Genomic DNA, 72,089 nt, shown 5'->3' with positions numbered 1-72,089 from the left:
CATCTGCCTAGACAGGCAATACTGTACACTATCATGGCTTTTATGTGTTGCTCATGACCTGAAACAAAAATATGAGCCTAGGCTGCAAACATCCCTGTGCAGTCGAGGACACTTTCCTAAGAGGCTGACTTCAGCTCAGTTGCTGTCTGTCCTGGTTAAATCTTTAAGCCATAGCCCAGCTCCTTCTGCACTCACAGAGCTTATATCTGCTTTCAGAGCATACAAGCTAGAAGTCAGCCTACACCGCCCAGAGCAGAGCCTGCTGGACCTACTAACCCCATCTCTCTACAGCTTATTTCTCTTTTACAAAATCTGACTCTCTTGACCAGTACCCACCTTACCCCTTCCTTACAACTCATGCAACTCACACATCCCTGTGATTCACTGAACTTTGCATGAGGCAGACAACTCAGTGGTGAAAGAACAGGCAAAGGTTGGGAGGGACATCTGCAGCCAGGCAGCAGGAGATGGAGGCAGCTCATGGCATCCACTCTCAGCAGCCACCAGCCCCCTCCCACTGAAAAGCCACAACCTCCATCATGATGCCCTCGGTGTCAGGAGGCTGATTTACTCCACTTGCTATTAATTGCAACTTCTGGAAAGAGGTAGGATTTCAGACCAAATACCCCAGATCCCACTGATTTTTCTCTGCTGTTTTCTGGGCCCATTACTCATAACCCTTGTGTCACATGAGGCTGGTCTCATTCTGAAGCTCCCATGTAAATGAGTGCCCACCTTGTCTCTTGTGATTTACTCGTGTGGGAACATTAAAGCTAGTGAGGCCTTTTTTTATAAATACTCTGGTATTTCGCTTATGTCCCTAGGGGATTTTGACCCTCTTGATGCTTTCTGCTCTTTGCCCAGACAACTCTTCAAGTTCATCTATTTTTCCTTCCTGTTCTGCAAGAGAGAACTTTTGTTTGGAGTCTCCCTTTTTGTGACCACATCACTCAGAACAGAAAGTTCTTTTCTAAGACACATATCTGTGATAGCCAGAGATTTTTTCCTTAGCAGAAAGGCAAAACTAGTAGAGAATCATAGAATTGTTAAGATTGGAAGAAACCACCAAGATCACTGAATCCCACTGTTAACCTAATACCACTAAACCATGTCCTCAGGTGCCACATCCACACCTTTTCTGAACACTCCCAGAGATGGAGACTCATACATCTTTCTGGGCAGGCTGTTCCAATGTATAATAAGTATTTCAGTGAGGGAATTTTTCTTATTACCTAATCTAAAAGTCCCCTGGTGCCATTTGAGGCCATTTCCTCTTGTCCTGTCACTTTTACTGGGGAGAAGAGACTGACTCTCACCTGAATACAACCTCCTTTCATGTAGTTGTAGAGCATGATACGGTTTCTCCCAAACGCCTTTTTTTCTCCAGGCTAAGCTATCTCAATGTGAAACAAATGGCTTAATGAGTACTTGTATTATACTGGAATTCCTTGTAATATAGTGCAGGAAGGGATTGCTGTGCAGGCTTACACATTCATTTTATTTGGGGAAGGGATATACTTCAGACTATAAGATGATCAGAATATTATCTGTGTTTCTGGATTTCTCAGGGATATAACCACTCAATTCACAGATAACATGATACAGAGAAGAAAACACTTTTTTCCAGTGTACAGAATACATATCTTCTGATATTTCAGTGCTCTGTCTGGCAAGTCTTTGGCATGATCTGAAGTACTTAGCCACTTAACATGAAACAGCATGTACTGTGTTACATTGAAACACCTAACACTGATCTAATGACCAGACAACCATTTTGCCAGCTGTTTTTCATCCTGATGTCCCTGCATTTGCTGTGGACTGTCTTAATCTCTACCACCCCATTCCTCGAAGGTTTCTGAAGTCAGTTAAACCACTCTTACCTGGCAGCTATGGCCTTTATACTGCCAGTGACAGGCATAGGAGAAAGGGCAGCCCAGTGACTAGGATAAACACATAAAAATAGGCCCCCATCATGAGACCAAAGCTCTTGGGATATGCTGAGGTGTCTTTCCCACCTGAGACTGGGATATTGGATGCTAAGCTCCTCTTCTGAACAGGCACAGCTGGGACTTTTGAGCAGCTATGTCAAGAGGCTAGTCAACCTACCAAACCAAAATTATAAATTTACCCTGCTCATCTCTAGTTGTGGTTTGGAGGCCATGGGTAAGCAGGCATAGCTGGTAGAATCAAGACCCGGCAGTCCATGTGCCCAGGCTGATGCTTTATTTGGGAGTCTTGCTGAGACTTTGGCAGCAGGAAGGCTTCTGCAGTGTGAGACCTAGGACACAGACTCACCGCAGATATCCTCAGTACCTGGAGATTTTGCTGACAGATCAAGGACTTCTGGGGCTGAAGGATTTGAGAGGATTCATGGAGACTTCCCTAGTGTTTAGACGTTGAATATGGGTTTTGGGTATAAATACCTAAGAAATCATGCTGAGCATAATTTTGTGCACATGAGTTCATGCATGGTTTGTTCAGGTGAGAGCCACAGGGGAGCAGTGGCTGCATAATTTAATCCTGCATACTTGAGCAGATTATAGTGTAATACATACATCACCAAAGAAGAAAACCACAACACAAAAAAGTTATCATTTAAGATTATTTTAAACTGCAAAGGCCCCTTAAATCTGGAGTTAAAAGTGAGACATGGAGTGCTCCATTTCTCAGGTCCCACTTCTAACACGAGGAGCAGCAAAGCGGTCTCTGATAGGAGCAGATGCAATGGACTAAACTAAACTTGTTCAGTCATTCCTGTGCTGATCCTTTCTCCCACATCAGTGATAAATACTCTTAGCATCAACCCTGCCTGCTTCAGAAGGGTTGTTCTACCTGAATAGTAAGAAAGATGAGTGGTTTAATTGAGTTTCATTTAATTTGTTTAATTGCTGCTTCATTAACTCCCCTTTCCTTAACCATCCATGGTTATTTTGGAGAAGACTGCCTCTGGCTCTCAGGTGGGCTATTCATCTAGCTGTTCAATGCAGTAGGACGCACATAGATACCTCACAGGCCAGTCCTGCACCTACACAGATGTTATCTATCCCTTCTCAAGCTGTGGTGAAGCCAGCTCAATGAGTCTGCCCAGGTTCCAGCAGCTGCCTGCTGCTGATATCTGGTCAGAGCCATGGCTGTCCACCCACTGTCTCACAGGCAGCCCAGCACCCTTGCCAAGGGCTCTTGCAGCCCTTTTCCACCAAACAGCTGCTGTAGGAAACCTGGCTAGCCCCATGTGATTGTATCTCCATTTGTCAAGATGAATGTCAATCAGAAAAAAGCTTCTAGGTATACATAGCTATATCTATACTAAAAAAAAACCCTATTGTACCATCCGTCAAAGACAAATCTAAAATAAGAGCAGGTAATTTTGCTTGGGAGTTTTATGATGATTTCTTTTTTACTAATCTTAATTTTCAAAAAAATTCCCTCTGTCTAATACTGAAAGACAATTTACAGCATGCTATCCAGACTGCCCCCCTCCTCCTAAAGTGAATGCAAACTCCCCTCCCTCCCACCACCCCTCATCTCTGACAGTAATGATGCTTCTTGTAACTAGTTTGGCTGTTTTTTTCCCCACTTTTTTTTGGTTAAGCTCTAGTAGACATACATTGTGGTGGGCAGGAATTCAGATTTCCCCTGGTGAATTACTGGGGAAGAGGGATCTTAGGTTTTGTTCTCTGTTTGTGGCCCAGCGTCAAGGGATTCATATGAGCTCATAGAAATGCACATCATGAGTTAGTCCAGTTCCCAGCCAGTACTGGTTTTTTTAAAAGAGCCACTACTGGGTGTCATGACAAGACAAGAAGGAGTCAAAATCCCCTTCTCATTTACAATGTAAAGCAAACCAGTGAGCTGGGGGTCTGCTAAGAGGAGCACAACTCCATGTGGTGCTTTGTGCTTTGAAAACAATGCTTTTCCTACTGACCTTTGTCAGATATGCTGCTGAGCACCGTGGGGCAGATTTTGGTCACGGCATGAAGTATGGCGTAGCATGAGGTTTTCTGCTCAGAGATCCCACATGCTAACATTATTTTTTGCAGGACTCATTTAATTTCCTGGTGCCTGACACTGGTGACAGATGAGTGTAAACAGCAGTAATGCTGGATAAACGTCTTGCTGCAATCTCCAGTAACATTTGTGTTCATGTAAAGCTGTAATAATTCAATTTGCTTCTGCAACTTTACTCCACATGTTCTGTTGGGGATTTGGCCAGCTATTATAAAAAAAATAGTCTATTGCTCCTTTTATATGTTCTGGAGTGAAAATATGCACTCCCACTTACTCACACCTTCATAATGGAGAGGAAAATCAGAAAAAAAAATTAAATTCACAGGTTGAGATAAGAACAGTTTAATAACTGAAACAAAGTAAAATACTACTAACAAAAAGAACAAAATAATAGTAATAATAATAATAACAACAATAATAACAGTAATTGAAAAGAGAGAGAGGAATAAAACTTGCAAAAAATAAATGATGCACAATAAAACTGCTCACCACTGACCAATGTTCAACCAGTCCCTGAGGAATGAGATATTCTGTAAAATAAGTAAGATGGAAATCTGATCAGATAATGCTTAAAAAATAGTGTCTTACTTCCTTTTATACATTTTGGAGGGCAAAGATGCACCTTAAATTTCTGCTGTTGATACTCTCATGCCACAAAGGCATGCCTACATGAGCAAGCCTTGTTGCTAAAAGTCATTGCATTTAAATGGATGCACGTCTTGGTGGACGGCTACAGTTTAATGGGAACTAAGTGTTTCAGCCTTTGCTGTGGTCCTGAATGCACAGCTACTTAAAAGGCAACAAAAATAACCAAACTGATATTTCAGCATGATAGACTACAGTTTATTTATCCTGTAACTTATTACCTGCAATGAGGACAAAGCTCATTTTTTTGGTGGGAAGAGATGACATTATTATTCATTTACATATTATTAAGTTGCAGCCTAAAAGAAAAGGATGATATTGCATAGCTTTTTCACAATCATGGGTATGTGTAGACCAGCCTACATGTGCCTAAAAGAAAAGTTCTCACTCCAGAGAAACTGAAAAGGGAAGTTTGGGCAGTTGTAATAGAACAATAAATTATAATCCCTGGCAGAACCCTTCTCTTTGAATGCTGGTGCCAGCTCAGGTGCTTGGAGGCAGGAAAGCCTGCGGTGCTTGCTGGCACTCCTGTGCATTTGAGTCATATCACAAATGTGCACCATTAAAGTTCAAAATGCATTACTCACACTAAACTTGCAGCTCAACTCCATCAGGCCCGGCCAAACCTAAGTCTATATGAATGTCAAATTTAACATATTCATCGCCAGAATTTCTTCCTCTCACTTTTTCTTTTGTGCACTCAGCAGAGAGGGCCTAGCAAAGCAGAATTTCTTGTCACCAGGCTTTCATTATTTAATTAACCAACTTTCAGTTCAGATAGTTTGGTGTTGCATCAGACCTTTATCTTTGCTCAACTCCTCTGCAAAGGGGCTGCACCAGCTTTCCACTCTGAGCACCGTGATACACTGAGTCCTCCTCAAAGTGGTAAGATTTTTTCTGAGGATTGGTTTGTTTGTGACCCTGCAAACTGTAAGTTGACTCCCATCCACAATGTTGAGTTATCTCACTGCCACCTGTCTGTCCTGTGATACAAGTTCACTCTCCCCTCCCAGGAGAGAAACTTGCCATCCATCGGCTGGGATCAGGAACAGTTTGATCTTTAACATGCAGAGCTTTGTTATATTTTCCACATCTGCATGTGCTAAATGGATGACAGAGCATTTCCAGTTTTAGGCAGCTTCCCAAGGTATCTGGGATTGCATTTCACAGTGCAATGAGGTTTCTGTTTCACTGTTTTCCCTCTATCATGCTGGTCTAGGTACAGCTTCATTTGCTACCACTGTTGAGCCAGTTCCCAGGGCATCACGTTCTTCTATTCCCTGAGGCTTTGGAGAAGGTGAGGGTCACAAATGCAGCTTCCTGAAAATTTCTAGCCCCTAAAGCTCCTCCTTTATGCCTGCCTTCTTTGTCTTGCAGATGGATTTATCTGTAGAAATGCAGAAGTCCGGCCATGCTCTGCAAAGTGCTGACCTTCCCAATTTCACAGTATTTATCCTTTTTCAGTTAACAGCACTTCCCGTTTGTAAATAACTTCAAATTAAGCTCTCAACCAAGTCCAGCAGCAAACACAGCAGGTATGGGTAGGTTGTATCTCTTCTTCTTGTCGACAATGAAATATCAGTCTGTAATAATGACATCTGTATTATAGCTGCCAGAGGTGTTTTTGTGCTTAATCTTTTATCAATATGCTTTTTCTATTGCAATTCAGGGTATAACTAAATATTTTCAGTTCCAGAGAAAGTCTAGCTAGATCACATTGTGATTTATTTTTCCCCAGCCAAAAAGCCATAAACTATTTAAAAATACTTGCTAATGCATAAAAGACTAACTAAATCTATTTTAATACTGCAATGATGAAAATATCACCAGCAGATAAAGTTAATCCAGAAAAGCCTGCAATAAATGGAAAATAAGCACAGGACATCAGAGACATCATAAAAATGAGAAAATGATAAGTTTATAGGTATGTGGAGCCAGTAAGTGTTTAAAATCTCTTTGTTTTGGGCTGGTTGAAGCAGAGGCAAGTACACACAAGAAAAAGTACAAATGAGTGCTTTATTCTGAAACTGAATTAGAACACTAAAGATAACATCAAGGACTGTGTGGAAATCCCCTGGATATGTTTTGTAATTTTTTTCCAGTGAATCTCTGTATATCAAGAGTAAGTGGATGACCACAGCTGGGGTAGGCTGTGTTTTGGTATTCCGCTTTTGCGGTGCAGACACACAGGGTGGAATTAATCTCTGCTGTTTTACCCCTCCTTGACTACCAGGAGTGTCCAGGTGATTGATGAACTGAATCTCACAACCCATTCCTAAGGAGATGTTTCCTCTTGGAGAAAGTTAGAAAATCAAGGCAATACACATTCCTGACTAATCAGTTTGATGCGGCAAATGACAGAGCCACTCCAAACCTATGGCAGCGAGTGCTTCCTGAAATCAATGGGTGCTAGGCATTTAAATGCCTTGTGCTTCTGGGTAATTAACGTCTCACTTTTTTCATTTATATCTGTTCCGAATAAAATTGGAGAAATAGCACTTAGCTCTCCTTGGTAATTAAGAGATTAAATTAATTGATGATCAAAACATGCATTGGCATTCTGTGGTGAAAGGTATGACATGTAATAACAACAATTATTTTTATCTGCATCATGAATATACTCACTGCACACTAACAATCCCACAATTTTGGTATCCACTGAGTCTCACTTTTTTGAGACACTTCATTTTTCTGAAGTCACTTTGTCTTGTTTTCTTTCAGGTAGTCCATGGGATACAGAGGAATCAAAATGAAACTTGCCCAAAGGGAGCATGTGAAACCACACACATGTCTCTGTACTGGACAACACCTAAATATTAATGAGTTACCATTCATTACCATTGCTTCATTACCATTTTCTTGGTTATTTTAACAGTGCACTAGAAATCTATTTGAATTCTAAAAAAAATCCTATTTCAGGGCCAACATGTTCTCAGTGTAGAAAATCAGACCAAATGGAGATGTATCAGGACAGGGCTGTTTGGAATAAGTGTTAAGGGCAAGGCAGTTGCCAAAACCAATACATCCTCCACATGCATTAATAATGCATTCAAGAAAATAGTTTTGCTCTGTAGTCAATGGAATTGCATCAAAGGTCTACCTGGCTCCCTTATCAGTTTCTTTGCTGACAAAACAAAAAATCTGATTTTTTTCAAACAGCAAGGAAAAGTACTGAGTCACAATTTTCAAGTCACACCACTTGCAGCGGGCTGCAGATCAGTGTTCAGCTTCTTTGAATCATAATACAGTTGAGATGTACCAGGGAATTTGTATCCCACTTACACAGTGATTAATGTTATAAATTGGGGCAAATAGAGGACCCACTTGTTTACTCTGAGGTTTTCAAGGTTATCAAGGGAGATGAGAATAAACCACTGTGGCATGAACAAGGAAGTGAAGTGAGAAGTTCATCTAGCTGGCTTTTATCTGTTTCTGTATTGACTTACTGACATAATCAAGGGATAAACACCCTCTCTATAGTGGAAAAATATTCATAATAAAGATAAAATTGTGATTTTAGTGAGACCTGAGAAGAACCAATAAAAAGTTTTAGAATTACTAAATTGTAAGCATGGAAAAAAAAAAAAATCTCAGCAATGAGAAATATGGGGACAAGAAACATCTTTTCTGTTAGCTTACCAGAACATCCCTAAAGAGTTTTACCCTTGTAAAACTGTGAGCTCATATTGTGCTATTTGTTCACTGTGCCCCCAATTCTCTTTGTTGCTCTCAGGATGTAATACCCCACTTTCCTGTATTAAAGTGCATTTGTTTCAGTGGTTTTACTTTGCTAATCCAGCTATTTTACACTATCTCTTCCTCATCCATACTTAGTTTTCCCGGTTTCTTGGGATCTTTGGTTTGTACCAAAAATATTAAGTAATGACTTAATATTTTCTTCCTAGACAGAGATGAAAATGTAAAATGAGATCAAATCTGGCACTGATCTCTGCAGAAAATATCTAGAGAAGTCATGTGGTAAAGATTTCTTATGGCCAATGTATTAGTAATTATGCCAGGATATCAGTTCTCAGTTTAATGGGCATGGGGGTTTTTGCCAGCAAGAGCTGCTAGATTTTTCTGTCCAAACATTCTGCATTACCAATACAAATACCTCACAAAAGTCTATGTATTTGCTTTTACCAACCAGGCTAGAAATTGACATCAGCAAAGCATTGAACCAGGTTTATTTATTTGTTTTTTTCTAATAATTAACATAGAATTACACTGGCTGCTTTCCTTCTTCTTCAAGCAACTCTTGTAGGACTTGTGGATGTAAGTTGCATTAAAGAAGAAGTGATGTTATTTACTTGTACCACATATGAACAATTATTTCCACTATATTATTATTTAAGGGAAACATTATATACAGAACCAAGATGTTTGCTGAACTTTTTCTCTCTCTATTCTTAGAATTTTATTATCTCCAAAGGATAATGACTGATATTAATTGGATTATAAAAATACTTTCTTGCTTTTAGATTTCCCTCCATGTGGGCACAATTCAGATTTGGGAAGATATACAAAATGTTCCTAAAGTAATCCTTGTACTAATGTTCATGTTCTGATAAAGCAGAATTCCTTTGAAAAGGTCTAATCATTTTACACAGTCCATCGACCTTCAGTTCTGTGCTGTAAGACAAAAATTTACCTAGGGAGATCACTTACTGTATAAAGGCTCTCCAGTGTCATTAATCTTTAGCCTCAGTGTACCTATCTAATCCACATTAAAAATAAGCAAAGTCAAACCCTTGAAAAAGTTTCATACTAGGTAAAACTTTTTACTACCTCTGTGGAAAAGGAGTAAACCACCCTATCTCCTGCCATCTGAAGTTAGACTTCAGGGAGTTTCAATCCCTCTATGTGGGAGAGACATGTTCATGTTGTAAACAAGTCAGATGTCAAAAGAACAAACGGATGACACACAGGGTGCTGGGTTAGGGTTCAACCGTCAAGTTTTGGCATTATGTGGCAATGCAAAAAGTTCCCTACTCCTACATGTCTGCACCATCCACACAACTCCTCTGCTGAGCTGCTCCAGCACAGCTGAGGGAAGGACTTTTTGGTCCCTCAGTCTGGAAAATGTGATGCTCTTTATTTTTAATTCTACGTAACTGCTGTGTTGTACAAGGGCTAAATGAACTGCAAACACAATATGAGAAAATAGTGTGATGTTGGTTTCCTCCATCAGGTCACTGAAAATTTTCAAGAAGACAGTATTAATTTTTAAAAAAGTAATTAAAATATTTGTATTAAGATTTATAGGAATACAAGTAAAAGAACCTAAAGTATATTTGCTATCAGAAGCAAAAGTGCCATTTAATTGAGAATTAAATAGTTTTTGGATTATAGCTTATATGCAGGAGGAAAATAAAAGCTTAAGAAGAAATTAAATATTTTTCTTTTTCTAAGTAAAAAAATTTAAAAGGACAAATTTTCAGTACAACAACTAGCATCAGCCTCTATGCTATGGGGCGCTCTGTTGTGACTAGAAGTCAGCATGACCACACCTACACTTGCCTATGCTTGCTGAATCCCAAGGCAGGTTGCTAGGCTCCCCTTGTCCAGGACCAAGCCTCTTTGCGAGCTCAGCCCAGATTTGGGCTGTGTTCAAATGCCATGAGTGCCATCAGCAGTTCTTCCTGGCAGGATCCCAGGCACAGTGCTGCCACAGAGCAGGTGAGATGTGTGGCAGCTCATGTGGACAGAGCATAGTATCCTATCCACCCATCCCCAGAGGAGCCTGTCCCCAGAGGAGAAATGAAAAACCATTATTCTACAAGAGATATTTCTTTCTCTGGGAAAGAAGCACCCTGGCCCCACTCACTGGTGGGCTGGTGTTGGAGCTGGCTTTGGACATAATCCAAGGGAAGTCTTTTAAGACTTTAACTCAAGAGAAACATCCTTTTGGAGTTCCCTGTTACCTTCAGCTCTGAGGATTTTAGGTTGCAGCTTGAAGGATGAAGGATACCTCAGGAACATTTTTCTGCATCAGATTCATGCCTGACAGGTCTAAAGAGGAATTTTCCCCCTTGCAGGCTCTGTCTGGGGAGAGTTTGAGCGGTGCTTTTACAAGGTGGTGTGCAAAGAGGGGGTTTCCCACTTGTGACCACAGGAGATTACCATACTGCCTGCATAAAAAGAGTTAGTTACAAAAACAGCACCTGTTGACTCTCAGGGCAGACTGCTGGGCAGAATCTGGGTGAACCAGCCAGGGTTCACAACAGTGTCCAGGTGCTTGGGCAGTGTGGTGGTGCTGGGACAGCACAGCACACTTCTGTGCAGCTGGCACCTGGCTACCTCACCTTTGGCAGGACTTTCAATTTTTTCATCATCTCCATGCACTTTGTATGCCAGCAAACACCAGCACTGCCACTCCACTCTGAAGTTCCTGTGTTTGTAAGCTGAGGCATTTCCTGGCAGGGTACTCAGGCAGGTCAGGGCATCCATACCTGTCCAGCAATACCCTGAGTGCACGGGCCAGAGCACTCCCCATGGGCTCAAAGCAGTATGGAAAACTGGGAAAGTCAGCTCATTTAATCCTATTTTCACCCCAAGCTCAATGCAGCCTCCATCAGTTCCCTTCATACCACACAAAATACCACACAGCCCAGGGTCTTTAAGGTATATGTCAAAACCTCTTGAAATCTCTTTGTCTGCTGCTTCCATAAACACAGTCTTGGCTGAATATGCTGGGGTGTTTTTTTTTTTGGTGGGTTTTTTTTTTGGTTTTTTTTTTTTTTTGTGGGTTTTTTTTTTTTTTCTTCTTTTCAGGTTTTACCATATCTTCTATGAATTTTTAAAGTATATGTCTCAGAAAATCCCCAGACAAGTGTGTTTGCAGCATGGGAGGAAGGAACAGCTCAGCAATGTTTCTCCTGCCCAACCCAGCCATTCACCCCAATCCAAAATGTGCAGTGAAGCATGAGTTAGATCTTGGTTTCTAATCACTGACATCACCCCAGTCACCCACAAATAGACAAGCTTTTTTGCCATTAAAGTCTGGTTCGTCCGTCCATCCATCCATCCATCCATCCATCCATCCATCCATCCATCCATCTCTTTTCCAAAAGATTCTCTAGAGAGCTGGAGGCATGAGTGTGGATGGACACATTTACACTACACCAGTGACTTGGGGCAGACCAAGGTGCAGAGCTATTCTTAGCCTTGCTCACAGCAAATGAACCAGGGTATCTGTGCCCTAAATAATTCCAGGCTTTGAAATTTCAAATTGTAAATTTGTAATTACAAATTTAAGAGGCAAAATTTTGCAGATGTAATTTTTCCTGAAAAATTCTGTTTAGGAAAGAGAAAGCAGACTGTTTTGTTGCTTTGTTGGTTTTTGGAGTTTTTTTCAGACTGCAGATTATCATTGTAAAGTCATCTCTGTCAAAGCAACATAAGCTTTTTCCAATATCATTGTACACAATATCAAAGCCTTAAGTCCTTACCTGGCACAATACAATATTACTGAGAGGCTGGATAAGAAGAGAGGGTACATTTGCATTGTATCTTGCCTTCCTCCATAACTAACATAAGTTACTTAACCAAAGAAACTAGTAACAGGAAAGTGAGGTCTTGCTTACAACACTATTTATCTTGTCACCAGAACTAAGTTTATCATGTAAAGATAATAACTGCAATTACAAAGCCATCTTCTCACTGAATAACAGTGAGAAACAGGAAAAGATAAGTCACACCACACCCAGAAATGTCTCTCGCAGGTGATTTTTTTCCAGCCTTCAAACATTCACTTTAGTCCTCCTACTTCTAGCTTAATCAAGGAACATGTGAAACACTTAACTTAAAAATCTACCCTTAAATACTCACCCAGACTGTACAAGTCTGCCTTCATGCCCATCAGCACTGCAGTGCATGGGCTCCTCTCAGCAGATCTCCCTGTATCCCACCTCCTCTGCCCCTCCAGGCATGAAGCAATTGGTGGGATGATGTTCCACCAGGCCACATCACAGCTCCCCTGCTACTTTTCTTGGACTCTTTCCAGAGGAATATTGCTACAAAAGCTTATTTTATTTCATTTGATCAATACCCACTTGAGTGTAATGGGGGATTACTTCACCATATGTTCCCTGCTTTTCCCCTGGGTATTAATTATGCATATTCTCCCCACCTCTTCTCAGTAAGACACAGGGAAAACTAGCAACTGGTGATGGCTTATCTGCACAGATTTCACATGGTTTGTCATCACAAGATAGGGTTTAGTAGATTGTGCAGCTTTTTGCTAGACTGAATGGTTTATTCTGATTTCTGTCACTTTGCTTTTTTTTGTCCAAAGTCTAGGATTTCCACAAATGGATGTTTTAAAAACAAATTCAGCAAAATTTAGATTGTATCTTTTCTCCTTAAAACCTCTCTACTGAAAGTCTAAATTGGAAGTATATAATAGTTAATGCAACCTCTTCCTTTCCCATGTGAAAGTAGTTCTAGTCCCTCAGACACTTTATCTAGGTACTTTTCTATGTACTTTAGGTGGAAACACTCATACATAAGTCTCAGTGATTCTTTATTTCAGTTCATAATGAGTTGTTTTAGACACACTCTTATCTACAGCCACATCTCTCCAAGCAACAAAAAAAATTATAATATTTTTTCAAAATGTCACAGGTACTTTCGTACATTTCAAAAGTGATTGTGGCCAGAAGATGTCAGACGGGAAGCAGGCCTTTGACTGGAGCAGCACATCCTGCACACTCATCTGATGTCCTCAAATGATGCCCTTAGTTCCCACTGCTCCACTGTCTTCCAGGGGCTGGCGGACCTCCAGAGCTTTGCTGTGTGCATGGTCTCCCGTCTGTTCTGGCATCTCCGTGTCTCCGTGACGGTGCTTTCCAATGGCAGAGGTTGGGTATGCTCAGAACGCTAAGCCAGCTCAGGCATCAGGGCAGTGCCCGTGGTCGGCACAGCTGCTGTCGTGCAGTGAGAGTTGTCACACTGGCAGCTAAAATAAGTTTGCTAGTGGGCAGATTCTCCTTCCTAGTTCCTCTTTTAACTTTTTTTTTTTTTTTTTTTTTGTCTCCCCCTTGCTTGTCACAGCCTTCTCCTGCCTGCTGCATTTCATCTTCCCCTCTGCAAAGGAGCCCTTTGCCCTGTGACCAGCCCCCAGCCAGCCCTGCCCTGAGCACCCGGCTTTCCAGCATCACTCCTTGCTGGCCTGCCCTGCGCTCCATAGCACTTCACAGCACTGCCTGTCTCTGCTACATCTCAGGGCTTCTCCCCTTCTTTAAGAAGGTGTGGCATCAAAAGGGAAGAAGCGTTTGCCTTTGTTCTAGGAGGTTATTTAAGGCTGCCTGTTGCGTAACTAGGAAATGTTTCCACCAAGTTATTAGCAGCCTACCCAGCTGTGAGTATCTTTTTTTCACCATGCGCTTGGGAGCACATCCAATCTTTTGCTTTGTGCTGAGCCATTTGCAGTTTTTTCCTGCAGTTCTTTTCAGTGGAAAGGGCCAAAGACATGCTCATCTTGTGGCAAGAGCCATGCAAAGATGCCCGGAACAGCAGGCTCCAGATGAGCTGCATCCATTCCCTTGCCCCACAGGACAGAGAAGGGGTTCCATCTCAGCGGGGTAAGGCAGGGCTGGCTCTCACACTGTTCCACTGCACCGTCTGTGTTTCAGAGAATGTGATGTGAGTGTACCACTTCACCTTGTCCCTTGCTAGCCAGATCAACCAGCACCGCAGCCGCTCTGGCACAAGATGAGGCTTATTTCTAATCATAACAAAAGCAGGGAACTTTGCTACATAATGGGCAATGAAAGAAGTAATTCTCTAGACTTCCAAGAGAAGCAGTCTAGTCATCCATAATCCTCTACAGACACTTTCTCTACCTGTCTTTTCAGAGGCATCCCTTCCCCAGAGGCATGCAGGTGCCCTCTCTCCCTCTTCACTCAGGCTGTGCAGCGTGCTTGCACATGTCCCATGGAGCCAGCGGCCCACACGTGTCAAGAGTTGCTGTGGTCTGCTTACATGGTCAAGGCTAAAAATGGCACAAGACCTTGGGAGAATTATTCCCTTAAGAACCACTTCCTGACATTTAACTATGCCTTTTTCTGTTTGTTTGTTTTGTTGGTTTGTTTTTTGGCTTGAGAAGTAACATAGCTACTATATGTTTCCTTCCTCTTCAATAACGTTCTCCATGTCTTTCCAGTGTCTGTTGAAAGCAGAGAAAAAGACCACAGGCTTCAGTAGCCATCATGCATTATAGAGTTCAATAAAATATTCACATACCACAGCAATGAGCAAGATACAGCAATGGGGGCTACAGCTTGATCTAGAGCTAGAGCTAGCTAGCTCTAGGGCTAGGGCTTCATGACAAATTTTACAATACTTCTACCTAAAAGCAAAAGAAGAGGGATGATGTGAATCATGTAAACAACCCATACTTCCCTGCTCAGTTAATTTATGAACTACACTGTGGTCAGCTTGAAGGAGGCAGTCAGTGACAGCTTTCCCAGTGAGCAGAGTCACTTGGAAGTCCTCAGGTTCAAATCCATCACTCTGAGGGCTGGGTTACCAGCACAGCAGAGGAAGGCACATTTAAGTATCCTCACTCTTTGATTTAAACAGCAAAAGGAGAAGACCAGAGAGGAATCTCTTCTTAAATTTCATGCAAATTTCAGTGTTGAGACTGGTAGTGACCCAAAGGGCCACTAATACTGTTACTGTCCCAAGGGGCATCACAAGCCAGGCAAGATGTTGCTTGTCAGCACACTTCAGTTCTTCCATAAAGAAGGTCCTAGAAAACCTCACAGCTACACTTTGCCTCTCTGCCTGCAGTTTTACAACTTGACATCCTTTTCCTTAGGAAGGTGTCACTTTCACCACCTTACAGAAAACCATACAGAACTGACCTAGCTTTACTTGCAGCTTGAAATCTTACACTGCATCCTTAAAATCTAGCTTCAAGAAGCAAGCCAGTGGCAGGGTTAAGACCAAAAGCTTTCCAAAAAAGCTTCCTCTTCACTTCAAACCTTGACTGTTAGTGGAACAATCTGACACCAAAGATAGCAAATGCTTAAAACTACAAATACAGAGCAGCCAGGGGTATTGTGTGTGGTTGAATAAGGGGAAGTACTTGACCTCGTGGCGCCCTTAGTTCCAGATGAGCAGTCCTGAGCCTTTTGAATCAGTATCTGACAGCTTGCTTTTTCATCCATGTTCATCCTTAAGGTTGTGTGTCATATTTTTAACGAAATAATCATAACTTCATATAAACATTTGCTGATGGGTATTGATGACAGATGCTAAAGGAATGAAGAACAAGCAATATGTCCCCACAAGAAGTACGATACAGCTGCTACAGCCCCTTTAAGCCACAGAGAGAAAGAAGGAAAAGGTAAACAACACATTCATTTTATGGAGAGAGGAAATAAACATTGAAGTTCAGTTCCCAAGGAATATAGCATTTAGATGAATCCTTTCTAGAGTCCTGTCTGTAAATAAGATGATTTTGTGAGTTTGAGAGAACGTGGGGCAGTTCTTAAGTCTCTCACAATTTTCCTGTATAACCAAGACAAGTCATTTAACCTATCAATGCTTCAATTTTTAGTGTTTTTAAATAGCATTCCTAGTAACACTGCTCTGCATAACATTTTCATAAACTAGATCAGGTGTTTGATAATTTCTGTATAAATATACATTATATATGCACACCCCATCCCATCTTCTAGTGCTGGTGCAGCAAACAAAAATCACTCTCACCTCTTGAAGGTACAATGTTTCTATAAGCAAAGAAGATAGCCAGAACCAGACTCTTAGCTGACAAGCACTAAAGGGAGGCTCATAATCTCAACTCACTTTCTATTTGGCGTCACAATGGGCAGTTTCATCCAGGACTGACTAAATAGAGATGGAAGATTAGCTTGACAGCCTGTTAAGAAATCCATAATTTCCCCATTTTAGAAGGCTTCAATTATGTGTTTTCTCCAAATTTGCATGAGTCTTGCTCCTGTTATTAGAAACAACAGAAAGAACTTGGGACACTTACTGGCAATTGACAGAAATGGACAAAACGTTAATAAATAAATCATAAGAAAAGTCTCTAGAGTATGCTTGTGTAACATTTTATTTGCATACTTTGAAATTTATTCTGATTTATATCAATGCATGACATTGATAAAGAAATGTTTGAAAGAGTTTTGCACAATTTTAATTAAGTTTTATAAATTAATTTGTAGCTTCCAGTTTACCTGATATACCTTGGAGAAAGAGCCTTCTTTTTACTGAAAGACTAAGATGAAGGTAAAACTTTGATTAAACTACTTCAGCCTCAGATAAATCTCATTGTAGACATGTTCTGCTGACCTCAGTAATTTTATTCTCAATATTGTAGCTAGTAATGTCAATTTAAATCTCACTGCTGGAGCAGAGAAAAGCTGTAAAAGAAACACTATTGTGTCCATCAGGGAATTTGTGACAAGATTTTGAATACAATTGTCATGATCAACAAGACACACCAATCCCCGTCTGTGGGTCAGTTATTTCAGTAGCTATTGCCTGGCCTGCCTGCCATTCTCCATCACTGTTTACTCTTAATCCTGGCAGTGCACATCAGAGTTCCCACCAGGAACTCAGCCTTGCTGGGCAGAGAAGGTTTGTGGTCCACATTATTCTTCCAGAAAACCCCAGTGATTAACCCAGTGCTGTGGTGACTGCTTACATTTCACCAGTTTATGTCAAGAAATAGGAACCTAATTTAAAGATTTTATCATACACAGATACAGAAGCAAAAATTTCCTATCACTGGGCATTCATCTTAATGCTTGGCAAGTGGGATGCAGCATTGTTTCAGCTCAGACAGAACTGCCTTGAACTTTGTCTCTTTTCCTAAGATGGATCCACAATTTTCACAAATGTACAAGGAGCTGTTAAAGACTTTATATCTTTTAAAAAATTACTCTTGTTTTTCTAATCTGTGTAGAAATAAAACAGTTGTTTTACAAGGAAAAAGAAAAATCCTTAAAACAAGTAATTTAGTTGCCTGATAAGAATGAGACATGTCAAGGGATCATAGATGGAAAACCTTGCCATACTGAAGTCAATGATGGATTTTCCCCTAGTCTGTCTATGAGGCCAGGTTTCCACATTCTGCTTGTGAAATCAGTCTGGGTATCATCACAGTTCTAAAAAGCAGGCAATCAAGAAAAAAAGTTATGTAGAAAAGTAAACTGCATCCAAAGTGGTTGAAAGAAACCTGGCACAAAACTTCAGAATTAAAAAGAAACAGTGCTACCAAAGCAGTATTTGCAATATCACATGAGTTCTTCCAAAATACTATTTCATAGAAAGTGAGAAACTCATGACATAATCAGATGATCTGCTTAAAATTCTCATTTAAAACAAATAACACTGAAACTACAGATTTCTGTTAAAGTGAAATTTCTGTGTGAATCCGAGCTAGAGTAAATGCAGGCCTAGATTTCCTCTGCTGAATTTTTATCACTTTTCTAGAGTTCTTTGGTGAAAAGTTCAATATTCAGGTTTCAAAAATTTCAAAATCTTTTGTGAAAGAAATTCTTCAGCCCCTCTTACTGCTTTTTAATTTGCTTTCTCTAAAATTTTTAACATAATAATTTGATTTTTAAATCATAATAGAACCAAGCCAATTGTTAATATGCAATGTTTCTTACTCTGAGTGTTATATTTCCCTTATGGAATGAATCAACATTTTCAAATAGGGGAGAGTACCACCTCTGCACACACTCTCAGAGGCACTGAAGAAACTCCAGATGTGCTCAGGCTGCTCCCATGGCTGTAGAAATGTCGTGAGCCCTTTCCAGTGCACCCAAGGTCAGGTTCTTCACAGCTGATCATTGACAGAACGTTCAAAACCAAGTAGACACACTAGGTATTTCTTTTCCACTATTTCTGAGGGATTAAGGACTAAGGAGAAAGCAAAAATGAGGGAGAAGCAGCAGAGGGAACATGAGGGTCAGAGAAAAGGGGAAGAGGTAGAATATTAGAGCTCCATATGGGAGCCCATGCAGCTGGCCAGCAGCCCATGGAGGACACACACTAAAGCACATGAATATTCCTGAAGGACTGCAGCTTGCAGGGAGCCCACATCAGAGCAGATTTTTCCTGATAGCAACTGCAGTTCATGGGCAAAAGGGTGGAGCAGAGGAAGTGTGAGGAGGAGGAAGGATTAGCAGAGAGAAACTACTCTGTACTGATCATATCCACCCCTGCCACTCTACACCATTTAGAGACGGTAGAAGAGTCTGGATGTAGGGAGTTGAGACTGGAGAAGTGGAGAGGAAAGGTGTTGTTTTAATGTTCTTCTTTTTGTTTTCACTGTTTTAGTTGGCAATAAATTACATTGATTTTCCCTTAAATAGTCTGTTTCACCCATAACAACAATCAGCAAGCACTGTCCTTGTCTTTATCCTGGCCCGTGATCTTTCTCATACTACTTTCTCCCTGTGTCCTACAGGAGAAGGAGGGGAGGGAGGAGGGAGTGAGCAGCTGGGTGGGTATTTGGCTGTTAGCCAAGATTAACCCACCACAGCCTTCTTTTGGCATCCAAGGACTTCTGTGTGGGAAGGGGCAGAGATGTCATACTTTTCCATTACCCTTCCTCTGCCACCCAGAAGTATGGCTGGCACAGTCACTGACAGACCAATGCTCCATATCTGGGATTTCTAGCAGCATCTCAAACTGAGTCAGGGGTGTCTCCCCATGGTTCTGGCAGGAAATGTCATCCTTGGTCTCCATTAGAATCAGGCTGGGTCTAGCACTAGGGCACAGCCCAGGACCTACATGCTCAAGCTCCATGCTGTCCAAGCTGTCCTGCTCAAGCTGGTTTTGTGAAGAACTTCATCAGGGTGAGTTGTCCTGCCTCTTTGGCCTGTCCACATTAATTTTATTATGAAAAGACTAATGGATTTTACAAAAATGATACTGCAGCTTCATTATGGGTTACAGCAGAATAAGAAGGCACATGTGGCCTTTTGTTGCTGAATACAGACATCTAGTGGCTACGTCTTGCTTAGCTTTCAAAAGAGAACAGAGCTAACAGAAGACCAAGAGAATGATGGGGCATAAGCCAGAAAATTTCCTTCCTCATACCTCACACAGAGTTACCCTGGAATTCTTGTTCCTCTTGGCCACTTGGCCATCTCAACTTGTGGCTATTGCCAGACTTTCTAACAAAAAAAAAGCAGTAGTAAGGTCGGGGCACTAAATGCCCATCAATACCAAATGGGTTATGCCTGACAGAAATAGCAACAGTTCTATTGCTCCTTGTATTAATTCAGTACTTATGTGAATACTTAGCTATAAAAACTCCATACACAAACACTTAGCATCCTGGTGTACTTTTGATCCTTTTCTTTTACACATAACAAGTTCATTTCCTAAATAAAATACTTTGTTGCTTATTTTTCTTTAAAAATCATAGGTTATTTTAGCATTTGACTTTGGTTCAGAAAATGTTGATTCAAGAGTCCTAAAGAAATGCATGAAAGCTGAAATAAAAAAGAATACAAGTATTTAACAGCTTTATTTGATGTAAATTGCTTCATACATCCCAAGCAGGCTATGTGGGAACACTTACTATTTAGCTAATAGTCAAATAATGAAATAATAAAAAGGAGCTGCAGGACAAACTGCATAAATGTGTGACAACAATCAAATCACGCCCATGCACCATGCAGAGGATGGCAGCATGAGGAATGGGTGTATTTTAGCCAGACAAAAGGAGCAGTAGCTGTGGTCACTTATGCCTAGCCATAGACCTCCAGTGTTCCACTGCCTCTGTGCTGGAGGAGCTATTTAGGGGCCCCACAGAGCTGCAGCACCTCAGAGCAATGTGTGAAGGAGGCAGGACTCCCCACTCCGTCTCTTAATGCTGTTCACTTTAACCAGGGACATGTACTGCAGTCTACATCTAAAAGTGTCAGAAATAAAATTAAACAAAATAACCTTTAGCAGCTATGTGTGTATTTTCATGCCAGTGCAGTTTGCTCTACCTCGTGTGGCAATCCGTCTAGAGAAACAAACCAGCATTTTAATATGCATGTATACTAATGAGCCAAATCCTTTTTTAGCAGATTATAGACACATCATGAAGACAGGCCCTTTCAGGTACATATTATTAACATAGGAGAACATATGGATTTATATATAGGATGATATGGTTTGTGAGAAGTATGCAGACATCTAGGATCAGAGGAAGCATTCCAGTTCCCTGGTTTAACCTCCTGTATCACATCAGCCATTTGTTTCACTGTCAGCCTTTTATTTGATAGCAAATGAGTGTGAATAATATTCCTGCAATGGGAAATAACCAGTTACAAATTGTACTGAGCTGAGAGCATTCTACAATCCTAAGACCATAGTACTGATACAGTGTGATCTTCACATCAAGATTTCCAGTGAGAAGAAAGGGTTCAGGGCCTTCCTGTTGAAAGTTCTTTTATTTTTGTGCTATTTAGTGTCACCGGGCTTTCAAGTATTATAGGTCTGGCTGGGCACTGAGCCCACTGGTCTCTGTGTGTGTGCTCAGCTCCTGAAAAAAGCTACAGCCCAAAGCAGTGAGAGGGGCACAGTCCACAGCTCCTCTGAGGACAAGGTTCAGCTGCAGTGTGCTCTTCACATGCAACCAGACTAAGGCATCTTCCTCATCTTGGGGAGAGATCACCAATCCATGCATCTGTCCCCATCTGGGGAAGGCCTAGCTTTAAGTCCAAGTTTCTGGGACCCAGTTTCGAAGGAGCAGTACGTGCCAATCAGCCGGACGAGGCAGTTTCCAGGCTGCTGCCTGGCTGCTGCTATCCCTTCTGTCAGGCACCTGAGGGCACTGAAGGCAGGATGGCCCAGCGGCTGCCACCCACCCGCACCGCCCCGCGGTGCTCCTGCCCCGGCCACGGGAGCCTCCCGGCTCGGCCCTTCGTGCCCTTAACACTGCTCAGGGAAGCGAAAAGCTCTGCCCGCGCCCTACGGCCGTGGGAAAGGCCCAGCCTCCAACTACTTCTTCAAAGGCCAATTGCCCAAAGCGGAAAAGCGTCAGGCAGCCGTTATTCCGCCTCTGCCTTGGCGCTGAGACCGGCCCAGCTGGCGAGGCCCGGCCCTACCGTGCCCTGCCCCTCCCTGCTCGGCCCGACCCGGCCCGGCCCTGCCCCGCCCTGCCCGGCGCTGCCGGTGCCGGTGCCCGTGCCCCCGCGGCTGCTGCGCCGCCGGACACCGGCAGGGGGCGGACGCGGGCAGCGGCGGGCCCGGGGGGAAGAGGCGGGGGAAGTGCAGCGGGCTGGGAGCGGGAGCCCGGGAGCCGCTTCACTCAGCCCTGTGTCTGTAGGAAAGGCCGGCTCCGTCCTCTGGCAGATAGGCAGGCACTGCCATCTCTCCCTCCGTCTCCTTTCCCCTCCTCTCCCTTCTCCTCTCAGTCTTCCTCTTCTCCGCTGCTCTTTCCCTGGGCCACTGAAGCATTTTCTCTCAGGCCCTTCCCAGCCCAGCCCAGCCCTCCTTTCTGCATGGCAGCTCTCATGTGTCCGGCTGTAAAGGTTTGCCGACTTTCCTAGCGCTGGCCAAAGGAAACATTACTTTGTCATCTAAAAAGAGCAGGTATGAAAGAGCCGCCATTCCAGAGGGACCTTACAGGCTTGACGTGTGAACCTCATCACATTCAACAAGGCCAAGTGTGAGGTCCTGCTTGTGGCACAGGGCAGTCCTAAGCACAAGTACAGGCTGGGTGAAAAATAGGATGAGGGCAGCCGTGAGGAAGACTTGGGGGTGTTGGTGAATGGAAAGCTTGATATGACCTGGCAAAGTGCACTTGCAGCCAGGAAAGCCAAATGTGTCCTGGACTGTGTCAAAAGCAGCAGGGCCAGCAAGGCCAGAGAGGGGATTCTTCCCCACCTGGAGTACTGCATCCAGCTCTGGAGGCCCCCACATGAGACAGCCACAGACCTGTTGGAGTGAGTTCAGGGAAGGGTCACAATGGAGACTCTCTTCTATGAAGACAGGATGAGAGAATTGAGGTTCAGCCAAGAGAAGAAAGAGAAGGCTCTGAGGAGACCTTGCAGCATCCTTCCAGTACCTAAAGGGGACATACAATGGAGCTAGACCTTTTACAAGGGCATGGGGAATGGACAGAGGGGAGAGGCTTCAAACTGAAAGTATGTTTATGTTAGATACAAGGAAGAAATTCTTTACTTTGAGGGCGATGAGGCACTGGCACAATTTTCCCAGAGTTGTGGATGCCCCATCGCTGGAAGTGTCAAACGCCAAGCTTTATGGGGCTTTGAGCAATCTGGTTTAGTGGAAAGTGTCCCTGCCCATGGCAGGGTGGTTGGAACTGCATGATCTTTAAGGTTCCTTCCAAACCATACCATTCTATGATCTTAAATTGAAAAAAAAAAAAAAGAAGTAATTTTGCATAGTAAATCAACCCATGGTATCACTTAGTATTGAGTAACTGTTTCCACAAAAGCTGAAAGTGGCACTTGCTGCAGTCTGTGACACATTCAAAGGGCAGCTCACCATTTAAGTGCCTCACTGTGGTGGCTTGGGGTCACTGTGGGCTTGACACTATCACATAAGTTCACAACGTTTCAGTATATTTATGCCTAGAGTTTGCTCATAAATACTTTCTGCACTTTTTATCAGAACTAACATCAAGGACTTCGGGTTGAGAGCCTGAAGTAATTATTTCTCTAACAAATATAATAATCAGAATTAAGTCTGTCAAGGACACTGTTTCTTAAAGCAGACAAGGCCTTGCATGGGAAAAGTGATTCATATTAATTTGGTGAATGACTGATTTAAACATATTTGGAAGATCACGGCTTTTCATGCAGTGTAAGCCCTTAGGGTCACCATCATGTATTTCTTCAAGCAAAGGAAATAATCTGGGTTTTTTGTCAAGTTCCAATCTGGGTTACTTTGTACAGTGTACTGGAAGTTCCCCTGCAGGTTCAACCGCCCTTGTTCCTTCTAGTGCAACAACATATAGGCACTTTCTCACTTCTCCTATTGCTGTGGTATGCTGTAAATCAGCTCCTTTATTATAACCTGCAGTGTGGAGAGATGAGAAACAAATTCCTGTACAAATTTGTGATACTGGATTCCCTTTGAAAGAGAGCTGCTACAGTGGACACACTTCTGTAAATCTTTCCCAAAGATATGTGCAGGTACACAATTAATCCGCAGTGCCAAAATCCAGGCTACCTTGTTCCTTTCCAGAGTCTGGCCTAACTCCAGAGTTAGGACAGGTGAGTGTGACTGGCAGAAAAGTGAGATGAGGAAAGAGTATTTCAGTGTGCAGTTGCAACTCTTTGTACAAATCCCTTTGATCTTGTTCTCCCTCCTGCACAGGGGCGAGGCAGTGTGCTGTGAATATGGCTCCAACAAACGGAGGCAGAAACTAATCTCAAATCACTGAGCCACTTTATCTTTTCTCCAGCCTGTGAACATACCTAACCAATTTGAGGAGACATCAGCTTCAACCAAGGACATAATCATGGGTAATTGCCTCAGTGCAGAGGAGCTTAGGAGCTGGAGAGCTGTACGTGATTTCTGCTTTCCGTACATGCAGCAGGGCAGGACGGGCAGATTGACAGGTGCTTTCTGTCTGAAACCACCCCAGTTTGGGTGGAGCAGGTTTCGCATGGCTTCAGTTGGGGGATTCACTCTGTCACAAAGCCAGTGGAAGCAAATTAAGCTCCCTTGAGTTGCTACAAATAGATATTAATCTCTGCCTCGATTATGATTAACTCCTTAATGCCATGGTGCCTTACCAAACAATTTGTTAATCAGCCATAAACATGGGTCTCTAACAGCTCACTGCCCCTCCTGCTAGCACTCAAGCAGTGACTCTTCTTCCCAAGTCAATGGCTTTTGTCACCATAGGCACTTGACAGAAATAGTACCATCTCCTTGTTCCAGGACTAGCACAGAGCTCCAGTCAGAGGCAGTAGCTGAAGACAGCTGCTCCAGGAGAAAGGGTGTATCCAATAGAGATGGAGATCTCCATCACAGTTCTTAAAGTGCTTTTAGAATAAAGGCAGTGCCTGACAGTGTTTGCTCATGCTTCTCTTGTGGCTTTGGGAGGTCTGAAGCTGATTCCCCAAGCAGCAGATAATCAAAATGGGGTTATGACATGGTTAAGATTTTCAGTAACTGGACAGGAGCCAGGATGTGTCTATACAAGCTAAATTGTATCATTAGACGTGATTAATGTTCTTGCATTGGTTGGAAAGGAATCACTTAGGTAACTACTTTATCTAACTCAGGGACCACAACATGTTAGATTATTTTTTTCTAATTTTGCATCCTGCTTATTCCTGCAGTTTACTCATAAATATTCTCCCCTCCCTCTTTAATACTGAGCAGAAAGGTGGCGATATTAAAAAGACATAGGTAATAAATGGTGCACTGTCAGAATGAAGCACACGTGTTCAGATCAGCAAACTCTTGTTCAGCTGCTCTCTGTTCCTGAAGGTTTCTGCATACCACAAGTGCCTTGTTTTTTGACAGGCTCCAGCAGGCAGAGTTGTCACAATGCCCAGGGAGCCTGAGGTTCAGCTGTCTCCCACAAAATACATGGCCATAGCACTTTCTCTCATGCTGAGTCTCATGACTTCACATCCCACTGGTCTGCAGAGGTGGCACAATTCTGCAGCGCAATGATGAAGATGTGGCAGAGAACTGGGAAACTGAATTATTGCCACCCTTGTCCATGAACACGAATATATGCACATAATCATGTCTATGTACCAGTTCTTAAATGTGTAACCAGCACTTGGAGAAAAGACAGAATCTTAGACAGAATCCCTGAGACATGCAAGGCATGCTAATCTCTGAGACCAGGCACATCTTTCCATCTTTTGCTTTGCTGTTTTAGTTACCTTTATTCTCCTCAGTGTCCCCACCTCAGGAGGGAGCGTTAAGTGCCACCTGGCAGAGAGATGCAGTGTTTAAAACCTCCCTGCACCTTGTCTTAGAACTACATGCCCATGTAAAAAGTTGTTCTCCCTCTTTTTTACAAGCTTCCTCTAGCTACTGGAAAGCCCCAGTGAGTTGTCCCTGGATCTTTCTCCAGGCTGAACAACCCCATGTCTCTCAGCCTTTCCTCCAATGAGAGGTGCTGCAGCCTTCTGATCACCTTCATGGCCCTCCTCTAGACCTGCTCCAACAGATCTATGTCAAACCACTCTATGATTCTATGATTTTTACTTCTGTTATTTCACCTCAGCAACACTGAACTGCATAAACCACGTTTCTTCCTCTGATAAATGGTGCAGACAACACTCCTATTGAGCATGACTCCCTTCCAGCACCTAGTGCAACCTGCTCGTTTGCAGCACCAGTCTGACCACATCACTCTGTGTGTGTTTGTACCCTTACAGGTCACTCTCCCTCACACACGAATGCGTGACACGTTCTGCATCAGCAAATCTAGAAAATGGAATCTTCCCTTCTCTAATCTGCTGAATAAAAATGGATTGTGGAATGTCTCTGTAACTTCCTTACCTGCAAGATCTTAATAGCTCTTAATGTGCAAACAGTGTAATTTTAATGTGACATGAAAGAGGGAAACAATGCTCTCACCTATTGCAAATGTGTGACTCTTCTAAACAATGTGGACATGTGCCCACCAAGTGGCACATGATGACAGCACTTGGCCAGTCCATTACGTGATTCACTGTCAACCACTTGAAAACAATTGAGAAATTGAGCCTTGGTTTCAGGCTGAGGGTCCAGCACTCTTGAGCAGGATCCTACACTGGAAAATGTGTCAGAGAATGTATGGATAAGGAGATTTCTGTACATTTTCCATCTAAACGATTGATAATTTCACAGCTCTGTGCGTTGGTCTGCTTCTGGCTTGAATCAGCTGAGGTTTTGCTGTGTGCTCAAGTGTGGACAACATGAGACCAAATTTAGACATATTACTCACAACAGCTCTGTTTGCAGGTTCTAGGCCTCTGGGAACTTTCAACCTTCTTGATCACCATGTTCATGTTCAAAAACCACTTAGGTCGTGGGACCCATAACCTGGGCACTGACAGCAAAAGTCCTTTGCTGCCAAAGGAGGCAGAGCAGCCACTCTCTCTGTCACTACAACATTTCCATCGTCCTTTCCTATATGGGGGAAGAAGTGATTTTATTCACACACGAGTAATTCCATCTTATAGAACAATGAAATCTGAACTGTTTACCAAATTGACTCCTAAACTTCAAGCTCATCATACCGTTGAGTCTTCTATGTTTTTTGTTCAAAACTCAGTGTAAGCTGTTTCAGGCATATGTCCATTGAAAAAGGCTAAAACTTTCTATAAAAGCAGGTGAATGGAATATTTAGACAAGACAGTTAAAATGCAGATAGCCCAAATATTATACAGGAATGGTCTAAAATTGTAGCAGTCGAGGCAGGCCTCTCAAGGATCTGGGAACTGGGAGCCCAATTGTTTTAAAAATTAATAAGAACGGGAAACATTTGCAAATCTCTGTTTAAAAAAAAATCCATGTTTTCTCTCTTATTTTCAAAGAAATCTTTCCTTCTGTTGTGTCAGCTCATAAATTATGATCAGCTCCAAAATAAACAATTGAACAAGAGACACACTAATGTCTGTGAGACTGAATTTCAGCCTTATCCGTGTGAAATGCTGTGCCCTTATTGCAAATTCTTGAACCAACATTGCTTCAGTTTAATGCCAAAAGGGATGTAAGACAATTCAATAATGACTGGCTACTGGAATCTTCTAGGAATTTTTCCAGATTTCCAACTGAATTTTTAAATGCTGGGACTGAGAGTCTTAAAAGTCTCCCTTAAGAGCATCAGACCATCTGCGCTAATGTTTTCAGCTCTTCTTTCCAAAAACCAGCACTCCTTTATAGCCACAAGGTTTAATTGGCCCTGTCCACTGAGGAAACATGCTTATATTTTGCCAGATAATCCCTGGCAGGGATTACAGTTTCCTTACTACATACTTACTACCACTATGTCTCTAGAAATGAAATCAAAATGGGCTAGTGTAGCCACTAATAATAGAGAAAGCTAAGGTTGCTTTCCAAAAAACTGAGAAAAGTATAAATTCTGAAATCAGCCAGCCACCTCATCAAAAACTAAGTTTTGATCCTCGATGGAGTTTTACATGGGATGACTCACCAACCAATTTTAAAGTGGTTACAACTTTACATAACAAATTATTATTTTTCCTACACAATAACTAACTTCTTACTCACAAAATGCTGTTACAAGTGTGACGTCCTCCCTGTTTGCCACAGATATGGAAAGGCTTAAGCTGCTCTCATGGTTTGAACAAACAAATGAGGATGACAAAAAAAACAAACCAAAAACAAAACAAAACAAAAAAACCCAAACCAAACTAAAACAACAAAACCAAAAAACAAACCAAAACAAAAAAAAAAACCCACCAAAAATTAGCAAAATACCCAAATCAGATCATTGATGCTACAAAGTTAACTTTAGAAGCTACTATTTTGGCTCTTGTACTTAAACTAGAAAGCAGACTGCCTCTTCCAGAGCAGTTTCAAAAGGGTAAGATCCTTGAGATTCTTGTGAGATATTTTTAGGAGAGCCATTGAAAGTCCTAGAACTTGTCTACGAGAAAGATAAAATTGCCTGTTACAAGGGGATTAATAAATCCTCTTGTATTAATATTAATCCCTTGTGCCCTCTGATTAAGACCCACACCCATGCACAGCTAATTATTGTTTACCCAGATTTGTTTAGGATAAATTTCAAAGAACTCCAGAGCATGGTAAGCTGAAGTTGAACTTGTGAGTCTTCCTAGTGAAATGTGCTTCTAAACTCTAAAAGTCTTTTGACTATTTTGTGCCATAAAAAGAACAATCAACACAGAGTGGAATAGGTCAGTTGGTAGTCTGTTATAGTTTTAGAAGTAGTCTGTAGTATAGAAGGTTGGCTTGGCAGGGTTTTCTAATAATAAGTTTGCACGTGAAGGTTGCTTGTACTGCTATCAGGTGGTAGCAGGGCCAGTAAGTGTTGGTAGCCTTTCTGAATGCTGCAGTTCATTCTTTCTTTTATGTGCACTGATCCTGATTACTAACTGTAATGTCTGTGGCAGGGGGTCTGACTGGGTTTTGCGGGATTTTTTTTGCAGAATGAATGGGAAATTCCATCCCATCCATCCAAGGTTGGTTAAGCTCAATGCTTAATAAAGCAAAGAAACAAAGTAAAGAGCTCCTGTGCTGTGTCTGTGGCTGCAGGATTAATTTAAGTTACTTTATGGAGCTCTGGCTGCAGAAATCAGGATCACATCATATCTACAGAAGGAGATTTAATGAACCACTGAGCTGCCATCCATAAAATGTAGTCAGAGGGGATTTTGCAATTCAGTTCCACTGGGAAGAGGCCTGCAAGAAGCTGCAGAGACCCCGAATGCAGAATTATTTATATGCTAACCCACAGGAGTTAGCACTGCTGTGCGTTCTGGCAGGCTGGTTGAAGTAGGCTTCCCCTCACTGGGGAGCAGTGTAGAGATAGCTGTGCTGGAATCCAGCAATGTCACTGGCTCTGAGGGATACAAGCCTAGAAATTCAAGCAAGAAGATTTAATTTCTTTGCTTTACACCCCATTAAGCTCAGCCTTTTCTTCTCTTAGAGAAAAAAATTATTCCAGTCTTGCAGCTTATGACTTTAGATAACAGAGGACAAGTGACTTGTTAAAATTTTCCCTGTGAAGGCATTGAAACCAAATATTTTCAGTTCTTCCTTTGTTTTACAGGCCTTTTGTGCCCAAGGTCTGCTGGAGGATAATGATTGTGCCCCTTCCCTACAGAAGAGATGGAGACTCATCCCTCCTTCCTGGAAATTTCTGATCCTCAGAGTGTCACTCCCAGCTTGTTCCAGGACAGGAAATCCTGGGCCTATGCAGGCTTCTCTGGGTCAAGAGGTCCCAACAAAGCACTGGATCATAGGGCTCAGATCTCTATGAGAACTCAGTCTCAAGCTGATCCCAACTCAGCAGTATGGAAAAAAAGCTGTGAAGTCTGAGCAGCATTTTCTTCCCACCTTAAGATGATCCAGGGATTAGAACAAGCAAAGAAGGTTTGCTTGGTTTTGTTTTGATTTATTTTGTCCTATTAATTCTTCAAAGAAGTAAGCATTTAAAAAGTTGAAAAATTGATGTCACTATAAAGGCTGAGTTTGGCAGTATTGACATTTTATTCATTAAAAAATAACATTGTTGTGTCATGCAAGAGGCAAGACTGTAGTGGTACATCCCTTAGAGCCTTGAAATCTGAGATCACTAACATTGATACATGAATTAGGAGAAAATGAGACACGTAGATTGGTTAACCTCTCTCAGGTATCTTTGCCAACATTGCTCAATCAGGGCTCACCCCCACAGGGGAGATCATTTTCCTCAGACTCTGATGACTAGAAAATTATTGACTGTCAAAGCAGGCTGCACTGTATATAAGTTTTATTTCAGATCTATGTCAAAGGTCTCTTCCTAATTTTCCTTATTTCATGTTTCCTCATACTTATTTCTCATGAAATGCACCCAGCTTTCGATGGTGGAAGACACACTCTTGCCTTTGGTTTGCCAGCAGGTACAGCATAAGAAGCAATGATGTGATCTTCCTCAATGCTGCTTTGGTAGTGTGCTTCAACTCCTGGTTTAAGAAAGGAGGAAGGTTGAAAGGTTGTTTCAGCTCAGTCAAGTCCTTCCTTCTGACAGTGCCAATCAATCAATCAATCAGTTAACTACATTTGCGTTTTTGGGACTCGTGGAAAACAATTTTGGCTCTCTGCATCAGGGGAGATTTTTTCTTAGAATGATAGAGTGCCCAAACCAAATACAAATCTGTTGTACTCAACACATGACTTAGAATACTAATATAGACAAAAGACCTTGGTTTTGCTTTATCACTGTTATAAATACTGATAAAGGCAGAAGATCCTGAGCTCCAGTAGATAACTTACATGTCCACTTGAAAATACCTTGACTGTTTATGTGCTGTGGTATCTTTCTTTTTGCCCCGGGGTGCAATGGTTTTTTGCTTTGAAACCAGAGAAAGCATCAATGGAGAATGACCTGCATGTGTGGGCTACAGAGAATTGCTTTATATTGTCACCTTATAGAAGTGTTTCTAAAGGAGGTCTGTGGGATTTTGAAGGAAGCAGATAAAGAATTAAGTGTGGTTTGAAAAATATAATCACGTTCACATATTCCTAAAGAAGGGCTTGCCAAAGACCTTGATGAAAACATGGTAGGGCCCAGTTAGAGAAGCTTTCAGAGATGCACTTCATAATGCAACAGCAGGGGCTCTCTTCTGGGTCCAGTAACAGGAGAAAAAAAGATTCTCAGCTATGTTTTTCTTTCACAGCTCTTCTGTGACATCTTCTGTAACATCACAATTGCAAAAACATTTTCTGTCACTGTAAATCCACAAAGCTAATTCAGAGGAAATTGAATCAGAGGAAATTAAATACTTGGTGGAAAAAAAATTGAAATATTTAAACTAACTGTGTTAGAAATAGGTGGGGAACACTAAGATAAGTCACTCTGCAGGTGGATCAGTAAGGTATAACCTGTGGCAGGAGGCAATGGCTAATAGAGAAGGGAGTAAGAAGAAGTTTAACTGGAAGAAGATCAGTCTCTGCAGGTTTGAAAGACTGTCACAGACACTGCCAGATTCTGGGAAAGAAAGAGCTCTAGTCTTATCTCATTTTTGTGATGAAAAGTGTTTTTCTAATATTGACGAATGAGAGCACTTGCAAATCAGAGAGCTTCTGATATGAACAGAAATCCTTATGGTTCAAGCAAGCTCAGTTTAAAACAGGGATTGCTAAATGTCTGGGCTCAAACTCAGTCAAGGTTGATTTATGTTTAAAAAGGAACAATAAATTTAGTGTTTTGAGGTACAGCCCCATGATACATCGTGTAAAGAACTAGGTTTCAGTCAGCTACTTTTGCATTCTCGCGTGGAGGCTCCATGGTGAAGAGGTTTGCCACAGCTCACATACAGGCAAAACCAAAACCAAATGTATCGCTATTTACACAGCTTGCCATTACTGAAATTATAATTTACACACATAATCACTCAAAAATTGCATTTTGTGAGTTGGTTTGCTTGTTTATCTGCCAGACTTACCAAGCTGTGTGAGACAGTCCCACCATTCATTATTTCCTGTTTCAGTAGCAGGGCTTACTATGGAATATTAAACTCTCATAAATCTGTTTAAAGTTAAAAATTATTAAAATAATCCTTTCTTTAAATCTGCATAAGTTTCTCAAGTTGGTACTAAATTTCAAAGCTTCTAATTCTTGCAGAAACCCTAAAATGTATTAAAGACACTGTTCTGCCAAAAGCTGTTGGCTGGATCCTGTTAGTCTCTCAATGTTTATCTCCACACATACACAAAATATAGTTTTCTGGTCACTACCTGGCTACCTGGCATAGCCAGAGGATTTTTCCTGAATAGACTGTAGTTTATTGCACAGGCTGGTGCCTGACCTGGACAATGACAACACTGGTGTTTTCTTGGATTTGTACAAGATTTGTTAGGCTTCCTCGTTTAGTGCTTTCCCCAAGCCAAACCCTGCTAAGCCTGAACAACACCCTCATGATTCATCATCCCCCCATGCAGCAGCAACGTGTTGCTCAGTTACCAGAACAAACCAACATCTGTCACGCCACAACTTCCAAGACAGCCGGGCTAATCACTGCTGTGCCACAAACTAGGAGGGGAATGACAACACCAGCACTGCTAATGCCACAAGGATTCTTTTTCCAGCGTCCCTGGGGCACTGCACCACTGCTGCTGATCACAGAGGGGTAGGCTTCCACCTACCCCTCTCTAGCAGTAAAGGGCTTGAACTTTTAACCAGGTCTGCAAAAAGAAGTGATGCTGGTTTCTGCTAGAATATACAACTCCCAAACAGTTTTCAGGCTGCTCAGAATCATCCAGAAAAGTTGAAATATTGAAAATATTCCTGCTATTTTGAATGTGCTTCTAATGAAGCTATTTTCAGCTGTCACAACTTGCTCTCTCTAAAACATGGGAAAGGACATAAAAGGCAGTATTGCTTCACCTGCTTCAGTTGGTGTCTGATGTAAGCAAATTGGGATGCGAGGACAGAGAGGACTAAGAGGAAGGAAAGCAGCTTCTTCCTTTCTTTTCAGATCAGGGTGTTGGTTTTGTTGCCTTGGGTGTTGCATTTGAGGAGTGGCTGCGTTGGCATCCTGAGGAACAACAGGCTGAGATTTTTTGCCAGCTTTAGAAATCAGTTAAATTCAAAAACATCCACAATTTTAGCATACCTTTCAAATACGCATTCTTTTAATAATTCTGCAAAAGGTGGCTATCCCTATTTCACGTAGAAACACATGTTTGGAGGAGGTAAGTGGCAGTGGAGGATTCCTGCACTCTTCCTGCACTCACTGGGTTATTGGACATGCTTTTCTGTTCATCTCTCGTATCTCTGTGTAGGTGAAATTAACGTTCCCATTCAATAAAATAACAGCTAAGATCAAGCCCTCATAGGTTCCCTTTCCTCCTAAACCCTCACCACAACAAATTGCTGAAAGATGATGACTTTCCTGAAGCAAACTATCACACTGAAAGCCCAGGTTGCACACTCAGCTCACTAAAATCTTTCCCCATAGTACACCCACATGAATCACAAGCTGCAACAGTAGCAAGATGTAACTGAAAAATAACATTAATAACATTAAGAGCAAACCCATGCCATACTTGGAATTTTTGCATTTCACATCAGGATTGCCTGCCATTTCAAACTCTTCGTGAGCTGCTGCCTTCTTAAAAAAGACTCTCAGGATGGCCTCCTCATCAGCATCACTTGCTTCTTCTGTAGTTCACTGACTGACCTGACCAGTTACAGTCACTCTGCGTTTTCTGGAGGAAAGTAAAAACAGAAGTAACTCCTAATCCTTTTCATCATTTCTGTGTGTCTTCAGGGTTTTCTTCACTAGGATACCTAGGAAAAGTCATTTTTTGGAAGGACAAGTTGTCCTGAGTTTCTGGTCTCAGAGGACTTCAAGTGTAATGAGACAAGAGCAGATGAAAAGTAGGTTAATATTAACTAATTGAAACTGGAATGACTCTTGTCTAGAGCATGTGCATTTGTCCTTTGCTCCCACAACTTTCCTGATTGATGGCTAAGAGATTTCCAATTAGAGCAGCTGGTAATTTCTCAGTCCATGTTTTAGTCCAGGCTAGCTTTGAAAAGCTTTAATGTTAATAACTCCTGAAGAGCTATGAACAAAAACTTCGTCTTTTATGTGAGAAAGGGCTCCTTGTTTGTGCTGCTGTAAAAGCTGTTACTAAATTAGTAACATTTCAACACATATCATTTGCTAATTGTACAATTAATAGTCTTCCCTTTGCTTGTAATCCCTCTTGTACTACACAGAGAGCAAAGGAAACATCATGGATGCTGCCCTGGACTGAGGAAGAAGCCAGTAGTTCACAACATATTATCTTCAGCAATAGCGGCGGCGTCGGTCATAAACTGCTCATGTTTCAACACTTCCCACTCCAAAGAAAGAGGCAGCTCCAGATTCAGCTTTATCCCTGGATCCAGCTGTGTGCTCCCCACAGCCTTGTCCCAAGGCTTTTCCTCATACAGACCTAAGGATTCCGATGTGCCAGGTGCAAGCAGCGCTGATGTGCTGAGCACGGCTTCGCTGCAAGGCACTGTCTGACCTACACAGAGGCTGCAGCCCCACTGACAGAGCTCCAGGTTTGTCCTCACTCTTCAAATGGACAGGACATTCACTGTCCCTCCAGGATGGACATTATTCCACCTTTTCATTTCATTACATGTAACTGCAAGAACATTTATCTTTTCCACATTTACACACTTTTCTTTTTCCTGTATAGGAGTTCCTTAGTGAAAACTGTCATGGTGATTCACCAGAATAAAAACTTCCATAAAACTGATCCCTAAAAATTCCTTTTATTGACAGTGTTTAATGAAGAAATTTCTGATCTACTATTTATGTTTTAATGCTTTTATATTTCCATCTGTTGCGCGATAAATCTAAAAAATCTGTAAGAAAAGTTATTTAGAAACATAAACTAAGGATTTACTGAAGTGATTTTCATAAATTCTTTTGTTTGCATAAAATTAAGTATTTCATCTCATTAAGCATTGCTTTTGTTGTTCTACAAGAAAAAGGAATATTACAATTAAGTGCCTAAGTCTGCAAATGGAGTGTTACAGTCTTATTTATCCAGGTCTGCTTTTTCCAGTGGGAAAGGTTTCTGGGTTTCGGGGTTTTTTTTAATTTTCAGTTTTAGTGGCCATGCAGGCTCTTATCAGCTGCAAAACCAAAAAAGAAAACTGCAATGCCTAGAAACAGAGGCAGGCTGGTAAAGTGTTCAATACAAGCCCATAAATCTCTAATTATATAAATTATAATTGTTGATAATAACATATTATGCTAGTCACAGTTGATGGGGCAAGGACTATTAAAGTTAAAAGGAAACTCTTTATTACCCAAAAGAAGAGAGAAACATCCTTTTAACATCCTATAGAAGATATTAAATTATTATTATTGTTACAATGGGCAAAGTTGTTGCTTTAAATGGCACTCATGAGATTATGGTGTTTCCTTAATTTAAACCCACATGAAAAGAATGGATGCTGCAGAGTTGTGAGCAAATGAGGATGTAAATGAGGAGGAGCAAGAGAAGAGAATGTCAGAGGAAGATCTGTGTGTTGGGTAAGAAATGTTTCCTTCACAGCTGCAACCTACTGACCAAGTAACATAAGCCATGAGGGGAGGAAGACCTATTCAGATGTGATAAAAACAGAGGGTTCTTAGCAGCTACATGCATCTTTCTTCCTCATTAAAACAGGTGCTGCCAGCCTCCGTCACAAGGCTAACCAAAGTTTCCTCTGTGCCATTTGGCATTCAGAGCAGTTTACTGGTCATTTAAAGACCAGTAAATTTTTATTGACAAACTTTTGGAGATGAAAATGTTGGTTTTACTCTGAATCTGAATCAGAAGTTGCCAACACTAGAAAAAAATGGTGGTTTGTAAAAACTAGGAGACTGTTCACAAAACTTAAGTAAACAAGTATATTAAAATACTATTAGCTGTACAGTTTTGGTGTTCTACCTTTCAAAAGATCAAGATTACTGAAGAACATTGGTTTCTAGGTGCAATATCTGGATCACCTAGGGTGAGGTAGGGGTAAAGAGAGGAGTCCTACAGAGAAGACACTAAAATCTAGGTATGGTTAGGAAAACAAACTAGCAACAGAATATCTCTTGCTGACCAGCCTAGTGCTCCACTCTAGACAGTCACAGTTGACAATAGGAATAGCAGAGAGATTGAAGCACTGCTTTTTCCACTGCTTTGCTGCCTTGTCTGTTTCCCCTCTCCTTTTATTCCCAGCACATTTCTATTCCACTCGTTGTCCATTTTTTCCTTTTGGCTTTAAATACACCATCAGTAAGTCTAGAAGAGAAAACTAATTAGGTGACAAGGCTGAGTAGCTGCTGGTTGTGGCATAAAAGTGATTTCTTCAGCTTGCTGTCTACTACTGATCTACACAGAATGGTCCTTCCTGGCCTCCTCCCCCTGTTTGTAGGATGTTCGCAATCTCTCCTGGGAAGGGTACAACTTTAATTGGAAATTAGGGCAAGAGGGTGGAGGCTCCTAAAACATAATTATAAAGCACCCTGCTATGTCCCAGCACAGCCATGGGAAAGAAGCCTGTAAATTTAATTTCGGTGCCGTGATGGCTTCTCTGCCAGCTGTCTCACTGCCCTCAAGCGATTGCAGAGGAGCTGCTCCTCAGCACCAAGTGCTGGATGACTGTGCCTCCTGTCTCCTTGCCAAGGAGGTTTGGAGCAGCCCAGCCCTAGCCTGAGGGGCATTTTCTACCCAAGAACTGATACTGAATGTCTCATCACCAGCGTCTCAGCCCAGGGTTTTCTGTTGATTCAGCTCCTTAGGACAGCGCAGTGTATTTCTTACTCTCTTGTGACAGTAGAAATACACTGGCTGCCCTAAAGCTTGAAGAGAGGCTTTCTGTTGCCCAGACCAGCTGCTTCATGCTGAGCTCAATTTCATGTGAGGCATCTACTATATAGATGCCTACTATTTGCATCTATATAGTATTTTGTCAGTCCCAAAGCCTCATTGGAATTGCCCTTTAAGGGATATTAATTAATATATTTTTTGTTTGCAAGAAGTGGATAATAGTCCTACTTACCATAGCCATGGGGGAAGAAGGAAGCACAATGATAAAGCTCTTTGAGACTGACAACACAAGCACTCCCTTTTGAACATCCCCTTCATGTTAGTTCATTCATTTTTTTATTGCTAGGCCAGCCTACAGATAAAATGAAGCACCCTTACATTGGAAAACTAAAACACCTATAGAGCTGTTGCAAGGCACAGGTCACATTTTTAGTGGCAGGAGCATAAGGCAGAGGCACTGTGTTATCTGGCATTTCTCTGCCTTCAAAATGTTTTTCACAGGCTGTCAGAAAGCCTTTCTGTTTGTGTTTGACTTGGCAGGGACTCTCAAAACCAGGAGAGTAAATGCGGAGGAGCCCTCGTACAAGCCCAGTCATCTGTAACTTGGCTTAGTCCTCTGTGATCTCTCATCCGATAACCTTCAAAGCCAGCCTCTCTGTTTGGATGGTGACTTGAAAGAATCTCTTAGGATTACATTAGCTTTACATTAGCTGTATTACTGTTTTTAATAGCAAAGCAGCTACTGTGTTTACAATAGAACCAGGCCAGTTCTAGGGCAAATAGGTTACTCACTACAAAGCAAGTCAGACCTCAGCTTCTCAAGTCTTATTTAGATTTCTCTCTAAACTCTCAAATTTGTCATTTGTGACTATTTTCATGCACTAGAAAATAAAAATTGAATATCTAAAATGTCATGCCTACATTCTTTGGAAGAAAGTCCAAATTATTCATTTAAAATTTTTATTATTCTAAAATTTGGAAAAAAATACACCAGGAAAAGGAAGCTGAAATAGGTATTTTGTTTTGGGATGATGTTCATGAAAGTAAGCTAAACAAAAAAAAATCCCTAAAGAACCAATCATTTAAGCAAAATTAATATCAGACTTCTGAAGTTTTTTATGCAGTAAGCTGCAAACAAACAGACTGAAGCTGTTTTGATGACACGAGGTTGATGAATATCAAGCCAATTTCCAATATTAATCCAAGCTGGTACACCAGCTGTAGCAATGTTTACTACATTAGCGCAAACCATCCTTTTCCAAAACATACACTGTATATGATCTGTGTAATATTCTGTGTAAACTAATATTATATATAGGGGGTGATAGTCCACTTCGATGCCTGAAGCTACCTTTCCTCCTCAGAACTTCTCTGGTTTGATTCTTTGTGTTAGTTACACTCCTGCTGCTGATTCCAGGGCAAGTTTTGAGTTGCTTCATCAGGAGGAGGTGGAAATGTATGTTACGAAGAATTCTTTCCACTTTTTTCGAACCTTTAAAGGACTCATTCCTGCAAGCACCACAGTTCCCAAGTGCCCTCAGGAGCTTGGGAGGTGAAGGCAGAACATGTCATTTCAAGTCCACCACTGCAAAAAGAGCTTTGGCAAACAGTTCATGCGTCCTTACTTGTCTTCCTGTCTTTACTGTGTAGATGAAGAACTAAAGAAGTTTGGTTTAACGGTTTAACCTTCTTCTGGTGAGGAGTGCTCCAAATCTGGCTGCTGCATGGCCAGCTGAGAATAATTGTGCTCTAGGCTGGGCAAGAGAAAGGGCTTAAAGGGTGCCTAAGACACTACTGGGGATGACAGTAATTACCCTTTGTGGCAGTCACGGGAAATTAGGCAACAGCTGAGGCAGGAGCACAGATTTGGAAGGCAATATGCTGCTTGGGGAAGGATGGTTTGAAAGGTATGGAGTAGACAAAATGCAAGTTTTTGCTGTTGCAAGAAGCTGTGCTGGAGGAAACTCAGCATTGTCACCTCTGAGTGACAATGCTGCCCCTGGATATTTCCATAGGCAGTGCCAGAAGTTTAGGTGCTCTTGTTGTCTGGCTAGTGATACATGTTGGGTGGAAATCAGAGGCTGACCCTCAGACTGTTTTTCAGACCAGCCTCCTATGACAGATGGATGGCAAAGCAGAGCTGGGATAAGATAATTAACAAGGTGATAAGCAATTTTCTCTGGTAGCCAGAGACGGCACTGGGTGACTCAGGAGATCCTCAGCTGTGATGTGACTCAGGGTAAAGTGTAAAGTTTCACCTCTTTGTACTCCTCCTGTAACTAACCTAGAGTATTTCGTGGTGTCAAAGCATCAGGCCTAACAATTATGAACATAAATAGGTGTGTCTGTTCCCTCCCTTTTTATGTGTATTATACATGGGAGTATTTATGGAAGGTTGTAAATCTTGGCGTGGTGAATCCTTGATTTACAAAATTCTTGGGCTAACCACTGTGAACCTCCAAAGTTCTAACCTTCCTCTGCCCCCACACAAAAACCTCTCAGATTAATAAAATGGCAGTTTCAGCTTGCTAGTAACTTGTTTGGGACTGTAATCTAAAACAGAAGAAAACTTTCCACTTGGGTGGGCAACCATCCCATTCCTGCCATGAGGACATCAGCAATGTCACACAAGGGCCGAATGAGTCCTTTGGGCTTCTGCCTTAAAGGTCCCTTCCCTGGGCACTGTAGGAGGCAGATGTGATGGGCAGCTCCTCCTTCTGCATGCTGGTACCTTCAGAAACCAGTGCCCAGAAGGTTTGTTGATGCTACTGAAAGACTGCAAGGCAACACAGAGTGCACACTCACATGAAGGAGGGGGCTGCAAAGGTAATTTGGCTGCTAATCACCCCAAGCCATTTTGCTGTCAGGACTTCAAGCAGACTTTGGGATACTGTTTTTGTACTGGGCTGGGTTTTTCTCTTGGACCTCAGTTCTTGGTTCTCTCTTCTTTTGAGGGTTAATTCTAAAACAGCCTGAGAAAGTCTCCATTCTTCTAATTTTCCTATTGTCAGCAGGATTTTATTACCTTAAGCCTTTTTATTTAAGAAGAAGAAAAGGAGGGTTAAGGGATAAAAGCCTGATTGCAGTAATATTTTGTATACGCTTCAGATATGAGCCTGGCAAGCACTTGTGTTCTTGTCAAGACAGGGTGTGGTAAAATCAGGACAGCTTAAGAAAAAAGTAGTATGACTTTACAGAAGTGAGGTGAGAAGAATTCCATGTGAGAAAATACAAGTATGAAAAACTGGAAATAACAGCACAGTCCCAACTGTGATTTACACAACTTTGGTCCATCCTCATTCACACTGAGGTCAGCAATGGACTAAATTGTGATACTATGGATGTGTTCATGTAAATACTTTATATAATATTTTTCCTTCATTTTTCATGTTTGCGTTTTACCTGTCTGATGTTTTCCTGAGGGCAAGGTTCTAGGGCACCAGTTACTTTGTAAGAAATGGGGAGCTGGGCATGTAAGCCAGGTCTACAGCCAATAATTAAATCTTCTGGATTTACACTATCTGTGGAAAAATCCTACAGACAAAATCTGCCTCTCTGTTTCATCTGCATTTGAACAATCAAGGGCAATTTAAAGTGTTTTATGATGGATTCTCCATGGATACCTAATATAATTTCCTTTCATTATGATACTAGAGTAGGTTTTCACAAAACTGTTTTTACAAAAAAACAGATGGCTTGGGCAAACTAGGGCGCAAGTAAAAGGATGTCTCATAAAAGCTGCCCAAGAGAGGACAGTTTGATCTAATCTCACCACTGTCATGTTACACAGGAAAACTTTGCAAGTTTGAGATTTTGAAAGTTGTTCCTGTAAATTTTTTTCACTCCCAGCAGTCACATGCAAAATCCTGTGATACGTCCACATTTTCACTTTGATAATGAAAAATGAAAAACAAAATTAAAAAAAAAAAAATCAGTGCATCGCTTTACATGCAGGAAATCTAACTCACCACTGTGTGCAGATGGGCGTATGAGCCCTAACGTGTCAAGTCATTTAAGGAACCATCTATGAAAACAGCTCTGATGGCCCCATCAGAATTGTCTGCAGCCTTAAGGTTATGCAGGTGCTTGTTTGCATTTTGGCACTTAGCACTGAAGAATTTTGCAGATAAAACTGAGGCCCAGAGATTCCTATGGAGCTGCACCACACCAAAGCAATAATTTTTTTCTTGAAAACAAAATTTCTGGCAAAAGCCGTATTTTGACAGTGTGGAAAAAGATAAAGGAAGACCCAGCTGATTTCATCTCTCCCCATTATTTTCAATCTTTTAAATTTCAAGTTGGAATTTCCAATATGATTCAGAAGGAACTCTTTGTTCAGATCACTATCCTTCTAACAAGATGGTTTGAATCCCACTGTCTGACAGAGTATGCCAATAGGCCAATCCCTTTTTCCCTTATCATGAACTTGATTGTTTCATTCTTTTCTTGAATATGTTTATTTTCAGAACACAGAGAAATCCACTGGATATAGAAATGTGTGAGGAAGTGTTCCAAGAGATTGAATTACAAGAGTAACTGTCATACAACTGAGATGTGTCAAAAGGAAAGATTAAGCTTTTTCATGTGACCATGTTGTGCATCTAACAAAACATGATTTAATTATGACCCAAATTGTGCTAATCTTACACACATTAAATTGTTCTTTATTTTGGAAATTATATGTCAGCTGTAACTCTTCTTTCTTATATGTACCAGTGTCCTATTCCAGAAGTAAACAGAGCTGCTGAATGGAGCATGCATTAGAGATATTATTGATTCTGAACACATAAAATAAAGGCTTACACTTCAACAATGAAGTGTCACACTCAAGAAAAAAAATATGTTTTGCAAGTGATGTCAATGGGGTCAAAACTTCGGTCTTGTCAGCAGTTCATACAACAAAATATGCACAACGAATACAACTGCAAACTAGATCGCATTTGAATTATTGATTAAGCAGGATGTATTTTAAGACCAAGTGGCAGGTGCCTGAGAAATGTAAAGTGAAATATGGACATATTTGCAGAGAAAACTGAAAAGACTAAGATGTTCAAACTCTGGCAGAAACACCAGAAATTAAATTGAAAATATGAACTTACCAGCAGGAAGTTCTTTTTTTTTTGTTTTGGTTTTTTTTGTTTCAGTTTGTACCTGTAGGGCTGCTTGGCATTCCACTCATTTTCAACACAATTTCTTCATTGCTTTTCAGTGGCGAAGTTGAATTAGATAAAACATGTTTGTTGGAGGACGTTTCCCTAATTCTTAATTTGACAGGAATAGAAGCAATGCCTTTGGCAGTCATCTTTATTTCTATTGTTGTAGCGGACCTAATGTTCCCAAAAGCTTCAGACATCTGTTCTTCCCTGCTCTTTCTTTAGCATTGCTGTTGGGCACAATGAAAGTTTAAGTCCTTTGTTGTGTTGCTCTTAGTGTTTCAGTGTCCTTTTCTCTTATAGAGAAGACTTGGATCGAGAAACCTGGCTAACAGAGGTGAAGAACTAAGGAGATGTCTTCTCTTCCTCTAACTTCTCCTTTGCTTGAAAATCCAAGCTTTCTGACTGTGACTTAGATCAAATCAATCAAACAATTTGCTTAGTTATCACTGCACTTAACCTTAAATTTAACAATTTAGTTCAAAAGCCAGCAATTGATTGTTAGTTAATAACATAATAAATTGAGGCACACCATTGGGTCCTGAATTTAGCTTCCATTATATTTTAGAACCGATTATACTTTGCATGCTGTTTTTGCCATTCACCCCTGCTGCAGAATTCACAGGAAACAGCACTGGCATCTGTAAAACAGTGTTATCCTTCTCACTGTTTTTTTGCTGCAGGGTTTAGGATGTGTTTTTCTAGGAATCTGTGTTGAACTGGACTGTCATGACTGCAAGCAAGCTACCCTAAAGGCAGGATTTAATTTTATTACTAATACCTGTGATACTTCTTCTTGTTGAATACCCATCCACCCATGCTTTAAGAAAAAGGCTTTCCAGTGAAAGCCTGGGGCAGGGAACCAGGCTACAGTCCCTGATGCTGTGCTGGGGTTGGCAAGTTGCTTCATTCCTCCTCTTTCCCAGGAATGCAAAGTGGCAGTGGGAAATGGAGACTGGGGCTGTGTCCCGCAGATTCACCAGACCTGTCACTGCTCACACACCTTCAGGGAGGAGGAGGAGGAGGAAAAGGGAAGAGAGGAGATGATGAAACTGCCGAGATCAGCAAGGGAGAGGAGAGAGGAAGGGGGATGATCACTGGCGATTTTCTTTGCTTTTTAATTATGCTCTGCTGTCTCATCAAGGTTGGAGTCACACTCCTAAACCTTGTTTTGTGCACCTTTCCCCACCTCCAGGCGTTTTGTCGGTGTCCAGCTAACGCAAAAGAAGCTGTAAACACAAATGGTGGTTGCTTAAGTTCTCTTTAGCTTCCTCAGAGGATTGCCACATCTGGTGGAGCAAAAGCACTGAGCAGGACCGTGCTGGTTTCCTATTTGGTGAACACGAGTGTGTTACCATCTGTGGCACATCATGGCACAGAATGACATGCACAGGCACTCAACTCCATAAGCCCATAAGCAGACAGTGTGGTCCATAAGTGTCCACTGTTCTCGTGTGCTTGTGAGCAAGGCCTTGGGAGACAACCAGCGTAGGACTGAAGAATAGGACAAGCTGTAGTTGTGATGCTGGCTGTCAAATTTCAGCCAGCATACTCAGGTACTCCAAGGTGGTGCCTGAGAGGAGGAGGTTTTGGGGGCTTCCACAATTCCCCACTCTCAGTAGAGAACAAAAGTTAAGACTAATTTTTGAAATAATACATAGATACCATATCTTATTAGGTGTAATAAGCATAATGAAAATATTTATGGTAAGTTGTTGCTCCTGAATGGATAATATTACACGAAGAATTACAAGTCATTTGATACTAATTATGTTCTCAACTATATTTCACTTTGATTTTCTTCCAGCTAGGAAATATTTTTTAAAAGTATTCACATGTTCTTGCCTAATTATTCCTTGCTGCATATACTCTCCCCATTCCTTAGACTCTGCCCATCTCTCAGTCTTAGTGATCAAGGTTAGGAGACACTCCATAAAAGTGAATGGAGTTAACTGCTTAAAAAAATCCAAACAACCAACCAACCAAACAAACAAACAAAAAACTCCAAACAACCCAGGTGAAGCCCTGTGTCTTTATTAATTTTAACTACCAAGAAGTTTTAACTGAAAAAATTTCCATCTCTAATTTGTTGAAACAAAGAACACTTGGCAGGGCTTTTCATAGTACACAATTACAAAATTGCAGATGTGTTACAAGCTAATAAACCTCAGTAGTTAAGGATTTAGATGAGACTCCTTTTCCACATCACATATTATCCTTTTTTTTCACTTAAGAGAATGAACTGGATGTTATAAAGTAGGTTTAACAAGGCAGAAACCAGCAGAGTCTTGAGTATACTTCATTGCTTGCAGTATATTGAGGCTTGAGGCACTGTGGAGTATAGGATGCTGGAAGATGTTTTATGATGTGATTTTTTTTATAGAGCTTTAGTATGAGTTGGTAAGGGGTATTTATGCATTTTACAGTTACATATGACAGTATACACTTTCCACTTTAAAAATACTTAAGAACAGCACATGAACAAAAAAAGGAGCCTTTTAGCAACTGTATAGTACTTACACTCACACTGCTCCAGCTCAGCTCCTGAGGTGCAGGGAAATCATACCTGACCTTTCTACACTGGATAAAAAAGCTGGGCCAGTATTTTAAAGTCATAGGTTTTGATACAGCAGAAAAAAATATTAAGACAGCCAAGAAGAAAGCCACCCCAGGAGTTTTATCAAACCAGGTCTGCAGGTTGCAGGGTGGCTTGAAATCCCTTCTGCCTCTTCCCACTCTGTACTGGCACCACAAATGGCACACCAGGACTCTTAAGGCTTTACTGGTGTTCCTTGCTGACTTTTGCAAATATTTAGAAATAAATACGTACCACATGAATGAGGAAAAGTCAAGATGCTGTCTCTGGTAGGGAGCTTTAATCCCTTCTTTACTCTGTCCTTATGGCTTAAGTGAATGAATGAAAAATAGAAGCAAAGCTTCTGTCAGTGGGTAAATGTCAAATACATTTACCCACTGACAGCCAGCACCAGAAGTGCTGGCTGTCACTGGGTAAATGTATTTGACTTTTTAAAAAATTGTGCAAAATATTCAGATTTTAAAGATGATACATACAAAATGGGGTTATTTTGAGTTTCCTTCAGGAAGATGATATGCATTGGGTTTTTTTATTGCCAGTTTAATAAGTTTTTCTGAATTTAATTACAATTATGAATGTATTTACAATGCAGTGGAATCCACATAAACCCCACTCATGGGAATAAATGAGGAAAACGAAGAGGTTTTAACATTTGTGCTTTATCTGACCAACCCACATCAGATATGAAGGTCCAAAATAGAGTAGATAACTTTACTGCAGATGCCAGTGGCGTATTTCTACACACATTAGAAAAGTTTCCAGCCTTTTCTACTAACATCTGATGAGAATATTCTGAAAAACATAGCTAGTCTGTCATGTATCTCTGGAATATGAACACATTTTTCCTGGTGCTTATGGGGAAGAGTAAAAATATGTGGGCTTGACATTACCCAGGATCTGATCTTCATAGTTAGGAAGGCAGCAGAAGAAGAATCCCAGGCATATTTCCATAATGGCAGTGGTCCAGCCAAAGCCATAGGCCCAGCTGAACATATTGACTCCTGTCATCTCAATTTCAGATGAGAACTTCACTGGGTAAATCACCAGGCCCATGATGGAGAACACAGCTGAAGAAACAGGAGAAAACAAAAAAATGTTTAAGACCCAGCACCACTGCTATCCTTCATAACCTCTGTAGCTAAATCCATCCATGTTTTGGAGGATCTGAAAATCGATCCAGTGCCATGAGAGACTTTGATTTTTCATAGAGAGCTCAATTGCACACAACAGAGACTTGGGTATATGGGTATAGGATCACCTGAGGAAGATATCAGTTTTAGTATGGATATATATGCACAAGCTAAACTTGACTCCACATGCTGCCTTACCAGCCACGAAAAGCAAGCCTCCAATCCCACGAATGAAGTTGAACCGAAGAGTGTCGATGGCAAATGCTATGATGGCCAGTGCAAAACAGATGACTAGAAGTAGGAAGCCAACCAGGTATGTGGCAGCAGCGGCTCTTCCCCAGGCTGAAATCAGAAGGAAGATGCAAAAAAACAAAGGTTGTTTTTCTCTGGTTAGTAATTAAAGGTTAATTTAAAAACCTGTGAAAAGAGGATTGTCTCCCAGGAAAGAAAACATGGGAGCTTTCTCTCCACTTGTAGGTGAACATTTCGGTTTCACAAGAAATCATGCACTAACTGCAGAAGGCATAAAATTCCAGATTGGTCTTCTAATACAGGATGAAATGGGGGCTTGGGTGAGAGCTTGCTGTTTAGTTTTAGCAATTAAGAATTAAGAGACAAATGGCCTTAAAGGTGTAAAACTGGACACTGTCCTTCAATAGCAAATATTACCTCAGCTGATGCCATAAAACCAGCTTCCTTTTGTATAGACAAGGACAATTAAACTGTTCCTGGAACTAATAAAATCTTCCTTTGAAACAAAGTGTTTGTAAAAGCACTACCAATCTGCAAACTTAAAGGTGTGGAAACAACCCATAAATGCCAAAATTCAGTGATTTCTGTCTTTCAGCCTAAGTTTAGCTCTGTGTCCTAAATGGAGTTAAGGATTTGGAATCTGCTTTGTAGGGAAATTGGATCTCTGATTTTGGTCCAAATTTAGAACCACTTCAATTCAGAAAGCTTATTTCGGATATTAATTCTTTCATTTTCATATTATAGATTTTTATGTTTTAACATGTTAAAGTAAAGCATATTGCATTGGCATAACAACTGGAAAAATAATATTTATTTAATATTTCAAGACTTGAGTAACAACTACTGCTCAAAGAGATCAAAGTGTCTCTTCTTCTGGATCTAAAAAAGCCACTTTGACACATTTTAAATTGTGTATTAAATTGAGTAAGCAGTTAAAGTCTGCTAGGCATCTGCAGATTTCATCCCCTCATCTAAGCCACTATGTCTTTGTCAAGTGTTGGCTTCTAACCAAATATATACAACAGCAGTGGCAAAAAATTATCACAGCCCAAACAACCCTGACAATAATTACAATTCAACTTAAATGCAGTGCATGCTGTTCAGTAAAAGTTCCCTCTGAAACTGAGTAAGTTACCTATCAATTTGTTTGCTTTAAGCATGGAAGTAATAAAATGCAAAGTGTCCTGTCTTTCCCTTGACCAGAGTCAGGTAAGCGTGAAAGCAACTGACCTGTCCCCAGTGAGTAACAACTCACTGTTCAATCCGTCTTTCTCCAGGGCTCACACCACCACTACTATTAGGCAGGAAAAATGGATCAGGATTTTCCAGCTATCCTTTTCTACCCCTCAGTCCACCAAAACCAGTTTCCCTTTTGTTCGCTTTCCCACATTCTCCCTGCTTTATGATTCCTGCTCTGTTCTAGCTATCGCACTATATCTTCAGTTTTATTTAATCTCCATTCTCTTTCTTATCCCACAAAGTTTCTGTCTGCTTGTAGGGCTTTTCAACTGGGTTGTTTTGCCAGTAAACAGGCAGCTGCCTGAGAAGACTGAAAGGGACAGCAATTGTGTTCTTACATCTCTAGCCCAGAGATGTAAGAACATCTTACAGAACATCTTACATCTTACATTTCTAGCCCAGAGTTTTAGCTCAGACTCTTCTTTCTAGTAGTTTACGGGGGGCTCAGAGGTAGAGTATGCAGTGTGGAGGCACAGGAGGGAGGACAGCATCTCAGGCAGAGCATCAGAAGAAACGGTTAAGGAGAGGAATTTCTTACACTGCTCAACATACCCCATTTAAGGTGTTCCTATTCCCAATCTCTCTGTTACCGCTTTAAAACAGCAAAAAAAGGGGCACCTGGCCATAAGAGATGTTTCTCAGCAATGGTGACCTTGCTGCTCTTGGATACAAGAGTTCTGGATACTTCTGGCAAAAGGTTGGAATGACAAGAACATCTAGAGGTGATGTTTTTTCTAAGGTGCACAATTGATTGTGGTTAGATACAAAACTCCCAGGCCAAGGAGCAGACTCAGAGCAGAGCTGCCTCCCCAGCAAGTTCTGAGACACCAGGAGTCCTGGAAGTTCCACCTTCCCTGCTGCCAAAGCTCAGCCTTGCTTCCCAAGAGCAGCTGATGGTAGAGCACCAAGCCCTGGCTGGGAGCAGCACCAGGGCTGGGGGCTCAGGGAGCTGTGCCTGGTGGCTGCAGACATGTGGGGTGGAACCTTGCCCATGCCAGCAGCTCCCTCCCCCGCCAGGCTCACCCAGGTGTTTTTCCTGAAGTAGTGTTCCAAATGCTGTGACTGTATGGAAGCAGATTGGGAACACGCCCAGCCTGCTGGGCACTGGCTATGTGGCAAGAAGAGACATGCCTGTTGCAGGATGCCTACACCATTTGGAGGCATTGCTCAATCACCTAACAGCCAATTTTGTGGCTCTCAGTTCTACAAAAGAGAAAAAACCACCTTCAATGTTGGAAGAAAAACAGCTCAAAGGCAGTAGAGTGTATGAAGAGTGAGTGTCTACAGGGTTTTTTTGAAGAAAAGTATCCTGAGTTCATCTGCCCTTTGCAAAAAGCAGCAGCTATCAGTATTCTAAGACCAAAGTGTGTAAACATCTTACCTTTCTAGAGTAAAAGGCAACAAAGGCTTTGTGCAGCAATAATTGCAACTGTTTCAATATTTGAGATGCTTATTTTATCTTGTGCCAGCCAGAAACACTCAAGTAGCTTAGTTCTTTACAAATAGAACTAAGAATTAAAATTCCTTTACAATGTCAAAATTAGAAGAATTAAATTGGTCAAAAAACACAGACAAGTAAATAGCTAATTTAGTCCCAAATATTTTCTTATCTTCCAGTGTTGTGGGGGGTTTTGTCTTCAATGTTGAGTAAAAATATAAATAAATATAAATAAAATATAAATAAATTATTATATTTATTATATTTATATATATTTATATTTATTATTTTATTATATTAATAATATAATAAATTATATACAAAGCTTTTTCTTAAAAGTGTGACCTCCAGGTCAAAGAATCCTCATGGGTGCAACACCAATTCAGTGTATTCTTGGCTGTAAAGCAAGGGCAATTAAAAGCTGAAAGGGTCCAGTCCACCTGTCACCAAATCAAAAATTGAAACAGAGGAAGCAGCAGGTTACAGGGTATCCAACTGAGTTTGTAAAAACATTTTGAGATCTATTTTCTCAGCCCCAAAAATGGTGGTGATTTTTGGCTGTTTAAGAGTTAAAATGTGTTTGTGAGAAAAGAAACGTACTTATACAAAAGTGTCCTTGAATACCAGCAGCATCCTGTAAATGCTTTGGTGCCAGTCCCATTTCTCCCTTTCTGAGTTCCTCCACCAGCTGAAAGAGCACCAGTGAACACTATGAAAGCATTTGTGGGCAGCTACACACCAGCCACTCTTCAAAACTCCTTCTAACTGGCAATTTTCTGAGCAATTTAGTCTTAAACAAGATACTGCTATCTCAAACAGGCAAGAGGAACCCATGTTCTCACCCTTGTCTCAAGCGAGTGAGGACAGTGCTTCTGATAGCAGAGTTTTTTATGTCACTCAGCAGTGATTTGTGAGAGTCTGGGCTGCCCAAAGTGAATACAGCAATATGCGACCACTGGAAAATGCAAGTGCCTGACTTCTACAACTCCCTGCTTTGTGAGAAGACCCCTGAGCTAATTTAGAGACCAGAAAGAGCCCTCCATGCCAGGACAGAGCTCATGATATCTTATGAGCTACATTATAAGCTGAGACAGAATTCAATAATAACACAGATTTATTACTCTGCTATTAAAGCTAACTCAGTTTGGAGGCAGCATGACTACCTCTTGTATTGAACCATATAAACACATTCTGGTTATCCTATATGTGGCTGCAGCCATAGGGAAGATGATGGACTTAATTAGACCTCCAGGACTAAGAACATCTCCAGTTTCCTGCCTTCCTGATTTTACCCCCTTACACATTTTACAGTTTGTGAAAGTGTAAACACTGTCAGTGCTTCACACAAAAAGAAACAAACTTTCTTGCTCAGCAGTAAGTTAAGCCAAATCTTTGAACCACCATACCTATTTCCTCAGCCTGTCATGTTTCATGCTCCAAATGGTGCCTTCAAAAATAGAGCTGTTGTGTCTTGAAAATAGCATATAACCTTTACTTCTTCCATGACAAATACAAATGCCCAAGTTCCTGGTGTATGTGCTCCAAAACGTGGGAAAACACTCACAATAACATTCTCTTGTTTTTCTTGATCTGGTACTCCCACACCACATAAACTGTTGAGTCTCTCCTTGGGTGACATTTTCTGAAAGCAACCCCAGAGAGTTCAGAAGTACCGCTCCTTGTGTGATCAATAAGAACATACTTCTCCAAAGTTTCCTCTTGGTTGGAAGTTAAATACACAACTAGCATCGGAAAGAAAAATATTTATTGCCAGCTCAAAGACACCAGCAGTTATCTAGAGGCTCTTGCTGACTGATCATTTTCACATTGCAGTGAATTGTGCAGCGATTTGAGGAGGTGTAGCTTTAATTCACAAGAACCAGGGAGTGGTGAAAGAAAATGTAACAGACATTTTGCTCTGTTATCCTTCATACCACCAAGGGAAAGGAACATAAACCCTGCAGTTCTAGCTGCAGTCTTCCAAAGCAACTCTTAGGAGAACTAAAATCTGCATTGGTAGCAATTCACCTCTGTGTTGTACGTAATGAGAATGTTTCTAGGCTGAGTTTGCAGAGCTCAACCTGTTTAACATCTCTCTGATTAAAGGGAAAGAGTATTATTTTGGAAACAAAGCTGAACTCACTTGAGTTTCTCAACCTGGCGTTCTTTGTCAGGGTGCGGCGAGCACTGCAGAGCACAGGCCTCACTTTGAAAAGGACCTGCTTTGGCCAGGTTTTACCCATTCCCCTTTGGTTTGTTCTCCTCAAGAAGGTTTCCGTGTGAAAGTGCAAGTGTTTGCAGCAGAACTCGTGTTCCCTTAGCATGACTCTTACAGTGGTCCATCAAACCCATTAACCCACATCTCTAGCAGCCAAAGGGTTACAAGCTTCTGGCGTGCATGCATGCCACTGTCATCAGGACTCTGGATTTCCTGTGTTACCTGTGCAACATGACACAGTGCAAAATCCTATCTTCTGGAAATACTGACTCTGTAACATGCCAACTACAGGGACTTTCTGCCCTCTTTCTGGAAATAAATGCACACTATAATCTCTGCAATTGTTTGCTGATCACGTGAGCTGGCATTGAAATACCAGTGTGCATGGGTTTGTATACAGCCAAGATAAATCAGAAACTACCAAAAGCAGCTCCTTTTTAATAAACTGCATGTGCAGACTAAAAGCTATTGAGTGAAAATTATTTCAAAGGAAGTTTGTACAAATGAGAGAAAAAAAATCACATATTAATCATGGATAATTTATGAACAGAATAAAATGAGGAAAATAATATCAAAGGTATGATTACATATGTACTCTTTTTTGAGTATCTTCCTTCATTGTATCTGGATCAGTCTTAAAAGAACTTCATTCTCTGTGTATCTTTCATATCAGTAGTCAATACTGGAGGTTTTTCTTTTAATTTTTTTGGTTGAAATTTATCTTTTGCAATGGAATACAGAATTTTTAGTCTTTCTATATTGTATCTTCTTTGGTAACTCTGTTCTTTTCCCCCTAGCATTACTTTTTTAGAGTTCATTGGCTGTTAATACAGATTTCTCATTTAATAACAGAGTATTATCTCATAAAAGTAGTTTTTGTGTGAGCCAGAACCAGCTTTTAGCTTGCCACTATTTAAAAGACAACCATGACCTATCTAGGTTCACATTAGGATAATGTCATGGCCAAAGTTTCTCAATGACTAGTAACATGTCCCATATAAATGAGAAAGGATTAGGACATTAGGACAATTACCTCACAAAAATGATTTTAGATGACAACATTAAGAAAAAGAACTTTTATAAGTAGTTCTTCTATCAATAAAACACAGTATACATTAGCAGAAGGCAGTGTTTTGTCCATAGCTGCATGCTAAAATTATAGCTCAGTGTGGCTTGCTGGGCTTTAACTCCTTTAAAGGAAAAACCTATTAATTCCTCACCCCTGGCTTCACCCACAAACAAACACAGGCAAAACCTTGTGTAATCTGCAGCCCTCCTTTCTTACTGAGGCAAGCAATTAAACTTAGAAGCTATTCTGACTTGAATTTGAGGGGAGGAGTAGTTACGTCTTGAGGGAGTGGTTCAAATTCATCTCATCATAAGCTCAGGCATGTACAAGCTTGACTTAGAAGCTGTCTTCTGCAAATCCTGCATTAATGAGGGCTGCTCCCTGATGCTTGCTTAGTGCTGGGAAGGCAGAAGGGGCAAAAGGTGTAGAGCCATCATCAAAGGCAGCACCAAGGGAGTAAGTTAGATATTAAATGTAATGCACACACAGTGCCTCAAAATTAAAGGTTTGCTCATGAGAGAGTCAGGGAGTACCCCTATCTCACATTATCTTCAGAAGCAGTTGCACACACTGGGAAAATCTCAGGATTAAAGCTCAGTCTCATACACTTTAATGCTATAACATTTTTCCTCCTATTTTTTTCCTATTTTTTTAAAATTAAAGCAGGGTTACTTATACTTGGATGTGTACATGTAGTTTGGGAGGGACAGGTAAATAAAATAGGTAAGGTATTGATTAATCGGTTCATTTACATAAGCTCAGTTAATGAGAATAGCAAGATGTACCTGCTCCCTAATTACCCCTGAGTGGGTTGAAATATGTAATGTGAATTAAACAGCATTGATTTCCATGATAACACAGGCTATGAACTAGAACTTTTAATCAAATCAAAGTAGAGTGGAACCTTTTAAAACAAAAAGTTCTTTTTAAGTTTTATATTCCCAGAGTCATTTGGGACTAATGAACACTGAATTTACATCTTATTTCCATGTGCACCAAGAATTGTTGTCACTCTTGATCTGCAGTTTTCATGCTGTGAGCAAACTTTGTTCTGAAACCTTGATGAAAATCACCTTTCACACTAGGGAATTTCCCACTAACAGACAGCAGCTGTGAACCTGGATCTGATTTTCTGATAGGAGCAAAATTTTACTATTTGCAAAATAAAACCCTCAGATATAAGCAGAAGTTGTGCTTTGTACTCATAAAAATATATTGAATTTACTTACTTTTCTTGTTAATGAAACAGCTTTTACAATGCATCCTGAAAATCTTTGTCCCATGCTGCTTACTGCTGATGAGGTTGTTAAATGAACTGCACAGAGACTTTCTATTTTTGGGGGCCTGATTTGGGCACAGCATCCATATGTCAGCACAGTAGGTGACATTAGATGTACTCAGTTTCAGATTAGTAATTCAGCAGGACTGAAGTGAAGTGTAACTTAGTACTAGTAGAAGGAAGCCAGATACCTCTGGAACAGAGGCTCATGTCAGCACTCCACAAGCTGCTTTGAGTTCCTGGGAATTTTTGACCAATGAGTTATTTCGTAATGGTACTTGACAAAGAAGAAACATGGCATTACAATGCTCACTGAGTCAGTGTGTTTGAGGTGTCTCAGAACAGCACAAGCTCACAGTATGAAGTGATACAGAAATGTGAAAGAATGTTCTGAGAATTTTGTTTCTTTTGCTGTTCAACACCTTCACACTTAAGTAATATGTTTAAACCTACAGTAGAATTTGAAATACATCTTGCAGCCCTTATCACTGTTCAGACTATGGAGATGTAGTTATGGAAATGCTGCATTAGGTTACCTCAATAAACTAGAGGAACAAATGAGTTGAAGAGGATTGAGAATTTGACCACGAGTTTCCACATGCTGTCAGCAGAGATGTCTCCTCTGTAAGTGAATGGAATCCTCTCTTCGGAACTTCAGGGCCTGAAAATGCAAAGTGTTGAGGATCTTCTTAAAATCCTCAGCACCAGCAGTTCATATCTCCTGATGGGCAGGTGAGAATGTTCCACATGACTGCTATTTTACCACATAATCTAAACATAATTATTAAGGGAAGGCTGGATAACAAACAGTGGGATTACATGTGCAATTGCTCTCTGGAGAGTTATTTGCTCAAGAGCATTACTATTATTTAAAAGAGAATCTGATTAAATGAATCTGCCACTGAAATTATTAAAGTACAGGCTCTAAAACTACAAGGGAAAGCACACAAGCAATTGCAGGTAAGGAATACAAATTGCCATGGTAATTAAATTCTCTGGCCTTGATTCCCTTCTCTTATACCCCTTATACCTTATTGTTTATACTGTTTAGGAACAATGGAGAGTCTCCTATGAGCTGGGGAAAAATCAATTTTTTTCTTTCCTTCTTGCATCATTCCTTGCACAAACACTGTTGTGATTTTTTCATTAGCTATATGTTTGAGACTGTATTTTTTCTCATTCTAAGCTTTGAATCATTATTGAGTGTTCTACATTATTCAGTAACTAATCTTGTAATCTCATTTCTCATTGGTTAAACCAGGGAACATTATACTTTAAGGAGAATGATGTTTTAGGAAATCATATGCTTCTCTACACACTGTCATTAAAACTACAGACAACCACTTTATATAAATATAATCATTTTATGATACAATACAGAAAAGCAGCAGCCTTTTGTTTTCAGTTCACCCTGTGTCAAAGCAGTCAAGGTTTGCTCCTTAATCCAGGCCATGCACAGAGGAGAGCTGGGATCCATCCCGGGCTCTCCCACAGGCTTCCTTGAACTGCTCTGAAACCTCCCCAGCCTCTTTCCCAGCTGCAAAGACACTTTTGCAAACCTACTTGGATGTTACCAAGTTCTGAAAGCTGTTAAGTTCAGAACCTTGACTTCAGGAAAAATCTGTAATGAAGGCCCAGTGACTTGAGCTGGTCCCTACTTCAAAAGCACAGTTACTTGTTTACTTAATTTCTGTTTTGATGTATGGACACCCCCAGATGCCAGAGAGACACTGGGACATCTTGTTTGTCCTCCATCTGCTGTATCCCATCCTGTCCCTCTGGAAATGTCCCCATGTCACTCTGCTCAGGGTGCTCGCTTTATTTTGGGGCAAATAAGGGTTTCCCCATGCTGGGATTAGGTGCTGGCTGTCAGATGTGATGGGAATGTGGGGGAAGGAAAAACAGTGTTACGTAGGTAGTGTGGCAGTGGCAAGACTTGGTGGCTGGTCTGTCCTGTGCCCCAGGTGTAATGAGCCAGTGCTCTGATGGAGAAGGTAATTTTCCAGAGGGAGAGCTCTGTGGCCAGAAGTGCAAGGCCTGTGGTAGGTGCAGTATCAAGAGAGAGACTTTGGAAACTGGTCCAAACCACACCATGTTACCTTGCTGTTGTATCACTACTTGGGTATTTTTAGTAAGTGATTTCCATTTTGTTCTTCCTCCAGGATAATAAATGTGCTTCACTGTAGCAAAAGATTCCCTGGAAACAAAAGCCTGGTACAGGCAAAAGGGGGGAAAAAAATCTATTCATCAATGGGGATGCAGAATATATCTTTTCTCAAAAGGATATTACTTTTGCAACATTTCCTTCTTTCACTTATCCTGTAGCCATACTTATCTGCTGTCATATTTGAAGTAGTTTTTGTTCATTGTAATCATACTATACTAGCCTTCTTATCTTGTAGTATTGTATTCATATTCATAGACCAAAATAAAACTGGATACCTAGAACATACTTGCCCATTATTTGGAAGGCAAGTTGCACAAAGGTGTCCCTTCCAGATGGCAAAATCATTCATCCCTCCACTAATCTCCACAGCCAAAAACCCTCCACACATCCCAGGAAAAACCCATAATATAATATGATGATGTGAAAATAACTGAAGATGTGGATTTCACTTGCCATATGGAAATGCCTTTTCCTGATTTTTTTTTTCCCAAGGTCTCTGTTTTCACTATGCAAATAAGATGATCTTGACAACATACGCTTTAAAATTTCAGGTTTTTTGATGGCAGTATCTGCAAATGGAAGAACTACAAGGCTGGGTGGAAGATAAGGGACAAGTGTAGTCACAAGTTTTTCACCCTTTGTGCATCACATTCAGACTAATAAAATCAGTTATTTTCTCCCACTTTATTTATTATGTATTTACCTACACATGTTTAAACATCTCCAAAGCCTGCAGTGGAATAAATTACATACTGAAGAAATGTCTCAGGTCTGCAAGACACACCTCGTTCAAGACAAGTCTAGCCAAAGAACAAGAAAAACAAAGGAGTGCTGTGCCAGCATCATGATGGGGTTTAACCTGTGCATTTTCGTTGTAAGCTCAGCCATGTCCCACAGAGGTACATTCCATATTGCTCATTGTCTATCCAAAAAGTCTTAATTTCTCCTTGTATGTGTTCAAGCATGTCATCAGATTGAGCCCTTTGTTGTTTTCAAGTGCAAGAACAATGAAGAGCAAGAGCAATGAATCTCTGAGTCCCTCATCCTAAATTCCCTGCAGTTTGAGTAAGTGTCCTAATGCACTGGGTATTTTTTCCTAGAAAGTTCTATTTATTTGAACTAAATATGCTTGAAAAGTAAGTCTTTGATAAAGTCTACATGAGTGTCATATATTTAAAGCAGATGATCTGAAGTCTTGGAAAAGATAGCAGTGTATAAACTCTTCTTATTCTCACTTTCCACAGAGCTCATAAACTTTGCAAAAGACCTTTCACAAAAGGTAAGTGCACCAGTGGAGTTACTTCACTGCCTTTCCAAAAAAAAGAAAAAAATATAAAATCAAAACCTCCAAACTCCACTGATGCAGCAAATGAAATACTCAGCCTTCTTCCCTTCCAATATAATCAACCTCAATGACATTGGGTTCTTGCCTTCCAACTGTATAAACATACCTTAAGCCGAACAGCCAAGATTCAAGGGGAATTATAAACATTGCACGTGCAGAATTTGATTTGAATTTGCACATTGTAATTAACAACTTGCAAGGATGTTGTAATTACATCTAATAATGATAGGATGAAGATGACTGTAGTGGATTAAGATAACTACACTGTCCAAGTCATGTTGACAATATTTGCTGGCAGCTGCTGGGGTACACATACATACAATGTTTATCAGTGAAACCACCCCTGCAGGAGGGACAAATTTCAGAACCAGCCAGTGGCAGATTAGGCAGGGAAGCTGAGAGTAAAGGTCAGAAGAAACAAGATGGAAACTGGAACAGAAGGAGGAAAAGAGATCTCATCTCAGGAATGCTGTACATTTCTGTCTGTCCTTTATGTTTACATCACATCTTTGTCTCTGTGCTCAGGAAGGCGTGTAATTACACTTTGTTTAACCAGCACAAGCACTGTGTTTAGCTTGGCACAAAGTTAAACATCCCACAGAACATGATGCTGAATGCTTGTTTTCCATGACCTTTCTGGAGCACAGTAGAAAAATTTAATCCCAGAATTACTAAAACCCTCTATTTCATCACTAAGGAAGGTACAATCAGGCTCAACACAAGACCTGCATGCTCACAAATGAGATGCTCTCATGGCCTGGTCTTTTGGGTGGAATCCAAGACCAGCATCAGCCACCTCTGCCCTGCATGAGAAAAGGTGGAAGTCACAAAAGAAAAATCCCAACCCTGCATCACTGAACAAGGAAAAGTGGAGAACAGGACTGGACCTGAGGATATCCCACCTCTGTCAAGAAAGCGTCTGAGGGAAAGATCTGGAAAAGATCAGGACAGTGTTTGCAGCCTTAACAGTTAGGTCTACAGTCCTCTTCTGAGTCAGGGATAACTCACCCCCATGAAGGGCAAGGTCTGCATTTTAACGGCAAAATCTGGCAAAGGCAGAAGCCTGGCAGCATAACCCTTGCATACCTTATTTACATACAGCCTTCACATATTCTCCCACTATCTAGGTGACTCCATTGTGCCAGACATATCCAGGAAATTTTGTCCAGGAGGATTTTGAGGATTTGCTTAGACTTCCTGGGTATTTAATCACTTGAAGAGTTCAAGTGATAGATGCATGCCTATTGAGGGCATAATGCAGTCATGCAGCTCAGGAACAATGTTTCTAATGCTTTCAGAAGCATCAGTGGACTCTCCAATGTACCTGCTGGATAATGTCCTGCATGTGTGTACCAAGTCCACAATGTTTGTGTAAAAAGTGCTGGACTTATTGTGGATGTGATTCATGGTAACTCCAGACATTGCTGGACAGTCTGCACAGAGGATGACCTCCCTGGTTTGTCTGTAGATGCTGTCCAGTTTCCAGGGAAACTGTGCATGCAGCTGCAGAATTTAAAGCTATCAGAGTGAGGCAGGATAAGGAAGGAAGTGAAATGCCAAACACCTATCGAGGTCCTAGAAGTAAGGAGAAATTTCTCTTGTTTTATCTAGAGAAGCAAGGTGAAACATCTCTGTGTTTTCTGTCCAGTTAAATCTGGCATTCATACCATTCTCCAGGGCCTAACTTGGAGACCAAGAGGAGGGCTCACTTTTCAGGAAACTTAGGAGGAAATTCAGGACTGAGAAGCCCTCTACTAAGCATCATGTTCTTTCTCCTTCTCTCAAGTCTCACGTAGCAAAGGCCCATTTGCTGGCTTGACTTGGGCCCAGCCACAGAGTGATGCTGGAGCCCTGAGAGCAGGGCTGGGTGGTGATGCTCAGTGGAGCTGGTCTTGCCTGGAGCCCTACACTCACAGAGGCCTGCTGCAATTAACTCATTACAGCTGCATTTTGTGCATAGAAGGTAGAGTTTCATGACATACAATAAACCTTCAGGAACAATTTTGAAGCGCTGTAATAAATAATCCCTGAGATTGCTTCAGCAAGTGCTCTTACTGTTATTTTTAAGAAGAAGAACTGAGATTCTGAGCCCCAGAGAAAAGGTTCTTCCTTGTAATTTGAATGAGCATAAATTTTAAGAACTCTTGAACTTCCTTTCCAGCTCAAGCTAACAGCCCTTCATTCACTATTACTTGTTGCAAACCATGGACAACAGCAAATATACAGAAAGAAAAACAAAAAGGAAAAATAAAAAATAAACAGAGCACAACCAGAGTGACCCTTCTCTTGGGCTATTCTCTCACATTTGTGGTTTACGTCTTTTCAAGCTGAAGATTGCACCCAGGTCAACATGTTTAATAGCATACTTCACCAAAACTTAGTACGAACAAGAAATCCTTTCATCTTTTAAAGCTTTCTTTCATAATCACAAGGAGACTCTTTCACACGACCCACCTACTGGAGCAGTTTCAGGGCAGCATTCTGTAGCCTGACACTCCCTGGGAATATCTTGCTGCCATCTTACATTTTTACCTGCCTGTTTCTGGCACTCAGACCTGCTTGTCACACTGATGCCAGGCTTACCCACACAACTTGTTCTTTGGATGTTTGATCACCAGCAGCCGTTAAGTTTTGAGGAGCAGTGATTAGTGAGAAGAGGTTACCAGGTTCTTCTGAGAGAGGAAGAAAATCCTGTATTATTTTTTGCACCGGTACCATACCATGCGTGGGGCTTTATGTATTAAGTAATCCTCTAGATTCTTTTCTGCACAGGGGTGTGAGGGCATTTTATTTCTTCACCCGGTTAGTCAAAAGCCTCGGTGCACTTAGCGATAGTCCTTATTGCCCGTGGCTTCATATATAAATGCCGGTACTGGGTGATCCAGTTAGGAGACCCGCGGGAAGGTGACCCCGGGGATGCGACACTCTGCTTCAGATCCTGCTCCCCGCCACCCCTGCAGGCGCTTACCGTAGTCCATGAGGGAATCACAGCTCCATTCCCCGCCTTGGTCAGGCCTCCTGCAGATCTGCCACAGCGACGCTTGCAGCACGTAGGGCAAGGTCTGCGACTCCAGCCAGCCCCAGCCCGCCAGAGCGATGATGCCGAAGATGACCCCGATGCCCAGGAGCAGGGGTAGGATCCATCGGCAGCGCGTGTAGTCAAGGCCGTACTTCACCATGGCTCAGGGCAGTGCTGGCAGGACAAGGCCTCTCTGCCACAGGCTCGGCCGCCAAAGCGATGGTGCCTCTGCAGAGCTCCTGGAAAGGCGGTGCCGGCACCTGCAAACGCGTGTGCAGATGTTGGGGAAAAGCTTTTCAGCCAGGACAGACACAGCAGAGAGGGAGGGAGGGAGGGATGGAGGGAGGGAAGGAGCTCCACCTAGATTCAGATGAGTAAGAGCTGCCGCTGAGCAATAACCAGTTGAACTGGGGAGAAGCTTCGAGGCTGGGTTTATCTGTGAGATCTTCTCTGCCCTGCTGACTAGGTAACAAATCAGGAGATGTTTACCCTCAGCATTTAACACTTTCCTTCCTGACATCCCCACCAGCAGCTGTGCTTACACCTTTCCAACTTCTAAGGGATTTGCATTAAGGCAGGAGAAAGCAGAGACGTGAGGGAACAATTTGCATGACATGGTGAATGCCTCTGAGACTTACCACCTGGAGGCTGTGAGCTGCCCTGTAGGACTCCATTTAAAAATAAAATCATACCTTATTTTTTACAACAAAAGAAATTCCCATAGCTGTTATAAAGCTAAGGCAATAAAGAATGTCTCTGTTGGCTCTTCCCTTTCTGAAGCATAGGTACAGAAGAAAAGAAAAATACTGTATGATCTGGATATAGCCTTAATGGGAGAACAAAAGCTGAGTTCTCATTTGACTGAGCTCCACAAAGGCACCGAGTGTGGATCTGGCTGTACAAGCACTGCCTGGGGCCTGTCAGAGCCTGTCTGCAGCTGCTAAGAGTGCAAGGCAGGGATGAGCCATCACCTCTCTATGCCCTGGGAGGACACCCAGCCCAGTGTGGGGCACAGCTTCCTGTCTGTCCGCTCAGAAGCGATATTGTTGTGTTCCCTGCACTCTCCCTTTGAACCAACACGTGCTACAACCTAGTATTTTGGTAGGGACCAATTACATTTGCATCTGGAAAGAGCTGCAGCCCTTGATCATAGCTGGTTTGTGTGAAACACAGTTAAGCCCAGAGGATGCGAAGTATCCTTCTGCTCCCATGGTGGATTTTGTGAGGTAGGGCTGCATCCAAGCACTGACATCGTTTACTCAAAGAAATTTATTATTGTATTGCAGCTCTCATGGTGCAATGTGACAGCTGTGACCTGTTTGTGAACTACAAACTCCACAGCGTTTTTCTGAATTAACACTCATAAATCAATAATGGCCTAAATAAAAGCAATTAATAATTTACATTGCACTGATACACTGTGCCTGAAGCGGTATTGAGCTTGAACCAAACTGGAACATCCACAGCAATGAGCTGCAACACAGTGAAGAAATAGTAATTCTACAAAGAATTAGATTTGAAGAAGTAAATTTGACACCATGCCTTCTCTCTCATCGGATACCTTATTTGCCTGCTGGTAGATTAGCAGTGGCTGCCTTATCTTTCATTCTGGCCAGCTGAAACCTCCTGCCAGCAGCTGCCCTGTGGCACAGACAGTCCAATATCCTGTGGCTGTGAGAGGTCCATCAGGAGTATCCAAGAGGCTTCTGTGTGAGCAGAAGACATTTTTACTGTTTTGACCATTGAACTTGAATGTTGCTGAAAGCTACAGCCAACTATGAAGACACTTCAGCTGCTGTTTTGAGTTGGAAATAAGGGACAATCTCCCCTTTTTTTTTTTTTTTGTGTAAAGTAAACTTTATGGAACAACCATTTCCTTAGAATAAAATATATTGTAGCCCACATTTGTGCTATCCACAAATTAAGTTATCATTTGCCTAATGTTTAAAGTATCATTTACCTGCTCTATAACACTGCAATATACAATTTTTTAATGCATGATTTAAAGAAATATTAACATTAAAGCCAGTATAATTTGAAGCCCAACCTTAGTATGCTCTGCTGTTACCTACAGGTTGTCCATGTCTGTATATGCGTTCTTTCTGTTGCCACAGCTGAGTCAGAAGTGGACACAACAGAATCCAAAAGTTTGAGAGAACACAGGTTTGGATATTAAATGGTTTTTAAAAGATGGCTTCAGAAATACTTGTGAATGTGGCAGCAGAGTGTAGACAAGCCTTCACTCAGCTGTCTGTATCTAGTCTCTTGCCAAGTTTCAACCTTTCACAAAATTGCACCTTTATAAGGATATAGGCAAATCAAATTACATCAAAAATCAATTTTGCACCTGAAATCTAGTATGAAGACAAGTACTGTCATGCATTTGGAAGCCCATATCTGTTGAGGACTAAAACAGTCCTCTTTGAATTTAGAATGCTCAGCCATGTTTCAGGTAGGCACCTCCTGAAGGCTTTGTCATCAGTTTCTGTTACAGCTCACCTGTGGATGAGTGCATGCTGTCACAAACGTTAGCATTTGCAAGGTGATGCTACAGAGAACATTATCATGTTGTGAAAGAAAGGTGAGTAGTGTTCAGTCACCACAAATGTTTCTGCCTTGCCCACCTTTGTCATCCTTAAGCAACTCAGACTTACAAGCAATCTTGACATTCAGTAAAAGGGTAATTTGAGATATCTTGAACAGTAGAGAGGGAGATACATCCTAAGGTAACAAAATGATGTATCTATCTCATGTCATTCTGATACTCCTATGGCAAACAGGGAAAAATGATTGGAAACTTTAAGTGAAGTGATAACTTACTTTCACCATGCTTCATCTTTTATGATGTATAAGCTGGGTGTTTACATGAAAACAAATGCTTGTTCTCCTTCTCTAATATCTGTGGATAGACCCTCCTGGCTAACACCAACACCATCTATCGAAAATGAAGATATATTATCAATGTTAAAACTTAGATTGTAGTGCACTTTCTGCACCTGAAAATATTGCTAATGAATCTTCATTATTACTTGAGGTAACCAAGTAAGCAGGAGGATATTGATAAAACAAACAACTCTACAGCATCAGAGTTAGAAATAAAAATATGCCTCTTTCAGCGAAGACACAAATGGTTTTCTTACTGGAAGAAGAAGCTACCAAATCACTGCTAGTGTATTTTCATTCACCCTTAGTCTCTGACTGGTCAGCTAAGCTGTATAAATGACTGGATTGCATAAACTGACTGCCTGTGGTGCATGATCATGACTTCTGCAGCAAGCACATTTTCATTCTCTTATACTCACACTGCTTATAAATAAGAAGTCCCCTGAGCTTGAATTTAAAAAGCTTTGCTAAAATTGCTTTATGATCTGTTCTCTTGTTTGCTATCTTACATCCAACAAGTCACTCTATAAATTTTGTAACTATTACTACTATCTTTATTAATCTATTTACAACCAGAAGTCCTTTTCTTTTGCCTGTAATGCCAATCTACTGTTTCCCTTTGGAAAGGGCTGCGCTGCAGTTATTGTTACAACCACAGCCCAAACAGTGATGCAACTCAGTCAGCCAAATTGTATTTTGTGGTCACTCCCTGTACCCTGCATCCCCTGGGCAGGAAGGCAGTCGTGTTCTCCATGTGATTAATATTTCATCCATAGCAAGCACATGTAGAAAAATACTTTAGACGCCATTGTAGAAATCATAATGTAGAAATACATTCTGAACAAGACCTGATTTACATCTTTTGCAAAATAAAAACACCCTCCTGCAAAAATGCACACAGCTGAGATCTTGCAGTTCTGCTACACCAGCCCTTTCTGAGGAGCTCTCCTGTGGTGGGCAGGCTAGGGAATGCTGGCTGCTCAGTCCTGGTGCTGTGCACTTGGGAAAGCTTTCCTCTATCTGTCCCACACAGCACAGGAAAGCTCTGCCGATGTTTGATGCTTCGCCTGTTCACCAGCTGTGGAGCTCAGAGGAAAATTCTCACAGGGTTTTGTTAAGATTTTTAGCAAGAGTCATCCAGGACCAGCTTGCTGCTGGGCCTCTGAAGCCTGCCCCACATGCAGCACTGTGTGGCTCTTGTCAGTAAAGCAGGCTTTCCTGGACAGGACCAAGACTTAGGCTTAAAAGGTCTTTCTTCCTCTCCTTAGCAAGGCTACATGTGGAAACCAATAAATATTAACATCTGAGATGCAAACATGGGGCAGCATCCAGGACTGTAATTTATGTGAGCAATTCAAGACTGTATTGGGAAAACAGAAATAAGGAAAACACAAGATTAGGAAGGTACAAAGACTCTGTGTGCCTGAGCATGGATTTAATTGTCAGCTAGTTTTTGCTTAAGGTCATGATAAGCTGTATATTGGAATATATATATATATAATCCCCAGGTATTTCCTGCAGAGGCTCTGTAGAAGTTTAATCAGTTCAGTCAACTCCCCCTTCTCCAGGCAGAAGGCTGAAATCAAGGGTGTCCTCTTAACCAGTGAGGAGCTGAGATGGCCTCTGGACACTTGTAACCATTGTGAGTGTCTGTATTTTCCTTGAGTGGCTGTCAAGGAGCACAAGCTCTCCGGTGAGCACACAGAATCATAGAATGAAAGAATCATAGCACCTTGTGTACAGGGATTTTAAGAACCCATGGGTAAGCAGTTAGAGTGGTACAGCACAGTCCTGTTCTACATATGGGATAATTTTATTTGAGCTACTTACTTTAGGCTCCAGAACTTCTCTGTGGCATAGGTAAGCTAACTAATTACTTGTCCTGTTGTAGTGTATCATAACAGTAACTCCCTGTAAAGCACAAAGCTCAGTTGCCTTAGAAGAGAAATAAAATCAGCTTCACTTAGGTAACTCCCTGGTGCTACAGCCTTGCTACTTACAGTTCTCTGTCAAAGAAATGGCTTTTATCTGCTCTGCCTTATGGGTCAGTTGGGAATAGCTACTTGTTTAAACACTGAGATTTACAGATAGGACATGCATGCTAAGCATGTCTTAAGGGGTTTCAGCCAAATTTTCACTTTGAAATTCTCCAGCCAAAAGGATTTTGCTGAAACTAATGTGCTACATGGAAATGGTGTCTTCAATTTTAAATGTTTGATGTGAAATTGATTTGTCAAGTGGGCTAAAATTAAAACAGAAGTCTCCTAGCAACATTTTCAACCTATTGTCTTATTACCAAATGCCAATTATGATTTTCCCAAGTTATGTTCTGTGAGTTGTTTTGTCTTATATTTCAAGTCAGAAGTTATTTCTCATGTATAAAAATTCACCTAAATTATTTTTTTCATTATAAGTTCATTTCCTGTTGTAAGGGAGAGCTTAAAAATAGGCTATTTCCTGAAAAGAGACTTAATGGCCACAGATCAGCTCCTGCCCCAATCATATGCCTCCATGTGTATTCAAGCCTGTGACCATCAAACCAGCCTACTTCAATCCATGATCACTTCCCAGGGCAGCACACTGTAGGACAGGACTTGCCTGGCTTTTTTGTTCAGTTTCATCTGAATGCTCACTCCAAACATTTCTGGGCCCTCTCAAACTCAGTGAACACTGATTTCCAGTGTATCACCTTGAGTCTTAGCAAACTTTGATGCTTATAAAATATTCTATATTCACAAAAACTCTGTGAAAAATAGCATGAATAAACAAAAAGCAGCAGCCATTCCAACTCTTCTCATGTTATTCAATCCTGCAAAGATGAACCCATAAGGAATAGAATTAATTTCTATTTACTAATTATATTTTGTAATGCATAGTTCTTATCACAAATTATTATTTACCTTGTTTATAGCTGTTATATTTATACTATAAAGCTCCAGGCATTTCCATGTGTTCTTCTACAGTCTTTATTATAAATACAGCCTTATTAAATTTATGCATTAAAAAATCCTAATGAAAAATCCTTTGTATTATTCTAACAATTCTCAAGTAATTTAAATGTAATTTCACACAGGAAAAATTTGAGGACATTAGATTTTTCCTGGAATTTCTAGATGTCAAGCTCCATAGATGGTGCAGCTTTGTCCACACCTTAGGACACCAGGGAATCCCAGACAAAAGGCAGCTTCCTGTACCACTGCAGACCTGCATCATGGAGTCATTGGAATTATCTCATAAATACACAGCACACGTGCAGGAAATGGGATCTGTGCATATAAATTGCTGCACCTGTGCAGTATCACTGTCATTTACCAGGTTCTGTGAACCCACTGCACATGGATTTCACTACTTCCGTGCTGATGCCTGCTACAGGAATCAAATTTAGAAACTCAGCATCTCTATTTTTGACAAATGCATCCTCCAGATTTGATTAAACTTTATTCTGGTTGTGAGTATCATCTCCCAAGTCCATTTAAAAACCTGTGCAACTTCACCTACTGGCACAGATTAACCTGGTTTTTCAGGGTGCTGTTCCATATCACCAGTAACCCTCACTGCTCTGAGCTGTGGGACCAGTACCTCAGCTCTCAAAAGTTGTGTATATCCCAAAGCATTTTGGTTTCCATAAATATGTGTGCTTGGTTCATCAGTAGTTTGTAATGCTCAATGACCTCAGCAACTCTTTTGTGTGTGTGTGTGTGTGTGTGCAACATTCTCTCTTAGTACATGGTTGTTTTTGTTTCTGGAGTGCTTATCACCATAATCCTCCCCCCTCCCGAATGATCTGTTACTACGCTCCCTTGATTTATGCATTCTACATCCAAAAGCCTTTTTATGCAGGATGTAAATGTCAGGTGAATAATCTTTTAGAATTCTGTCTTGTCAATGAATTGTCTAAAAAATGAGTCACTTGTTATGTCAACTAAAACTACAAAATCCCAGCGGGGTGTGGCAGCTGTTTCCCATATCCATGAGATTTAAGAATTAATCTTCCCATTCAGGTCAGTTAGTCTTCCCTAGCACTCAGTCATGCACATTTTTGATTGCTCATAACTCCTCCTGAGACAAGGACCAAGTGTTCTCAGATTCCCCTGAAGTGCTCTCTCTTCTTACAAAGTGGATTAGAAGGAGCAACCCAGCAGCCTAAAGCTCACTGGAGACATTCAGGTGATTTTAATGAGAACAGATTTAGGTTGCAGCTTCATACAGACTGGTAGGTAAACAGGAGTACAAATTTTCTTCCTATCGAAAGAAGGGCATTATAGAAACCCTGCAATTATCTTGAGAGCATTTAGGAAAATCTAAAAGGAACCAAAATATTTTTCCTATTTTTTAATTTAAAATTAGAAGTCATTAAAACTGGGGAGACGTGGAACCAAAACCCAAAAAGAAACACATGCAAGGCACCAGAATCCAGGGTAGTAAATGAATTGTAAAATTAAGACATTTAGAGAAGAGGATAGATTAAAAAAAATAAACAGGAGAATGATGAACCTGTTTTTCCAGAAATCAGAAACCACAGGCTGGTGTAAGACAGCAGTGACTGACTGATTTTCTCTCTTTAAAAATGTCACTAGGACACGGTTATAATGTGGGCCGTGCATAAACTGAGGTTAGAAGTGGGAAAGTTTCTAATCATGGGAGAAGTGCAGCCTTCCACTGAAAATAGCAGGCAAGTACACCATCCTTTTTTTCACTGTTTAAATTTCTTCATCATTGTAGGAAAGGCACTTGGAACAGTTTTGATAAAGAACAGGCTTCCCACATGCAAGACTTCATGCAGACTGTTGTGTATTTAAAATGTTTAGAGTTCCCCCTTATCTGTGATGCACTTAAGAGGTTTTGGCTTAGGAAAGAACATTCTATACCTGGCACTTCAATGAAAGTGCACAGACATGTTTTGCAGTGTATTCTGAAGCTTATTTGACTGGAAAATGAAGTTGCTGCCTCCTGGACAAGAGGTCTTTAACTTCATTTTATTAATCTGACTCTTTATGGATACTGATATTCAAGTTAAGAGAAGAAAAGAATGGCTTATTTGTTTGATTTTACAAAATTAATCCACGAACCACAAACACCACCAAGTTTCTACAACCGTCAGTTAAAACATTTTTAATTAAGCCACCACATTTGAAACGAGTGTCACATACATTAATATCACTTGAAAGTAATTAATAACTTTTAGCAATAGCTTTCTCTGGAACATCAAAGTTGTGTAACATGCTGGTTATGCTTCTACCCCTCCCAGTACATTCAGAGCCAAGTTTATTTTACATTAGTCCTCTTCTGACAAGTTATGCCAATGTTTATTAAAAAAGCATACAAAAGACTTAAATTATGCTAATCCTGATTACCATATTACCATACCATCTTCCCTCTCATCAGGAAAGGTGTCCATTTTCTTACACTTTCTTCTCCTTTTCAGCTTTAGTTGTACAAGTTCCTGACTTAAGATTCTCTGCTATGTTTTGAATTCACTAGAAGTAGGTACTATCATTACTTATGATAAAGTATACACAGTATTCCCCGCCAGCCAGTACTGTACAGAAAAGGGAAAAAAAATTTAAAAGGACATGTTTACCACAGAACTCTCTTATTTGGCAAGAATCATAAATACAATTGATTGTATATGCCACAACTGAACTCATAACACAATTGTGAAGTCTGCAGTCATTTATGCTCTGTAAAGTTATAAAATACAGGCCCAGAAGGGACCTTCAGGAATCACCTGGTCTCTCTAAAACAATCACATGCAATATATAGCATTATCAAATTGAAAAACTTGTTACAAAATGGAAAGCTATACAATACATAATATAAGAAATACAGGGCATTGCAAAAGATCAGTTGTAAATTATTTTAGCTTTACAGTCTGTTGGTTAATGCTGTCTACGTTCTACTTTGTACATGTGCATGAATACACATACCCACACACTTACCCTCTCCTAAGTACCAGGTTCATGAGAGTAAGAAATAACACAGAGCAACATGCATCATTTGCTTTCCACCCCACCTATATACTCCTCGGTGTGTCTTTGCTAAAGCTACTTCCCCCATAGCTGGAAGAGGAGTTCAAAAAATGAACTTCTTCCTTCTTCCCCAGCTGAAGAAAGCCCTGACAAAGATTGTAGACTGTAATTAAATCTGCTGTAAGATGCTGCAGGTCCATGACCAACACAGACATAGCTACGCGTCGCTGGAATATTTATTTGGAACTGCTGGCTGCGGAAACACAAATGAGGAGCCAGCCAGATTACTCCAACACTGATGTCTGTATGAAGTTTATATATGTAAATTGCTCACAGAACTGCTTTTCTATTTCTACCTGTTACCCCTACTCACTCAAAAGCAGCCCAATTTTGCTAAACTCTGAGGTACTTAAAGTGTTAGAAACATTTGGAGGTTTTTAAACACCTTATGCTAAAATTTGCCTCCAAAGCACACTGGTAATTAAAACACTGCAACTTGACAAAGGTACACCAATAGAATAGTATATGTTTCTGTTCAAAGATGCTTTCTAAATCAGCATCCCTCATATACCATTTATAAATCTATGTAGTTTAGCATCTGAATCCATTACGACACATACATGTGATTCCATCACAAGTCCTGCTGTGGCCACAACCCCACCAATGTTACATTAGCCACTCTTATGTTGTACACACCAACTCCATGCTTTGGAGGAGACCTTGTCTAACAGCACCAATTGGTGGAAAATAAATTTTAATTTTATTTTCTCCTTAATTCAAATAGCTAGTGGTCAACAACAGTCCAGTAACACAAATGAGAAAAGATTCTTAGGCAGCAGATGACTGTGATAGTATCACAGAAATTTCTTTCTTTGGACTGACTTTGACAGAAGAAAAAAGCATTATTGGAAGGCTGTGGTTTTTCCTATCTCCATTTAAAGCAATTTTTTCAGAGGTGAAAAAAAACAATCTCAGGACACATTAATGGGTTGTTTAAAATCTATCCTTTTCCTTTCTACACTTGAAACACTATCATCTATGTTCCTAAGAAAATATTTGAATAAAATAAGGATGACTCAATTAATTGGGAGGGGAAGGAGCAAGTAAACCAGTAAAAACTGAATTGACATGAGAATATGTAAACAATACTTTGGGTAAAAGCTATTTGGATTAAGATGCCAATGTTTTTCCTAATTTATTGCCAGCCACAGTAAGAAATACACTGGCAAAATAAGGTGAGTTTTTTTAGTCTCCTACAATCACACCAAATGTACATCAGAGGTGCTCCTCTGTTTTGACAGTTGACTGTACTTGGACTTAATCTTTCAATTTAAATATGGTGCTCTCTCTGGAGAGGAGTAGTAATAGGTAGGCTTGATGTTTCCCAGGACTTCATCTTCCCAGTTGGGGAGGCAGCAGAAGAAGAAAGCACAACCTATTACAACAACAGTGCTGGCCCAGCCAAAACCATAGGCCCAGCTGAACATGTTATCTCCTGTCAGTGGAATGTCTTCTGTGAATTTCACTGGGTAAATGACCAAGCCAATGATCTGGAATGCAGCTAAAGAGAGAAAACCAGGAGTAAGTTACAGAGAACATATTACGGTTTCCATTAAGAAAAGGTACCTGGAGATAAGTGCATACTTAAGATATGTAAGGATTAGCTTCAGACCCGCAATCAGATCTGCATTGTTACAGAGGTATGTGCCTTCTGTCCCAGGCAGATCCCCACGCCTGTGTGGCTGCGGCACCTCAGGTGCCATTGCCAGGTTGCTAAGGCACATACCTGCATGCCGTGACCAGCCCTGTCCCGCAGCCAGCACCGGGAACCCTGCCCAGCCAGTTACCTCCCAGAGCCCTGCTCCTCCTCCTCCCATCAGAAAGGTGGGAAGCACCCACAGCTCTTAAGTCTTAGCATGCAGGGTCAAAGGTGTTGGGCATCCCCATAAATTGCTTTTGGGAAAGTGAGACTTGACAAAGGCCACTGGAGCTTCCCTACCCATTATGCTTTCAGAGCACAACCCAGCCTTCCCTTGTTCCCTTGAAAATGAGTCATAAATCAAAGACAGCTAATTTTGTAAGGGAGGCTCCATCTAGCATGTTTTTCTACTGATGCCTGTTTCACATATAAAATAACCTTGTCTTTGTGCCCAGCCTTACCAACAACAAAGAGCAGGCCCCCAATTCCTCGCACAAAGTTGAAGCGGAGGATCTCAATCGAGAAGGCGATGACTGCAAGGGCGAAACAGATGACCAGGATCACAAAGCCAACGAGGTATGTGGCAGCTGCTGCTCTCCCCCACCCTTGAAGAGAAAACAAGAAAGGTATTACACACAGCAGTACTCTCCTGTAGATCATTGCAGCTCTCTGGTTTTCTTTATTCACTTTTTTATTGAAACCCTTTACTGTAGGAAGCATGCCCTTGTGTCAAAGCAATAATGAATGGCTGCAAAGCGCACAGCTGCAGAGCAGGGGGGCACCATCCCTGCTGCAGCAGCACAGGACTCCCTGCCTGTTAACTTGTCTTGCTGAAAAGGGGGATAGAGTGCAGCATAGCAGAGAGATAATGTCTTCAAACTCTGTATGTCTAAGACACCCACAGATATCTGAGCAGATAGGGCACGCAACTGCTGATAATGCCCTTTATCATTACAGCTCCTGTTTGATATTCAAGTTTACAAAAGCACTTCCATGCACAGGGAAGTGTGAAAGCAGACAAGAGGGTACCACCACAGGAGAAAACTGCTGGGAAATAATAGTGCTGCCTGCATAAAATTTCTGTTTGTTTATGACAAGTACAGAGCATGTGGAGCAAAATAAGCATGACCAAAAAGAAATAAACCTGCAATAGCTGAAAAGATGACAAAAAGAAAGTTCTTGAAAATAAGTATCTATTCACAGCTAAAATGTTGCAGGTGGAGGAGAAACAACAAAATCTCAGCTAAAAGTTGATGAGTTCTCCCTGAATCATTACTTTGACATTTACTGGAACAGGGTGTATCAAGCTACTTAGTATCAAGCTACTGCATGCTGGAGGGGCTCAGGCATGAAGCAAGCGGCTGTATTCCAACAGGGCAGCATCAGCATCCAGAACTCACCCAGCACAGGCCAGGGCCAAGGCAACAATGGCAGGAAAACCTCCTAGACAAACAGCCAGCAATTCTGCCTTGGCAGTAGCACAGCCTTGGAAAAAGGCCCTCACACACCTTGTCCTCTTCAGAAACCAAGCAATTTAGGTGAGCCCAGTGCAAACAACTACAAGCAAAAGTGTTCCTGCCCTGGAGGCAGGATACCTGCCCACAAGGGCTACACCATACTGGCTAATGCTTTGTTTTCCAGTCAGCTGTCATCACAGTTCAATTCCCACATCTACATATTGTGGGTTTCTACTTTCACGCACTCAGACAGAGGTAGGGTCGGATCCTAGCTCCCTCTAATGTAGGAATAAAGAGGCCAGTGAGATCTAGGTCAGAACATTAAAAAAAGAGAAAAGAATCTCTTTCATCATAGCTGTCCATTCCAACACAGTTGAAGTGACTTTGGAGATGTCCTGCTTTCAATGTAGTCTCCATTATTTCTCTGCAATTTGCTTTCTGAAAGCAAAGCATTGTTTTACAGCTATTTTAATTAGATCTGTTCGAACTGGTTTCTTTACTCTCTAATCCAACAGCAAAAGTAAAATACAGCAGTAAAATACACCAACCAAA

At 41.1% G+C, this 72,089-nt stretch overlaps 2 protein-coding genes across 2 annotated transcripts in view; both read right to left on the bottom strand.

The window, feature by feature from the left end:
* Nucleotides 1-45,065: 45,065 nt before the first annotated feature.
* LOC121346289 (p53 apoptosis effector related to PMP-22-like) lies at nt 45,066-59,706 on the bottom strand. Its single transcript, XM_041423990.1, has 3 exons — nt 59,479-59,706; nt 45,702-45,845; nt 45,066-45,440 (listed from the first exon to the last, which is right to left on the bottom strand). The coding sequence occupies exons 1-3, from the start codon at nt 59,687-59,689 to the stop codon at nt 45,226-45,228; spliced, it is 570 nt and encodes a 189-aa protein (XP_041279924.1). The 5' UTR covers nt 59,690-59,706; the 3' UTR covers nt 45,066-45,225.
* A 7,822-nt stretch (nt 59,707-67,528) lies between these two features.
* Nucleotides 67,529-72,089, bottom strand: part of LOC121346288 (p53 apoptosis effector related to PMP22) — a 10,616-nt gene continuing 6,055 nt past the window's right edge. The window contains exons 2-3 of the mRNA XM_041423989.1: nt 70,542-70,685; nt 67,529-69,942 (exon numbers count right to left, since the gene is read on the bottom strand). Of these exons, the coding sequence (XP_041279923.1) occupies nt 69,707-69,942; nt 70,542-70,685 (380 nt within the window). The 3' untranslated portion in view covers nt 67,529-69,706. The remainder of the gene's footprint in view (nt 69,943-70,541; nt 70,686-72,089) is intronic.

This window comes from Onychostruthus taczanowskii, unplaced genomic scaffold (genome assembly GCF_017590055.1).
Source record: "Onychostruthus taczanowskii isolate IOZ18803 unplaced genomic scaffold, ASM1759005v1 scaffold8, whole genome shotgun sequence".
In the NCBI taxonomy this organism is placed as follows: domain Eukaryota; kingdom Metazoa; phylum Chordata; class Aves; order Passeriformes; family Passeridae; genus Onychostruthus; species Onychostruthus taczanowskii.
This window is presented reverse-complemented; position numbering and strand designations above follow the sequence as displayed.

What these genes read in the sequence shown, in the direction of transcription:
- LOC121346289 (XM_041423990.1), bottom strand. Translation starts at nt 59,689, where the DNA reads ATGGTGAAGTACGGCCTTGACTACACGCGCTGCCGATGGATCCTACCC. An exon ending in TGATTCCCTCATGGACTACG is followed by an intron (nt 45,846 to 59,478) that starts GTAAGCGCCTGC and finishes TTCTGATTTCAG; the next exon opens with CCTGGGGAAGAGCCGCTGCT. An exon ending in AGGCTTGCTTTTCGTGGCTG is followed by an intron (nt 45,441 to 45,701) that starts GTAAGGCAGCAT and finishes CTGTTTCTTCAG; the next exon opens with CTGTGTTCTCCATCATGGGC.